Source organism: Eupeodes corollae, chromosome 2 (genome assembly GCF_945859685.1).
Source record: "Eupeodes corollae chromosome 2, idEupCoro1.1, whole genome shotgun sequence".
Taxonomy (NCBI): domain Eukaryota; kingdom Metazoa; phylum Arthropoda; class Insecta; order Diptera; family Syrphidae; genus Eupeodes; species Eupeodes corollae.
In genome coordinates, this window is record NC_079148.1 from 17595039 (window position 1) to 17667127 (window position 72089).

Sequence of the window (72089 nt, forward strand, 5' to 3'; positions counted from 1 at the left end):
AGTTTAAGTTTAAGTTTCAACATTATTTTCTCGTGGATGAAGAAATCATTACAAAAACAAAAATTGATTCTAAAATATTTTGCCTCTTTCTTTTAAAGCCCGTTATACGAGAAATGGTATCTCGATTTGAAAAGATAACCTCGAATTGATAAACCGATTTTGGAATCGAATTTGAGTTTCCGTATTTCTTTTGCCAGCCTTTTATCAAACTTGCAAATGGAATAAGAATTCTTTACAACAAACAAAACTTTTAGAACTCGAAAATTAATAAACATTTACAAAATATTCATCAGCAGAATTAATTATTTGGTTCAATTGGTAATTACCAAAAATTAAATGTTGTTCCTATTGTTTTGGTCAAAGCTGTTCGATATACTATTCTCTTATTGAGCCCACATACGCCCGAGTGTACCAAACGAAAAATACATACAACATTACATTTATTTATGTATGGGACTATTAGTTGTATGTGTGTTTATAAATGTAAGTGCATGATGGTGTTAACGATTGTTATTATTTCTGGATGTGCATCTGGATGATGATAGGGATGGCCCCAGATAGATGTATATTCTCAAAGTTTTAGGCAGTTTATATTATCATAAATGTGACCTTTGGCTTCTAGATGGCATTCAGGATATTAATGGCATCTGCTTACATTGCATGCAATTCTTGTCTTGCAGGAATAATTACAGTCGGACATTGCATGTTCGATGAGTGGTTTGGGAAAGTGCTACAAGACATGCTCGTAAAGAATAGGTACACAATAATACACATCCACTGCATCTAAGATTTGTTGGCCCTTAACGTGGAGTTTTTGGGCAAATTCAAAGAATAATGTTGTCTACTTTAAATGAGAAGTAATATTTTTAACATACCTACCCAGAGGTGAAGACCATCGCGAAAATAATCAAATAAACAGGAGATTTTTGTATCCTTGAACTTGCATTGCAAAATATTGTTTTTTATTTTAAGAAAACTTCACTATTTGGTTTAATTTTGATTTTTAAAAATATTTTTAAAACTTACTGTTAATAATAAGTAGTTTCAAGGAAAAAGAATATAGGTCACTATTGCAGTTTTCCAGAAGCTGTTTTTCTTGTGTACCTGTACATTGATTTTCTGATTTTTTGTTTAGTTATATCGCAAGAATATCGTAGCTTATGACCTAAAAAAATGTGTTAAGGTTCTGAAACAAGATCATATATCAACTTATGCATGTGGTTAACACATAAAATATTTTTTTGTCATAAGTCAGAAATCATAAGAAAAAAGAGGCTGGGATGCCACCAACACTGATAACTTCCCATCCCGTCTGTTGATTTGTCTTGCTTAAAAGTTTGTCTATATGTACTCGTATCAATTTTTACCAAATTTGCGTACTATTTTTTGTAGATTTTATTTTTTATGAAAAAATGGACTGTTGGATTTTTATATAAAAATTACTGCATATCGAAAACAATATTTTCTGTGAAATAAAATAAGTTTGAAGATAATATTTTTAATTTTTGAAAAGCTATTTGAGTCGAAAGTAAATTTTTACCAACTTTTGTTAAATTTTTTTTAGGTTTTTAATTTTACTGAATGCTCACAACAATATTTTTTGAAAGAAAAAAGTAGTTTAAAGCCAATATCTACAATTTTTGAAAAGATATTTGAGTCAAAAATCAATTTTTAGCAACTTTTATACATTTTTTTTTAGGTTTTTTATTTTTTGTAAGAAAAATGGCAATTTGATTTTTCTCAACATTTTTCAGAATGTTGAAAACAATATTTCTCATAAGATAAAATAATTTTGAAGCCTGAATTTCAAGTTTTTGAAAAGATATTTAAATCGATATTCAATTTTTACCAACTTTGTTTAATTTTTTTTTTAGGTTTTTATTTTTTATAAAAAAACTGTCAATCCGATTTTTTTCAAAATTTTATCAGATGTCAAAAACATTATTGTTCGTTGCAGAAAAATTGTTTTTTATATAAAATCATATTTAAGTCATAAAATTTTGGAGGTGACACATTTTTTTTTCATTTTTTTTTTTATTTATAAAAAAAAATAACGTTAAATGGATTTTTTTCAAAAAATATACTTGTTTGATATCACGTTACAAATATTATATAAAATTTAATTCAAGTCTCTAGCGTTATTGGTTCGTAAGATATTTAGGGTTTACCGAAATGTGTAGGAAACGCCAATACGATTTTTGTACGCCTCTTAATAAAATACCCTGTCGTATTGACTGCTTGTAATTACCCACGAATTTTCATATAGTTCACTGTGGCGTATGTGTAACATTTTTTTTTAAGATGGTGCAGGTCAGAAACGTCAAATTTAGTCTAAGCAAATGGAAACTTCGCCCACACAAAAAAAAAAATTCAATTAATTCTTTCATGAGAGCTGCATAATTATAAATAATTTTAGTGACTAAACAAAATGTTCACAAATGTACATTAAATGCGCCTATGTAGCTCTAGCATAAAATGGTCCAGCTTAAACTTTCGGCAAGTGGTACGTTCGGAATGAAATCTCATTCCGTCCACAAAACGTGCTATATCCGGCCCATCTTCCAATTTGTTTGACAGGTTTTATTCTTACTAGTTAGCCTAGTAGAAAAATCGAGTAATAAATTTCTTTCCCTCCAAGCCGTCAACCGAAGCAGTCGCTAACTAATATATAAGAATAGGATTTGAGTTAGGAGACTAAACCTCAGTATTCTTCTTAGTTGCGCTTCACTAAACCTTATTTTACGCTTACGACGAAAATAAAAAGGAAATCGGTAAGCTTAGGCTTTATATCTTCATATTGGTTAGGTACGACAAATGGCCAAAAGTTTTCGTTCGTGGTCGAAAAATACCAACCAAGAAGGACTGATCAAAATTCAACCAGAACAGAAATTCCATCTCGGAAATCTTCACCTCAATTCGCTCGGGGCTTCGCAAAATCTTTCATCACGGAGAGGGCACAAGCGCTTCCAGAAAGAAAGGAGTGAAAGGGCACAAGCACCAAATTAAAAGTCCCAGATCCACATATACAAAAACAACAACAAAATTAAGGAAACCCAACCTAAAAATATTAATTATTAATAAAATAGTGATACCTACCATACTCGTAAATGGCTAAAAGACTTTTTGGAGTAAGATAAAGAAAAGAAAATATAAAAAGAAAGGCCGTGATAACAGAATAAAAAAGTGTACCATCCCATCCATCGTGATTTAAAATTTAATATTTTGTTTTGTTCATTTTCAAATCTTAAATCCATAAATGCACTGTCATTATTCTTAAAAATTTAGTCATCGTTTAGCATACATACATACATGGTCACCAAAATGCTGTGCACAGAATTCTGGATACCGGTAAGTGTTTTTTTGTTTTCTTGGTTGGGATGCGACCCACACTGATAACTTCCCATCCCGTCTGTCGATTTGTCTTGCTTAAAAGTTTGTCTATATGTATTTTTACCAACTTTGCGCACTATTTTTTGTAGATTTTATTTTTTATGAAAAAAACGGTCTGTTGGATTTTTATATGAAAATAACTGAATATTGAAAATAATATTTTCTCTGAAATAAAATAAGTTTGAGGCCAATATTTAAAATTTTTGAAGCGATATTTGAGTCGAAAATCAATTTTTTACCAACTTTTATACATTTTTTTTTTAGGTTTTTATTTTTTGTAAAAAAAACTGTCGCTTAGATTTTTCTCAAAATTTTATCAGATGTCAAAAACATTATTCTTCATTGCACAAAATTGTTTTGGAGATGAAATCATATTTCAGTCGTAAAATTTTGGAGGTGAACAATTTTTTTTTTCAGTTTTATTGATTTATAAAAAAAACCGTTACATTGATTTTTTTCAAAAAATATACTTGTTTGATATCACGTTACAATATATTATATAAAATTTATTTCAAGTCTCTAGCGTTTTTGGTTCGTAAGATATTTAGGGTTAACCAAAATTTTCACCTTTTTTCAAACTACTATGGTAAAAAAACCACCCACGCAATTGTCTTGAGAGCCCTTTCTGCATCTTTCTGCATTATTATCTGTTTAACGAAATTTATTTGAAGTCGATATCTCTTCTGGTTCTTGAGCTGTGGACGACGAAAAAAACGTCGCGAACGTACGGACGTACGGACGTACGAACGTACGTACACACGCACGCACAGACATCTTTCTAAAAATCTTTTATCTCGACTCTAGGGACCTTGAAACGTTGAGAAATGTCAAAATTTTCAATTTGACAAATCGGACCCATTACAATAACTTCCTATGGGAAGTTAACAAGTCCCTTTTAGTGTTCGCTAATTATTCAAAAAAAAGAATCATTTAAGTTAGTATTCCTGTATTTCATATTTTTTAGCGCAAGGGATGATACGTACCTCAGTGACACCTCATATCACGAACTCATCTCATGTAAATCTGATAATCGAGGATTAATGGGTTAAAAAATTAGTCGGGTTACAAATAAACTTGACATATGAAATAACCTGCTTCAAAAATAAAAATAGTTACAAAATAACATTATTTATAAAACTTCGCGGATTAAGAAATAACCTAGGTCCAAAAATATCATCCTCCAAAAATAACTTCGGTTACAAATCACACTAGGCTCGAAATTAAGCTGGGTTAAAAAATAACCTTTGGTATAAAATAACCTAGATTAAAAATTACTTGGGTAAAAAAATAACCTGGGTTACAAATCAACCTACGCCAAAAAATAGCAAGGGGTAAAAAGTAACCTAGGTTAAATAATAACCTCCATCGGTTAAAAAATAATCTAGTTTATCCACATCCGACTAAATTTTGAATTAATCCACAATTGAACTACGATGTGTAGCTTTAACTTAAAAAAAAAAGTTTTCGGATGATTTCCAAAAATGTGTAGGTACTTTTTTTATATCACCCACCCCCTAAATTTGATTCAATCCAAAATATGGTACATTTTTAGGAAGAGCTAAACCGTAGAAATGAAGCAATGCTAGAGAAGTATAATCCAAGGTTTACTAGGTAAAAGAAAAAAATATTGCAAAAGTAATAAACTGAACTGAATCATTTGTTGTGGAACTTACACCAGCACTTTTGGTGCAAACCGATATTGCACTTAGCGCACATTTTTCGCGTACGTTGGTGACAGAATCCACAACATCGCTGGGAACAGTCAATTTCTGAGTGGTCTTCGGCTGCACCTGCTGATCTCACCTCAAATGGCACTCTTATCTGGATTGGAACTCCACAAGCAGAATCAAGGGTTGGAGGCCTACCATATTTTTGCAAGTAAACAGTAGCGATATTTCTTCGAAAATCACAGTAGGTCCAGTTGTTTTCTTTTTGCCTTTTGATAAGCCATGTATTTCGGCAAGCAGCATCTATACCAAAAAGCAAACTTGCCACGAGGACCTACTCTCATGGAGTCAACATTTTCGTCAAAACAGTCAACTCCACCCTATACTTATTGTACATCTTGATAGAAGCTGGACAATCTACTTGAATTTTCGATCGCTTTTTATTTATGAAACCAATCCGATTGACTTTGATGATGGGATTCCAATAATGACAGTTAGATGCGATGGTGACGACACTGTTATCATGCCACTTAGCTGCAATAATTTCCGAAGACATTTGATGACATAGCTCACCTCTAGGCTTTTTTCTCATCCCCTTTGAACTTGGCAGCTTGCAATTTTCTAGGCGGTTTTCTCGAACAATACCAGTTCCTCCAACATTTTGATCCCGCAAATACTTTAGTAATGGAAAGCCAGTAAAAAAAATTATCAAAGTACAAGTTGTAAGGTCCAAATTCTGGCGTTAATCTAGAATGGAGTTCCAAAATAACTTCAGCTCCTAGGCACAGACGCACCTTGATAAAGCTCACAACTTACTAAGTATCCATGGCGAGTTGCTGCTGACCAAAGCTTGTAACCAAACCTTATTGGCTTTCCGTGGATGTGCTGCTTTGTACCGTGTCTGCCGAAGTAAGGCACTATAGTCTCATCAATAGAAGTATGTGAAGAACCAGCTTTTTCGAAATGAGCTTTGAAGTTTGTGTTCAGTTTCGTAAAATACTCGCGAACTTTAGCAAATTTATCGTTGGGCGATAAAGTCGTACTATCACAGAGATGAACAAATTGCTGAATTTCGAAAAATATATTTCGTCTCATGCTGGAAGCTACAAGCTCGTTGTGGGTGTCACTTTTTACTTGCCAGAACATTCTCATATACTTTGGCGTCAAGTATCCTGTCAGAAGCAATATTGCAATATACACTCTAATTTCTTGAGTTGCAACATTTAGGGTGTGATTTCTCTGCAAAGCGTACAAATTGCTGATATCTGCAATAAATTGAAAATTTCGTCACTATACAGCAGTTCGAAGCACTCAATGGCAGTCACGTTTTGCTGAAAGTTTGTAAAGACTTCTTCATCACAATCCCCTTTTCCACAAGTAGTAAAAGAAGTGCTGATGTACCATTTGCTAATTGTGTTTTCTTTTTTCTTTTTTTCGGTGCTGGAGCTGATACATCTACATTGTCTTCTTCTATGTCCAGAAACAGAACGTCTGCTTTGTCGCTCTACTTGTGACCGAAGCGACTAGGAAGATGCAGAATATTAGCATCGTTTTCATCTCCACTGTCTTCGTCTGTCACCGCCTAATCATTCGGTGTAAATAAAATTACATCACCGTGGTCCTACGGAAAGCAAATCCTCGAGAACTTCATCTAAAGTTAACCTGTAAGACGTACAATAGCTCTAAAATCCCATCATAATCAACGCTTCAATAATTGTTTTAATTGTTAACACAATGCCCAATGTCACCTACAGGTGACACCTAACATTTTCACCGTTATATTTATGTTAAACATGTGTCACCTACAGTACAGCTGACACTGGGAATTGAAGTCTATATGACATCTGTTCAATTATTCTTATAAGAGCATTGGTTAAAATGGTCCAGTCGACAATTGGGAATTATAATTAATAGGTCCGTATTTGCTTTGTTTATTTCACGAACTGTCACTTTTTGGACACGTTTGGATTATCGTTTTTTAATAAAAGCCAATTAGCAAATTTATGAGTTAGGTTTAAAATTCTGCACACCATCAGTAAAAGTCTAAATATTTTACAATTTGCTAACTAGTAAATTGTTAAGGTTGTTTTAAATTCTGCGCCAAGTTTTTGTTTTTATTTTTACTGCGATCATTTTAATATAGTTTAAAGGATGTTATTATACCCAACTTTTTTGAACTGTCAAACGTAAACGAATATCATAGCAGTGAATAAATAATTCGTTCAAAAACCATCCACGAATTAAAAACAATTAATAAAAAGAGGCTGGGATGCGACCCACACTGATAACTTCCCATCCCGTCTGTCGATTTCTCTTGCTTAAAAGTTTGTCTATATGTATTTTTACCAAATTTGCGCATTATTTTTTGTAGATTTTATTTTATATGAAAAAAAACAGACTGTTGGATTTTTATATAAAAATTACTGAATATTGAAAACAATATTTTCTCTGAAATAAAATAAGTTTGAAGCCAATATTTTTAATTTTTGAAAAGTTATTTGAGCCGAAAGTAAATTTTTACCAAGTTTTAGTATTGTTTTTTTTTTTAGAGTTTTATTTTTTGTAAAAAAACTGTCAATTCGAATTTTTTAAAAATTTTACCAACTGTTAAAAACAATATTTCTTATAAGATAAAACTAGTTTGAAGCCAATATTTGAAACTTTTGAAGAGATATTTGAGTCGAAAATCATTTTTTACGAACTTTTGTTAATTTTTTTTTCGGTTTTTAATTTTTTGTACAAAAACTGTCAAATCGATTTTTTTCAAACTTAAACTAAATGTTGACAACAAGATGTTTTGAAAGATAAAAGTAAATTAAAGCCAATATCTTAGAGTTTTGAAAAGATGTTTGAGTCGAAAATCAATTTTTACCAACTTTTATAAATTTTTTTTTTAGGTTTTTATTTTTTGTAAAAAAACTATCAATTCGATTTTTTTCAAACTATAACTGAATGTTGACAACAAAATGTTTTGAAAGATAAAAGTAAATTAAAGCCAATAACTCAAAGTTTTGAAAAGAAATTTGAGTCGAAAATCATTTTTTACGAACTTTTGTTAATTTTTTTTTCGGTTTTTAATTTTTTGTACAAAAACTGTCAAATCGATTTTTTTCAAACTTTAACTGAATGTTGACAACAAGATTTTTTGAAAGATAAAAGTAAATTAAAGCCAATATCTTAGAGTTTTGAAAAGATGTTTGAGTCGAAAATCAATTTTTACCAACTTTTATACATTTTTTTTTTAGGTTTTTATTTTTTGTAAAAAAAACTGTCAATTAGATTTTTCTCAAAATTTTATCAGATATCAAAAACATTATTTTTCGTTGCACAAAATTGTTTTAGAGATGAAATCATATTTAAGTCGTAAAATTTTGGAGGTGACAAATTTTTTTTTCACTTTTATTGATTTATAAAAAAAACCGTTATATTGATTTTTTTCAAAAAATATACCTGTTTTGTGTCACGTTACAATACATTATATAAAATTTAATTCAAGTCTCAAGCGTTTTTGGTTCGTAAGATATTTAGGGTTAACCAAAATTTTCACCTTTTTTTCAAACTGCTATGGTAAAAAAAACCACCCACGCAATTTTCTTGAGAGCCCTTTCTGCATCTTTCTGCCTTATTATCTGTGTAACAAAATTTATTTGAAGTCGATATCTCTTCTGGTTCTTGAGCTATGGACGACGAAAAAAAGGTCGCGAACGTACGGACGTACGGACGTACGGACGTACAAACGTACGTACACACGCACGCACAGACATCTTTCTAAAAATCTTTTATTTCGACTCTAGGGACCTTGAAACGTCGAGAAATGTCAAAATTTTCAATTTGACAAATCGGACCCATTACAATAACTTCCTATGGGAAGTTAATAATTGTACCCGTTCCATTCCTTTTTACAATATCAAAAAACATCAATTTATTTAGTTTTAAATAATACTCCCTTTTCTTTAAGCATCCATTTACTACTATCTTCGAACTGTCAAATTTATAACCACAATTTATATTCTACGTTCCACATTCCAATTGGATTGAATTAATGGTTAAATTGGACTTTAATAAGAATTCTTATTTTGATATTCTATATTCTATATTCTAATCAACAGAAACGAAAATAAAAATGTATTCTCTATTATTTTCCAAAATTCGTTTTGTAAAGTGTGAGTGAGAATTAATTATGAGACGTCAAAATAATTCACAGTGTATGTATTGAACAATTACTTTTGCTATGGCAGTTTACAATTGCCAGCAGCTGTCAAAATGTTACGACCACAATATGGCATTACTTTATCTTAAGTGCCCCATTAGACGCATTGCTTCTACTGTCAAAAAATCAATTCGTGTTGTAGAAACGGTATTATTTTTGTGATGGGGTTTCTGGTTTGGTGCATTTTTAAAGTGAAGAATAATGGAAAAAAGAAAATTATTAGCATTAATGATCATTACAGAGTGTATTAAAAATGAAGAAGAAGAAAGTGTTAAAAAACGTAGAATTTGGACAAAGAATTGGTTAAAAAATAAAAAAAAATTCAAATGAAAGACTAGTAAGATTTATGAAAATAAGTGCACCAATTGACTTTGCAAATTTTTCGAGAATGAATGTGAAAGCTTTTGATGAACTCTTACTTCAAATAACTCCGTTGATCAAAAGAGAAGACACTTTTATGAGGGACGCAATATCGCCAGAAACGCGACTCTCCATAACCCTCAGATACCTTGCAAAGGGTAACGATTTCGAATATCTAAAGTTTTTTTATGCAGTTTCGCCACAAGCAATAGGAAAAATTGTTATTGAAACATGTGAATCCATAGTATGTATATGTGTTAAGGGAATACATAAAGGTACGTTTTTTCTTGTTTACGCTTAGATATTATAAATCCCTAGCCTTATATTTGTGTTTCTTTTAGCTACCCCAAACAGCTGATGATTGGAAAATAGAATCCGAAAAATTCTTTAATGTGAGTGGATTTCCACATTGTCTTTTGGCAATTGATGGGAAATACGGAAGCCACCGAATTCAGGTTCCTTTTACTTCAATTACAAGAAGACTTTTAGCATCGTTTTAATGGCAATTGTTAATGCTAAAAGTGAATTTTTGATGGTGGATGTTGGAAAAAATGGCCGAAACTCCGATGCTGGAGTTTTTGGGCACACAAAATTTTCAAAAATGTTAGAAAGCGGTTCGCTCCATTTGGCAGATGCTGAAGAACTTGTCACGGGTGAAGAAAAGTTGCCGTATGTATTCGTGGCAGACGATGCTTTCCCATTAAAAGAACATATAATGAAGCCGTATTCAGGTACATAATTATCACCGCAAGAGCTGAATTTCAACAAATGCCTTAGCTCATCAAGAGTTCGTGTAGAAAACGCTTTTGGTATTCTTGCTCACCGTTTCCAAGTTTTGCTAAAGCCCATTAACTTGCGACCCGAAAAAGTGACAAAGATAGTCTTGGCTTATTGTTTTCTCCACAACTTTTTAAAACGAAAGAATGGACCAGTTTATGAAGCTTTATCGTCCAACAGTCCAACAAAGACGTTCTAATAGGTCTGGAACTTACCACATCAAGAAATGCTACGACTATCGCCAAAAACATCCGCAACAAATTATGCACGTATACAAACTCAAATATATCAAACATTTAATTCAATTTATTCATTTCTTATTAATAATAAAAAAAAAACAAAAGTGTAGATAACAAAAAAATCATTAACAAAATTCTCTGTCTTCAAAAAGTTCCGATATGCTGGAATATTCGCCTTCTTTGTTTTGGGTTAATGAATCCTGAATATTGTTTTCTATTCGTTCTTGAGTTCTCATGGAGTTTTGATCTAAAATCAAAAATTTTCTGGGAACAACTTTTTGAATTCCTTGTTGGGTCAAATGGACATATTTTTGTGGTAATGAACTGCATGGAGGTGATCATGTGGAAACTGATGGTTGGATTAACGTTGATTGATGGTATTGTGTTGGTGATGAACTGGACATAAAAGATATGGAAATGGGTGGCGATGGTGAAAAATGTTTGTAGCTATTTGTAGTTCTTGATGACGATGTCATTGATGGTGATACAATAGAATGCAATGTTAGTTGTTTAAGTTCACCAAGAATGAGAATTTCTTCAATGCTTTTTTTGCATAAAGCCTTTGCTCAGGGTCAAGTTTCCTGAAGGAACATGCCCAGGACTTTGCATGGATAATTGCATCATCTTCATCGTCATTTTTGTTCATCGACTCAAGTTGGGCGCAGGCTTGTTGCAGAAAATCTTGTTTCGGATTGTTCTTTCTGCGTTAAGGCCGAATTTCCTAAAACAAATTTAAATTTGAAAAAAAATCTTAACTTACAAATATTTACCTTTAACGCTTCAACATCGAAATCTACTGTTGAGACGCTTTCGAAAGCCTCTTCTTGGTCTCGAAGAAAATCCAATTCGTAAAAATACCATAACGAGGGAATATAAACATCTTCTCCCCCAGCACCAGATTTTAGGGAATCGGCTACTTTTTTCAGCTCCCGACGGTAGCACGTTCTGATGTTAGTTATTTTGTTTTTAATGGCCATGGTACCGTCAGGGTCAATTTCTTTATACTTCTCTAAAATTAAATCCCATGCCTGGTTTTTCTTCATTTTATTTCTATATTCGGTGCTTTTTATTTTCCAAATAGCTGGATGATTTTGAATTATTTTGAAAATTTCTTTCCCAATATTCGTGTTCGCGTTGGGAGTCATTTTTAGCAATAGATCAACTTGCTTTAAGTTTAAATTCAAAAATTCGACTGACGCTGTTTTGACAGCAAATCAACCAACTCGTCCAAATACAGTTCAATTCAGTTGAAGGACTTTACATTCAACTTCAAAAAAATCAAAATCTTTTGATTTTTCTTCAACCAACCATTCAACTGTCAAATCGATGAAATGACAACGACACACACAGGTTGATTTACATTTGATTTGATTCAGTTGACAATTGAGTTGAATGTATTTTAAGCCCTCGTTTATATCCATGCAAATATTTAGTTGAACTCATGCAAGTACTTCAAAGAAATGTGTTAATTATTTTTCAAATTAATCGCAAATCTTGATGTATTCAATTATTGAAAAGTCACAATACATTTGACTTTTGTATTTTATGTGCTGTGTGCATGAAATATGTAAAATAGATAATACAATTAATCGGAAACAATTTTCATATTGATTTCCCATGAGATATTGGTTTTACTACACTAGTAAGTGCAGCCTAACCATAAATGCTTCATTATTTGACAGCCACTGTCTATGGTCTTGAGTTGACATATTGCATATAATATGTCTTATGGAATAGTGTTGGCTGCTCAAGTGTGAGATTAATATCTAACAACAGACTTATTGCCCCTAAGATAATAATTGATTGCAGTTTAGCTTTGCGGTGTTGAAAGTACCACTATAACCGATAGACAAAAGCCATATGTGCATAAGGTATAGTCTGCATATTCCATTCAGAGTATCTTCAAAATTCTGTCGGTGTCATATCTCATATGTCAATCGTCTTAAGCATGAAGTTTAATTATCTACCTGTTTAATCATCATTGAACAAACAAAAACCGAATGTTGCACCACCTGGTAGAGCTACGGTATTTACCTAGGTTTGTTCAGTTCAGTTAAAGAACGAACTTAATACAGAGACCGTTTATTATTGAAAACACCTGTCACTTTGTTGTCATTTTTTTTCTAATGATGATTTATGCAAAATAATGCCGCTAGGGTGCATCGTGCATGCCTCATAATTCTCTCTATATTTCCATTCCCATGGCTGCAACTTTGAAAATGCAAAATCAAGTGCACATTGGGAAGGAAACTTTGTATACACGAGTATAGTTTAATGTGCCATCGGCAAAATTTTGTATTCAAATCGCGTTCAATTTGATTTCATTGATGGAAAAAGAGTTCCGTTCGCTTCGCTTCGGTTTGGTTCGGTTCTGTTTTGAGTTTGTTGGATGGTTGACGGGATTGGCTCGCCGCCGTTCGGCTGCCATGGCTTTTAACAATATTCATTTAATATTCTGTTTAGAGGAATAGGGTCAATAGGTATTCATTAGTTAATATACTTACGTCAATATGCATGCATATAAAATAGAGATTGAAATTTGGAAAATATATAGAGGATTTTTGACAGCAAACTTTTAGAAATTGATAATCTGCTCTCCCATATGTCATTTAGAAAACGAATATAACATTGGGATTTCTGTATTTTGAATTCTTAAACGATTTGGAAATAATTATACATAAATGTTAATGAAATAATTATGCTTTATAATACTTAACATAATTCATGATATTGTTTATTTCATAGGATACTGGAAGTAAGGATAAGTTTATCATAAATTTATCATTTAATTTTATTTGAAATCGAATTAAACATTTGGACGTAATAAAGGACATAGTAAAAGAACGTGAGTTAACATACATATATAATATTTAATTTTCAATTTGATTTTCAACATGATAAGTGATTGTTAATTTATTTGATTCCGATTCCACACGAAAGAGTTACGGGCTTATCTCCAGCAAGATTACATGACCCATTAGCACAGTTGAACCTTTGTCAACTCATCAAAATTGGTTTGAAGTGCTGAACTATGGATCAAATATTGCATCAAGTAAGTGACCAGTTGTTATATAACTATGGCCACGTTTTTTTGGCAACACATAAAGGGGTTTCCAATAGGGACGGGTTGATTTTGACAGTTCGTGGCGGCCATATTATCTCAAAAGACATTATCAGGGAAATTTACAGCACGTGAAAATGATAACACTTTTTTATCACAATGGGTGTTCTTTAGTAGCAAAGATACACACGTTGCTCCCTTTTTATTTGTCATTCTTCCAAATCGACTATTCAACGTTTGATAATCAAATCCACCGACGTTTGATGATCGAGTCCATTGACGCAGTGAACAATTAGCCAACATCTTAAAGTCAACGAAACGCAAGATTAGCCGAAAATATCGCTGTTGTTCGTGAAAGCGTGCAGCAGAATTAGAAGCAGTCTTTAAGAGAACTTAGCAGAACACAACATGGCAAATTTTGGGTCCACCCGGACAAAATGCAACTGGCCCAGTTGCTAAAAACATACAACCATACATAGCGTTGTAAATGCGTTAGATAAGTTTAGGTTTTAAATTTGTTTAAAAATCACTTTAGTGGTTAGGCTCATTTTTGGAGGAAATGGTGACAATATTCACGTGGTAGACATGTGCATTTAAAAGGCCATAAGCGTCCACAGATTTTTCTCAAAACCCACCCCTGACTATCAACTTCTACTCTCACCTCCCCGCGTTGAACATAGGGTACCTAGTACCTCAACTGGAAAGTTGATGGGGGCAGCAAACGAGAGAGTGGGGGAGAGGTGTTTCCACTAAGGAACCTCTTCTCATCCAGACGGCCCAGGCCTATAAAGAGCGGTTTATCCGGCTCCTCGTCCTTGAAGTTATGCATACAAAGGAACTGGCCCTCCAGGTTTGGGGTTGTGTCGTCGGGGTGACTTCCTGGCCACGTAAAAATACGTCAGTTGCGAAGCACCAACAAGCCTTGGATACGGACAAGTTTACTGTTGACAACCCAAGCAAACGAAGTAAGAACAACGAACTTTGGATCTGTACGTGGAATGTTAGATCCCTTAACAGACCACATGCAGCCGAACAATTAGCGAAAGCCCTACTACCGAGAACAAAGACAGCGCCTATTTCTGTGTGGATTTGTTGTTGGAACTAGACTCAGGCAAAAACTCTCGATTTTCAACAATGTGAGCGAGCGCTTCTCGACAATCCGCATCAAGGCTAAAATCGCCAACATAAGCCTAATATGCGCTCATGCCCCAATAGAGGAGAAAAATGAAGACACCAAAGACATATTCTTTGAGCTCTTGGGCAAGACTTATGAGCAGTGACCTGGCTATTGAAATTATCTTAGGAGATTTTAACGCCAAGCTAGAAGAGAAGATCTCTTTGGTGGCACAGTTACAGCTTGAACGGCAACACATCCGACAACGGATTCAGGGTGATTGATTTCGCTGCGGGGCGAGACGTTCTTGTACCTAGTACGCAGTTCACACATCTTAATATCCACAAGGGGACATGGAAATCTACTGATCTATTAACTGTCAACCAGATTGACCTCATTGCGATTGACGTACGACACTTCTCTAGTATACAGGATGTCCGAACTTTCCAAAATTGACTCGAACCACTACCTCGTTGTAGCCAGGGTACGGCTATGGATATCCCGGTCCAAGCCAAAACAAGGAAGTACTGTGAGAAGTATCGACGTTAGACGGCTACAATCACAAGAGACTGCCATGTCCTCTTTCGATCGAGTCTCTAGTCAAATCTTAAGGAGTCTCACATATGCTACCTGCATTAATCGTTGCAAACGTTCGTAGTTTAACAACGAATGCCGGCAAGCGCACGCAGCTAAACAAGAGCTGCTCCCGAGCTATACGAGCAGAAGAGGAGAGAGTAACACCGGCTTCTTAGATTGAGAAAAAGAGTGCACGAGAAGCGCGCGATCGAGGAGATAGAAGGATGTCACAACAGGAATGAGGTTCGTAAATTTTACCAAAAGGTCAAAAAAACCTCCCAAGGGTACAACCACGAACCGAAGCCTGTAAAGACGATCAGGGAAACATCGTAGTAGAACCGCAGTCGATGCTGAGAATATGGAAAGATCACTTCTCCAAATTATATAACGGCGATGACGAACCGAATTCCGCTGTAAGGGAGATAGAACCACTCAACCTCGGCGACGCAGATCAACAATTCCGCCTACCCAACCTTGACAAAGTGAAGATAGCTATATCTAAACTTAAGTCAAACAAAGCTGCTGGAGCTGATGGCATCGCTGCCGAACTATTCAAAGCAGCAGGCGATGACTTGGTAGGGAGCATGCACCAACTCATCTGCAAAATATGGTCGGAAGAAAGCATGCCCGATGAGTGGAATCTCAGCATAGTGTGCCCGATACATAAGAAAGGAGACCCTCTAAACTGCGCCAACTACAGAGGCATCAGTCTCCTCAACATTGAGTATAAGATCCTCTCTGCCGTATTATGTGAACCACTGAAGCCATTCGTCAACAACCTGATTGGTCCTTATCAGTGTGGCTTCAGACCAGGAAAGTCCACTATTGAACAAATATTCATATTACGGTAGATCTTGGAAAAAACCCAGGAGCTTCAAATCGATACCCACCATCTCTTTATCGATTTTAAAGCGTAAGACAGTGTCTATATGGAAGAGCTCTACAGAGCAATGTCTAGTTTTGGCATCCCTGTCAAACTTATCCGTTTGTGCAGAATGACGACGGAGAATGCACGCTGCTCTATCAAGGTCGGAAAAGATCTCACCGATGCATTTGATGTCAAAAAAAGTTTTAGACAAGGTGATGCACTATCATGCGACTTCTTCAACATCGTTCTGGAAAGAATTAAGCAGAACTCAACTGTCAACACTAGAGGCACAATCTTCCAAAGGTCCATCCAATTACTCGGATATGCAGATGATACTGACATAATTGGAAGGTCAAAGCGTGATGTCAGTGGAGCGTTTTTGAGCATTGCGACGGAAGCGAAGAAAATGGGTTAAGTGGTCAATGAGGGCAAGACCAAGTATATGTTGTCATCAAAAAAGGACACTGAACAACGACGTCTTGGACAAAACGTTATCATGGACAGCTATAACTTTGAAGTAGTAAAGGACTTTGTCAACCTAGGCACTGCTATTAACACAGACAACGACATCAGCGCTGAAATTAAACGAAGAATAACTCTTGCAAATCGCTGCTTCTTTGGACTTAGAAGGCAATTGAGAAGCAAAGTCCTCTCTCGAGCATGTAAAATCACCATCTATAAGACACTCATCATCCCGGTTCGCATCTATGGCGCTGAGGCCTGGACCCTGTCAAAGAAAGATGAGAACGTCTTAGGATGCTTCGAGAGAAAAATTCTTCGGCTGATTTTCGGTCCCGTACGCAAAGATGAAGAATGAAGGAGAAGATATAACGACGAACTGTACGGGTTGTACAGCGACACTGACCTGGTTAGCAGAATTAAAGTCCAATGGCTTAAACGGCTAGGTCATGTAGACCGAATGGACATCAACGCTCCAGCCCGGAAGGTCTTTGTATCCAATCTCGAGGGACGGCGCAGTAGAGGAAGACCGCGACTCAGGTGGCGCACCCAGGTGGGAGAGGACTTCAACCAACTTGGTGTGCAAAACTGGAGACGGATAGCTAGGGACCGAGCTGGCTGGAGACGCATGTTGGTTGGCCCCAGACTTAATCGCCACCTTAAGTAAGTAAGTATGTATAGGAAATCAAAATTATGACCATTTGCAATCCAGATTTCAAAAGAAGTTTATCAAATTATCTGACAAGGAATTTGCGGTTGTATGTCTCCTAAAATTGTATCTTGTAATTTAGAACTTGGTTGCCATTTATGACCACCTCCTAAATAAATAACATGGTCATCTTTTCTTGCAAACTGAAAACTGTTGGGATAAATCTAACAAAAAATATAGATGTGCAGATTTAATCTTAAATAAAAAATAAATCAATTTATTTTGCCTCATGGAATGTAAAATCCGGGGAAAATTGTGTTTTGACAGATGTAGATCAAAAACGAATTGATATATTTTGCCCATGGAAAACCCCATGTGATTGCGAAATTTTGTATCGTTTTTGTAATGAATTTTAATAATTTGAATGCATCGTTGAATCGTAAATCGTTCCAATTTTAGTAATGGCGTAGTTTAAAATATCAATGTTAGAAGATGATAGTTTCAAAAATGAAAAATAAGAAGTGTCATTAACAGTTTGACCCTTCCACTCTCTATTGGAAATATCTATCTTCAGTCGTCTCTGTCTTTCAAATGATAGTCTTTTCCTACATTTTACCAATTTAATAACTTAAATACCAAAAACTAGCTATTGCATGAATTAATTTGATTTTAAATTCAATTGGAAACATGACGCAATTGCGTTTACATTGTTACTGTCAGTAGAAGTATAAAATTAATTTAATTAACTTACCGTTAAATCTAAGAATTTTTAATTTAAAATTGTTTTATGTCATAAAGCAGCTGTTTCTCATTTTTATGATATATTTTCTGCGAATTTTATTTAACCTTTCATTCATTGAAGTCCCATTAAAATGTTTTAAAAGTGGGGTTTCATACGAAATATACGTTATGTAAGCAAAGTATATTTGTTTTCTTTAATATTTCGAATGGCCACTTAATTTTTTACAAGAAAAAATCAAAAATCGTATGATCGTAAAAATAAGAAGCTGACATACCTGTAATGTCATTTGCATTAGATCTGACAGTGAATTGTTTCGTTAAAAATCCAATTACAAAATCCAATGCGAAGGCTGCGCTGGAACGCTTGAAATTGGCTTCAATGACATTTTTATTATAGAAGTAATGTCAAAGAACCACTCCAAATCCCTACTCCAACCAACTAACTGTCATTTTCCACAAAACTGCATGTAAACATTGTAATTTCAAGATTACAAAAGTATCTTGTAGTTTTTACTTACCTCAAATGCATCTCAATCCGATAAAACCATGTCGACATTTCCTTAAAGAGTTAGAAAAAATTAAATTAATAAAATTAAATACCAATTTTGACATTTCACTAATTTAAAAGTGTCAAAAAAGCACACCAAATCCATTCAAAACTGTCTTTGAAATCAACATAACATAATATTCCGTCACCACTTTTGCAACACCAGCGCACTTAGTGCTAGTTCCAGTACTTACATCATTGTGGTATCAGCTTTAGGCAAATATTATAGCATATGCACAAACCATTGCCATAACGTAAATAGTACTAAATTTATTGCGTAACGTTACGTTATTTGCTCATTAGTAGCTCAGTTTTGACATTTGACACAACACAACAGTCAACAAGAACACGTCAGATTCAGAATAAAATTACAGTCACTAAATTCTTTTTATTTGTATTTCTTAATTCAATTAATTTTATTTAATCAAAACTGAGTAAAATCAAAATTAATTATTAAGAACGAAGTTTTAACAAAGCATCACCATTTAAAATGGTGTATATTGGAAGAGGTAAGCGAAAACAATCAAAATTAAAACATTTCATGGAATGACTCAATTTTCTCAAACCAAACAGATGGTCAGGTGCTGGAGCGTAGACCTTGGTCTATGGATCGAGTGTTCGGAATATTCATTAGTTTCTTCGGGTTCATAATGGCATTGTGAGTGCAAAGGCTTTATTTCAATGTTGACTCCAAGTTTCTCATAATTTCCTCATTTTAGTTTCCGAACATTATTAGCTCCACTTCTCGATGCCCAGAACAATGCCCAACGTAATTGGGGAAGTGGTGGTGGCGGTGGAGGAGGAGGAGGTGGTGGTGGACCTGGTGGTCCTGGACGTGGAAATGGGCCGAGACCAAATCGAAGAATAGGAAGAATTATGACGATTCCCGATTGTACTGTTCCTGGAGGTGGATGATCTCGGTAAAGTGTCCAAGACTCGTGCAGTGTGCTTCTAGTCACACTTCTTGGACACAGTTCACCAGCCTGCTATGGGATTCTTTAGCATTCATTGCTTGTATGACGAAATGTTTTTAAATCCTACATAGGAAGGAACATTTCTGAATCCATCATCCCATCCAGGAGGGTTTTTTCTTCTTTTTTTTTTCTTGAATTCTTTTCTTTATTTTTTCAAATTCGTTCAGTTGAGATCGAAGGTCTTCTTAGAAACAATTTAGTGATTATACGGGTTAGGTGTGAAAATGTACCTAAATTTTGAAATAAAACAATTATATTTTTGTGTATATGTATAAATCAAGTCTTGAATTCTTCAATCTAAAAAAACACTGTTGCGGTTTCAGTATGATGTCTTTGAAATTTCTGTCATGTGGTTAATCATTTTCTGTTTTCAAAATAGGACCAAGGACATTCTGAAAGTTTTCACACGAATTTAATTGATGATATGATACCAAATATGTAAGTTTAAAATTTCAGGAATGTTTCATCCTTACACTGCTTGCAAAGCCGACACGTACAAAAATATTATTTCAGTTTAAAACAATATCTAAAAGACATGACACGTTTCTGGAACAGTTTAGTTGATTTTGATTTATCTATTTGTTCCATAAGCTCAAAGTTGTTGCCTTTTTAATGTATATTTACATGATTCCGGGAACTGTAGGAACTAAATTCAATAAAAGGAAGGAATTTTAATTGTATTTTGTCATTTCATCGGAACATATTTATATTTGTGTACATAAACTCGATTATTTGCTTTAGAAAACAGAACTGACATCGTTTATAGGCTTTTATTTCTAATTCTTCTATAATTGATAAGTTTTAATTAAAAGTAAACAAAAAGCAGATAAAAGAAATGTGTGAAGGAATTACTTTTTAATTAAAAAAATATGTGCACCTAATTGCTTGGGTTTTTTACGGACATTTTGTTAACAAATATTGGAATAGATTCCATGATAATATTTAAAATACTGAGAATACAAAAATGAACAGTTTTCAAAATTGAAGAATCTTATACATTTGCAAATATTGAAACAACTAAAAATTTAAAGTTCCTTGATCTAAGTTAACACGATAAGATGTTAATCAATTTTCTATCAAAAAAGACAACTGTCAGACAAAAATTGGCAACAAACCGTTTGGACAATTTTGAAATCGTTTGAAATCTTTTAAATACCCAATTTTTGTAATTATTTGGACTCTTGTCCACTGTACGTTGGCGCCATTGAGATGGACGGCAACGTATGTAAAGCCAAATGGACAAACCTCAATACAAATTTCAATTTTAAAATTGACAAAATGTGTTTGAATAAAGTGATTGACTATCTGCCAACAATGGGCAGGTTCAGACAACATTAGGGACTTCATTTGTAGTAAACTGCATTCCCTGAACGTACATTTTGACCAAGACAACTAGTTAGTTTTTCAACTGTCATAATCTTCAAACTTGAAACTTTACTTCACTAACCTCTACGTTCAGTTTATTATGCAGCTTTCAGTTGAATTATAAAACATCATCAATTTATTGTCAATGTGACATAAATTCACTTTACTTGATACTTACTTACTTAAGGTCGCTATAGTCCTTTGTGAACTAGGGCCTCACCCAACAAACTTCTCCATCTAGCTCGGTCCCTAGCTAGAAGTCTCCAGTTTCGCGCTCCAAGTTGGGTGAGGTCACTTTCCACTTCTTCTTTGTTTACAGCGGAGCCTAGGTAGACGAAGTCCTTGACTACCTCAAAGGTACGTCTGTCGATGGTGACGTTTTGACCAAGACGTCGGTGTTGTAGGTCCTTTCTTGACGATAGCATGTTCTTTGTTTTGCCCTCATTAACAGTAAAACCCATTTTTGGAGCCTCTGCCTCAATACTCACAAAAACCCCATTGACCATTGACTCTGAGTCCTTCCGATTATATCAATGTCGTCAGTATATTCTAGTAGTTGGACAGACTTTTGAAAGATAGTGCCTCTAGTGTAGACGATTGAGATCTGCACTATTCTTTACGATGTTAAAAAAATCGCATGACAGCGCATCACCTTGTCTAAAACCTTTTTTGACATCGAAAGGTTCTGTTAAGTTGTTCCCAACCTTTATGGAGCAGCGTGCATTCTCCATGGTCATCCTGCACAAACGGACGAGTTTGGCAGGGATGCCAAAAGTGGACAAGGCTCTATATAGCTCGTCCCTAGATGCTGTAATATGCGGCCTTGATATTGATGAAAAGATGGTGGGTGTCGATTTGGTATTCTTGGGTTTTTCCAGGATCTGTCGTAATGTGAATATTTGATCGACTGTAGACTTTCCTGGTCTAAAACCACACTGATAAGGACCTATCAGGTTGATGACGATGGGCTTTAGACGTTCACCTATAACGGCAGAGAAGATTTTATAGTCGATGTTAAGTAGACTGATTCCTCTATAGTTGGCGCAGTGTAGAAGGTCTATTTTTTTTCATGATCGGGCAAACAATACTGAAAGTACATTCATGGAGCATGCTTTCTTCCGACCATATCTTACAGATAAGTTGGTGCATGCTCCTAATCAACTTATCTCCAGCTTCTTTAAGGAGCTCGGCATTCAAGCCATCCGCTCCAGCGGCTTTATTAGACTTCAGCTTAGATATGGCAACCTTTACTTCGTCTAAGTCGGGAGGACGGGATTGTTGGCTTTCGTCGTCCATATGGAATTCAGTTCTTCGTCGCCGTTATACAGTCTGCAAAAGTGGTCCTTTCATATCCTCAGCATTGACTGCGGTTCCACTATGATGTTTCCACTTTCGTCTTTGCAGCCTTCGGTTCTAGATTTATGTACCTGTCAATTTCGTTTCACCTGTTCATAAAACTTTCGAACCTCATTCCTGCTCTTATACCTCTCAACATCTTCGACCGCACGCTTTTCATGCCCTCTCTTTTTCCTTCTGAGAAGTAGGTGTTCCTCTCGCCTCTTCTGCTCATAGAGCTCATGAGCAGCTCTCGTCCTTTTATGCAGCGCCGCTTTGCGTGCCTGTTGTTTGGCTGCATTAGCCTGCCGACATTCCTCATCAAACCAGGGGTTCCTTGTTTGTGGCTGCTTAAAATCCAGCACATCAGAGGCGGCTTCTCTGATTGCATCTTGGCAATGTTGCCACTGGTTTTCGATACATTGTGTTGGCGGCAGAGAACTTCGAAAGAGGTTTCTTGTAACTCGGTCGAAAAGGATTTGGCGATCTCTTGCGATTGTAGCCGTTTGACGTTGTACGTTCTCCCAGCACGTCCCTGTTTTGTCCTGGGTCTTGAAACCATAAATGCTACCTTGGTTACAACAAGGTAGTTGTCCGAGTCGATGTTAGCTCCTCGTAAAGTTCGTACATCCATGATTCTGAAAACGTGTCTTGCGTCGATTGCAATATGGTCAATCTGGAAATTTCCAAGTTCATTTGTGGATGTTGAGTTGTGGCTACCATGTTTTGCCCCGCAACAAAATCTATGAGAATGAATCCGTTGTCGGAAATGTTGTCGTGCAGGCTGTTTTTTCGGATTATTTAACCAAAGATGTCTTCCCTTCCTAGCTTGGCATTAAAATCGCCCAGGACAATTTTAGTACCGTAGCTAGGACACTGCTCATATGTTTTGTCTAAGAGCTCGAAAAACATATCATTGGTGTTGTCGTCTTTCTCTTCTGTGAGGGCGTGCGCGCTTATCAGGCTAATGTTGCCGAATTTAGCCTTGATGCGTATGGTCATGAGGCGCTCATTGATACACCTATAACTTAAGACTTCTTGCCTAAGTCTGGCTCCAATGACGAAGCCGCATCCAAATAAGCGCTGTTGGTTTTCGTGGTAGCAGTCACCATAGTAAATATCGCAGTTTTTCATCCTCTTTTTGCCCGGCCCATCCCATCGTATTTCCTGGATGGCGGTGATATCTGCTTTATATCGTTCTAGGGCCTCCGCTAATTCTTCGGCCGCACGTGGTCTGTTAAGGGATCTAACATTCCACGTGCATATCCGAAGTTCGTTGTCCTTAATTCGTCTGCGTAGGTTGTCAACAGTAAATCCGTCCGTATACGAGGCTTGTTGGTGCTTCTCAACTATGAGGCTTTTACGTGGCCAGAAATTGAAGGATGGGAAGCCGGATGAAACCGCTCCTTATAAGCTTAGGGTCCGAATAAGTCGAAGAAGCCCTATAAGGTGTTCACTAAGTAGTTCAACCGTACTGGAACTGGAGATGTGGAAACACCTCTCCCCCCTCTCTCGTTTGCTGCCTCCAACAACTTTCCAGTGGTTTTGGAAGCCAATCTCCAGTTGAGGTACTAGGCACCCGATGTTCACCACGGGGAGGTGAGATTAGGAGTTGTTAGACAGAGGTGGAAGCTTGTGTCCTCTTGAATGCACATGTCTACCATTTAAACATCACTTGACTTGATAGTTAGGGAGATTTTCTTGGCTAATTTTCCAGTAAACATTTCAATAAAGTTGCCTTAATTGGAAGGCAATTTTTTAGCAGCTCGCCAATCAGATACTAGAAACTTGCCTTACTTTCAAGTCCCTTATGTCGCCTGAAGCTGCCCAATTAAAGCAATAAGCCACAATTCAGGCGATATAAGGGACTTGAAAGTAGGACAACTTTCTACTCTATGATTTAATTATTTTTTACAACTTCTTTTGTAAAAGATTTCATTGTCAATTTAGAAAAGAAATATGCAAGTAAATCAAATCTTGATGGGTTTGTAATATGACTAAGGAGTGTTTTTTAGACAATAATGTTTTTGATAGTTTTTGTACTACGCACTTAAAGTAGAGGTTTGTGAGTTAAGGTTCTCAATTTGAAATTCAGGACCCTTGAAAAACTAACTACAGTTGCCTTGGTCAAATTTTACGTTCAGAGAATGAATTTGACTGCAAATGGAGTGCCTTAAGTTGTCTGGACCTGACCATTCACTTTTAGTACCAAGTAAAATCTACTTATGTCAAAATTACAGATTATCGTGTTTTTTTTATTCAACTGCAAGCTGAACTTTATAAGTAAATATGTTATTTATTAATTTACTGCACAATTTAATTTAGAATTTTGTGTAAAAGTTTTGTTGCCATATTGGAAGAGGAATAAGGATTTCTCCACATTAATACAAATAACAACTTTGTCTGGACTTGTACCACGTAAAAGGAGTTGTTTTGTGTTGATAATATTCTTTTTGGTGCTAGAAAAGATAGTGAAGGTCCAATTTTGAAATTAGTGAAATCTAGAGAATTAACCTGCTACATTGGTCTAATGTTGCGTTCAAAGAATTCAGTTGACTGCAAATGAAGTCCTTTATGTTGTGTGTATCTGCTCTTTAAGTCTACCAATTTATTGTTTTCTAAAGTATTCCAACAGTGTTAAGAGACAATTTTTAATTCGAAGATACACACAAAATGGCGCCAATTTAAAAGCCGAAATCTACTATTTAATTATTATATATATATATTTATGATATAATTAATTCCAACACACATTTAGGGAATGACAGTTTGACGTCTTATTCATTTTTTTGGTTTCGATGGAGCGGTTAATCTCAGTGTTTTGACTTAATTGGTATTTTTCTGTGATTGGCTGCCTGGTCTTGTTAAAACCAAGATCCTGTACGATCCAAGTAATAATTTTCAATAATAAAGGAGTTGTACCTAAAATTCAATAATTACTATAACTCCGAGAAATTGTCTATAGGCTATATTACAAAATTAAGGGCTGGTTATAGAAATGGTGTTGGTTTTCATCAGTAAAACTAATTATTCTAGATATAATGGTATTTTGGTGTGTCGTTAATTTAATTTTTTTACAAAATATAGTCAGCTGTTAAGGAAATTGAATTTTAATACAAATTTATTTTTGTTCTAAAAAAAATTCCTTAAATGATTTCCATTCGATCAGTATATAAGAATTTTATTTCCTTCATGAAGAAACACATATAAATTTTGAATTGATTTCAATACCCGTGTTTTGTTCGAGAATCAATCAATAGTATATTAGGATTTTACACCAATAACAAACACAATATCCGCAGTATGAATACTACCGATAAAATTTAAAGCAAAATCTTACTGCGGTTGGGTTTTTAACATTTATACGATTCTCGAATGGATCTTATGTGATTTCGTTCTCAAATGTTGGTAAAATTGATAATGCACTTGTTTCTCGATGGCTGTGTTCGTTGAGTAGTTGTGCATTTGGAATCATGTGTTTTACATTGAGGAAAAAAAATCAATCTGTTACTGTTGATATTATTTAGTTTTGTTAATGAGAATGAACTAAATGGAAAATATAATTAAGTTTTGCTATGTTTCCACCAAAGGCTTATCTCAGTTTAGATTAAATAAATCTATTTAGTGTTTCCACCGCACAAGAAGATTAAAAAATGATTAGGTTTGACAGCACTTTCTAAAATGCAAATGGTGTTTCGATGTTTCTTATGAAGTGCAAGTGAAATAGTTTGATTCATGTTCAACAATGAAAACTGAATAGTTCAGCTCCATATAAGAATATGCTACGTACAAATGATTACAACAAAACTATATTTTTGTACACAAACATGGAGATGAACAGACCATAACGCATTATCTGTAAAACCAACTTCTCCACACAGATTTTTTTTCATTCAACTCAATTCAGGTATATTTCAACTCAATTCAGGTATATAAAGAATTTAGGCTCGCTTCAAGCTCGCTTCAACACCACATTTTAAAGAAGTAGTCTACGAACAAAACCTTTCTTGATGTTTTTATTTTATGTTAAATTGTTTGGTTAAAACTTTGAAATCGACTATCACACTACACAGACGTATTTTCTTGATTTTGATAGTCAACTATCAGAAATCAGCTTACACGACTTCACCCCTGGTCTTAATTTTACTATTTTTTATTTTTTTTTTTTGAATTTTTCGATAAATTATTCTGGCAAATATTCAATTGTATCAACTTTCAAATATAAAATTGGACTACTGCGGATAGTTTTTTGGAAATTTCTCACTGTACTTAATATGGAATACCAAAACAAACATGGCTACTGATATCTTTAACTCTCTCCAAACAATTACTTCGCCAGTCGATTTTGACGACCGTAATCATCGCTTATAGGCTAAGTTTAAATAAAAATGTTAGTGGTAAGTCTAATAATTTAAACGAGTTTTTTTGGATTGTTAAACGATCCATTATCGTATTATGACACTTTAAATGACAGATGAGTTTGACAGGTGTTATATTCCAACGCTATTAACATGAAGGCACTGTAAATGAATTTTCAATTTTTACAAGCATATAATATAAGTTATTAGGTTAAGTTAAACTCAGCCTTTGTACTTTAGAAAGCATTTAGACATGAAAATAAATGTACATTTTTCTAGCTATAAACATGATGCGATGGACATTTCGTAATCTTTTAAAAACCTATTCACAATTTTATTATAATTGAAGTCACCACACATACATACATACATACATATGTACTAAACAGAATTTACATTATTTAAAATTGTGGACCAAAGAAATTGAGGTCAAAGAGTGCACATTCTTGCATTTGTATATCCTATCCAATCCACAAGACGCCAACTTAATGTGCATAATGACAAAGAAAAGAATGCAATATAAGAATGAGTATGCTCTTACATTATATAAATATACATATATGTATTTGTATATATCATAGATATAGGATGGAAAAGGAACTAAAATCCATGTCAAGACCTATTCCTGAAATGACTTCATCCTAAATGTATTTAGGTAGGTATCCTCTTTTCATTTGGTTGAATACTTAAGCTTATACATATGTTAAAAGTGTGTAGGAATGGCAGCTTGACCGATTAAGAAATTCCCTTCTCAATGACAAATTCTATGAATTTATGCACATGTATGTACATATAGGTATAAATACTCGAACCATTAGGGAACATCATGTAATGATTTACAAAAGAAACATAACCTATTTTAGCAGTTTGTAGTACCTGTGGCATGATGGTTAGTGCGCGGGACTATCATCCCAGAGGTCTTGGGTTCGGTACAGCCTCTTGCGAGGATTTGACACATTCTTCAAGAGTAATTCTTGTCATGAAAAGTGCTTTCTTAAATTAGCCGTTCTGCCAGAAACTTATTATTTGTATATTGTCTGTGTACATCAGAAATATCTGGTCAATAAGAGCATCTTGTGAATTAACAATCTTGGAGAAATCGACCTCCAATTTTATGCATCCTTTTTAATATGTAGTAACTTTTCCGTCCGTCGCCTATATCTAACAGTTGTTTTGAGAATTTGAACGCGCATTATTTACTTTTAGTTTCACTTTTTCAACATTACGCCACAGTGGAACACGTTTATCTCATCAGCGTACATTGAACGTGGTATGACAGTAAGTGTTTGTCTGAAATCACCTGAAAGGAGTAACAGAGTGCCGCCAAATATTCTGTTCAACGCCTCAAGCGAATGTTTGTGTGCCTGTTTCAGCACTGTGACCATAGATGATTGTTTCTTTATATTGCACAACGCGTCTAGTTAATTTTGAATATTTAGTGGCAGTTTAAATACTGGGCTGTTGTGCCTCCATCCAATAAAGTTGCCGCAATCCCAGAAGATGAAACAGACAATACGGTACCATTATTTGATCGTATTTAAGTAAGATTTAGTGAAATAAGGAATGTTTTGCCAACTAGACCAGGTGCATCCAAAAAAAGGAATCCATCTTTCCCTGCCGAAACTGCGAGCATTATGTGGTCATAAATGTTTCTTTAATTTTCATTCATTATTCGCACAATGCAAGCAACAATCGCTGCCATTTCTACAGTGTTTTGTTGTTGTTCTGCATTTAATTCAGTCTCTATTAAATCAGATGCATTTCGATTTGGTGAATGTATACCGAAATGACTGAGTGGTAAGCACTTAGGAATATAAAAAATAGATAAAAACCTTTGTGCAAAATTTCATTGAAATTGGTTAAGCCGTTTCGGAATATTATGGCAACTAACACTATGCCAGGAGAATTTTATAAATTACATTATTTATTAACTTCTCATAGGAAGTTATTGTAATGGGTCCGACTTGTCAAATTGAAAATTTTGACATTTCTCGACGTTTCAAGGTCCTTAGAGTCGAAATAAAAGATTTTTAGAAAGATGTCTGTGCGTGCGTGTGTGCGTACGTTCGTACGTCCGTACGTTCGCGACGTTTTTTTCGTCGTCAATAGCTCAAGAACTAGAAGAGATTCGACTTCAAATAAATTTTGTTATACACATAATAATTGCGTAGGTGGTTTTCTTACCAAAGCAGTTTGAAACAAAGGTGAAAATTTTGGTTAACCCTAAATATCTTACGAACCAAAAACGCTAGAGACTTGAATTAAATTTTATATAATATATTGTAAGGTGATTTCAAGGAAACATATTTTTGGAAAAAATCCAATTAACTTTTTTTTTATAAATCAAAAAAACTGAAAAAAATTTGTCACCTCCAAAATTTTACGACTAAAATATGATTTTATCTCCAAAACAATTTTGTGCAACGAAAAATATTGTTTTTGACATCTGATAAAATTTTGAGAAATATCGAAGTTACCGTTTTTTTTATAAAAAAAGAAAAATCCAAAAACAAAACATTAATCAAAGTTGGTAAAAATTGAATATCGATTCAAATATCTTTTCAAAAACTTGAAAGTTAGGCTTCAAACTTATTTTATCTTATAAAAAATATTGTTTTTAAAATTCTGAAAGATGTTGAGAAAAATTGAATTGACAGTTTTTTTACAAAAAATAAAAACCTAAACAAAAATTTATAAAAGTTTGTAAAAATTGATTTTCGACTTAAATATTTTTTCAAAACTTTGAGATATTGGCTTTAATTTACTTTTATCTTTCAAAAAATATTATTGTCAACATTCAGTAAAATTTTTAAAAAAATCGAATTGACAGTTTTTTTTACAAAAAAATAAAAACAGAAAAAAATTAACAAAAGTTGGTAAAAATTTATTTTCGACTCAAATAGCATTTCAAAAATTAAAAATATTGTCTTCAAACTTATTTTATTTTAAAGAAAATATTGTTTTCGATATTCAGTGACAGTAACAGTTCGTTTTTTCATAAAAAATAATATCTACAAAAAATAGTACGCAAATTTGGTAAAAATTGATACGAGTACATAAGACAAACTTTTAAGCAAGACAAATCGACAGACGGGATGGGAAGTTATCAGTGTGGGTCGCATCCCACCCTCTTTTTTGAGTAAAGGAAATACAAATAATTACCTTCTTTTTAAACCTGTCAGGAATTGAAATTATTTTGACAATTCAATTTTTTTCGCACAACAAATATAAAATAAAGCTTGTATCAGGTGTATAAATTGCTCTAAAGAATCTCAGTCCGCACTGAGTTCCAGAAACTGAACAAACCTATTTGAATTGAGCTGTCAAAACCGTCACCGCATCCATTAGTTTCGTACGTCAATGTCTACGGATATGCAACGCATACAACGAATTTTATGGGTCGGCAACTTATCAAACACACCCTATATTTATTAGAATTATAAATCCCTCGTTTGGGCTCAAAGCTCAAACGAACAGCTGTTCTAGGAATGAATTTAACTTGTGCGTGAAAAGCTCAAGGTTTTATTTTATTTTTGCGTGAAAACAAGCTAAAAGTTATTTTTGGAATTCACATCTTTACAAATTCAAAAATGTTAGCAAATTAAGGTTGATACTTATTAAAGAGTTATGTCTTCATATAGAGAGTTTTTAGAAAGCTGTCATTCAGATTTGCCTACAAGCGGAAACGTCAATTTACATGCCCACATCGAATGTGGGGGTCAATTTTCAGCGCACACTAAAATCTGGGATACATTTTTTTTATGAACTTGTCAGAAATTCATGACAGTGTTCAAAAAATATGAAAATGAGAAGAATGAATTGTAAAGTGTTTACCTAACCTTAGAGGGACTAGTTTCTTGCTACAAATGGCTAAAAATTCTAATTCAGAAAGTGGGCTTTATAAACTGAATTAGAATTAGAATTGAAAATTTTTGTTTCCTGAAGGTTTTCTTTTAATTCGAATTTTGGTTAACTATCAAAGAGAGGAAATAAATATATGTAAATGGTTCGTTATTATTACTTTTATGTTACTTAAGTTTTAATTCCCCTGGATGGGATGCATCCCCGTCTGTCAATTTTTTCACATTACTATTAACAATATTCTGTATGAGATATACAAATTTGAAGTTAATTATCTTTCTTTGTTTTCATAATAATTGAGTCGAAAATCATTTCTTATCAATTTTTGGTTGTTTGTACAGGTTTTCATGTTTTATGAAAAAAGTTGTCAGTCTATTATTTCTAAAAATTAACCAAAAGCTAACAAAAATATTTTACATGTGATAAAATTAGTTTTATTTCAATATTTGTTTTTGTTACCGACAATTTTGTAAAGTTTTCATTTCTTATGAATTTGTTTACGTTAACAACAAAATTAAGCAATTGCTTCATCTAGTCGCAAAATATTTGAATCAAACATTAGTTTTTACCAATTTTGCAAAGTATTTTTTGTAGATTCTTACTTTTTATAAAAAAAAAAACTGACTGTTGTTTTTTGTTATAAAAAAAATTTATGAAACCATATTTTTCATAAGATAACATTAGTTTGCCAAGATTTTCGGGTGTTGAATCAATTTTTACCAACTTCTAGTACTGTAGAATTTTTAAGTTTTTATTTTCTGTAAACTTCCATTTTCTCAAAATGTTTCAAATGTCAAAAACGTTGTCTTCGTTGCATAAAATTTGTTTTGTATGTAATATAATTTTTTCTTCACTCACTTTTTTTTTGGTTTATAAAAACGTTGATTGAATTTTTGGAGTAGGTAGGGGGTCAAATAAGGCCCAGTGCCTAATAGGGCCCAAGGCCCAACTCACAGAAAATAACGAAACAAACAAATAACGGGACTTTTTTGCTTTTTCATGTGAACTCTGTCTATAGAAATTAGAAACTCATACAAAGCAAAAACAGCCAGCTGCGCGATTCATGTCGTGGTCTGCAGTCGCTTGAAGTTCGTTGAAGGGTGAACAACCCTAGAATTATAAAAAGAGCTCGTTATTTGTGTGTTTTGCGGAAAATTCAACGAAGTAAGTACTTTTTTAATATTTTTCGGACAAAATAAATTAAATTTTAAGTACATCTCAATATTTATTTTATTAAAAACGTTTTGATGTTTATAAATTATAATTTTTTTCCATTCCATTCTCTGTTTAATTAAAGTTTTATTGGGTTTTAGCCAAAATGTCAACTTTAACAAAAAAAAGAGCAAATTGGAAGGAGGTGGACATGGGAAATGCCATGAAGCTTATTGAACGTGGGTTTTCACAACATAAAGCTTCCAGGCGCTTTGGAATGACAAGAAGAACACTCAGAAATCACATCAAGAGCGGTTCAAGTAAAAAGAAACTAGAACAAGCGACAGATTTGTGCCAAGGAATAGTGACAGTGAGGCTGTCTCAGGTTGGAATGCCCATTACTCCAAAGATGCTCCGATACCAAGCTGCAGTTTTTTTGCATTTCCCAAACAGCCTTAGTAATTCAGAAAATGGCGCTGGAAGAAAGTGGTTGCGACTATTTATGAAACGACATCCGGAAATCTCTGTACGCAAGGCTCAAATGATGAACTCAGTAAGAGCCCACAAACTCAATTGTCTCTGATCATTTTGAAAAGGTAAGGACACTTATGGAAAGGTTAAATATCCGAAACAGACCAGAATGCATATATAATATGGACAAGAAAGGCAGCAGGATTTCCCTCCATCACCAGCAGAATGTCTTGGCCCCCAAAAAGGATCGAAGCGGGTTAATCAAATTTTAGAATGAACATGCCGAAAGTGTGACGATTGTAGGATGTGTTAGTGCTATAGGGACTGCCATTCCACCAGTTATTCTTTTCAAAAGAAAGAGACAAAAGCCTGAATTCATGGACAATCTTCCAACTGGTTTCCAAGTGAAAATGACTCCTAAAGGATACATGAACCACGCTACTTTTGTAGAGTTCATATCCCCTTTGGGTAAGTTCAAGACTCCATTACCATGTCTGCTTATTTTTGATGGTGCAGCATGTCACTTAGACAATTCCATCGTAGAGGAGGCAAAACGTCATCAAATACGACACACGAACTCCATCCTCTGGACAAAGCCGTATGTCGATCTTTTGGACACCATTGGGACCAGGAATTGTTAAGGTTCACTGCAAAGTATCCTGAAAGGAACAAAAAAACAAAACAAGTTTTAATGTCATTTTGTCGAACGTTTGGTCTAAATGTATGACGTATGATAATATCACTTCAGGATTTCGTGCAACCGGTTTGTATCCCTTCGACCCAGATGTAATATCGGAACTAGCTGTTGCTCCATCAGCCCTTTCAGAAAAACCATGTCCAGATTCAGCAGACAACGAAAATATAAACGGCTCTACGGTCACACCAGCCTCGGATGCTGAATCAAACGACATGCCCCTTTCAACTTTAGTTGAAAATGCGAATGCCGTTGTCGTAACAGATCCAGAACCTGAATTTGGCCTGGCTGCAATGCTACAAGCTATGGAGAGAATTTAAATTGAGGAAAGAAGCCAAGTCCAAAAATTTCCATTTCAAAAACTATTGCCAACTCCTAAAATAAAAGCTAATAAAACCTTATGACATAAAGTTTGTTTATTGACAAGAATAGATCACCGCAGCCTTCAAAATCAAAGTCCGCGTGAAAGCAAAATAGTGCTAACGCGGCTTGGTATTGTCATGCCTGCAAAGAAGACAGCATGGAGGATATGAGGAAATGCCAGAATTGTGAAGCCTGGTTCCTGAACTCTGTTTTGGGTTGGTATCAGCAGATGAAGGATTCGAATGCCCTAGTGGATGCTTCTTAATTTTTGTAAGTTTTTATGTGATATTTTACCCAAGAAGGGCATTTAAGTTTTTTTTTTACCAAGAAGGATATTTTTATGTTTTTTCGTTTGAAACGAGACTATGTCGGAAAGGCTATTTTTATGTATTTTTTCATGAAATAATTTTTTTTAAAGTCTTTATGAAAAAATATTTGTCTTTTTTGTGTTTTAAGTTAAACACGTTTTATTTTAGATTCATAAACTCCGATATTGTTAAAAATGTGGCAGAAAATTAGAAAAATCTGTTAGCTAGACCTTACTTGGCCCCCTACCTATCTGCATCTTTCAATGTTATTATCACACACAGACATCTCTCTAAGAATCTTTGACTTAGATTCAATTAACCTTGAAATGACGAGGAATCTTAAAATTTTCAATTTGACAACTCAAAGCGATTACAAGTTAATAAATACTTGATAACCGTCAAAATGGCTTCCGTTAAAATAATGTTGCCATCTTAAAGTTCAATATTTTTTAAAAATCCCCGTTACCAAGTTCTAAGTTTTTGAAGCCACAGCAAACAATGCCTCAGATATTAAGTTGAGTGATATCGAAACAATACAAAATTTAAGCAGAAAGTTATTTTAGTAACCTCTTGATTCTTCTTATACACAAACGCAATATGCCAAATGGCCTAGATAAATAGCCTCAACCAATCAACCTAAATTCGAATTCCTAACTCCTCCATACAAGCCTTGAGATTTTGTATGACATATAAATCAATATTGTACCTTCAGTTCAGTTAAAACAATTTATCCTGTTAATACCCACATGACCTAATTTTCGTTCAAAGATAAAAGAAAAGAAACCAAATGTAGGTAAACAAAACAAAAATTAGAAATCATCAAAATAAAACACAAAAAACACAACAAAAAAAATACCCAGACGAAGATACATCGAAAGAATCAATTCAAAAGGGGCTTGATTCGTAATGATTTGATAAGGGTTATAGGTATACCTATACGTACATATCAACATTTGTATCTACAAATGTATTTATATTGAATGGAAAAGCCTAAATTGTATTTTGTGTCTTCATTCTCTACGAAACTTTATGCGGAGGTTGGTTTTATTAACTGAGAAGAGGGTAAAAGTTAGTATTTCATTTTTTTTCGACAACTTCTGTATCTAATGTCTAATGGTTTCGTCTTCTTTACTTTTTTTAAGGGATTGATTGTGACGTTTGACACACATAATAATATGAATGTATCATTTAAGGTTTGGAGTCTGGTAACATACAAAGGGTCGGACGGATATTAAGGTTATAGCAAGGGGTGTTATACCAGTTTGTTTTAATGTACCTTGCTTCCAAAAGATGGCATGAGACAGTGGCTTGTCAATGACAATTCAAATACAGAAAAATGTAGGCCAATATGTCATTTAAAAAGGTAAAAAGGATCGAAGTGTAGACATCCAGACTTATATCGAATTTCAATAAAAGCCAGACATACACTTTAAAATGTTTAAACTTCTCTAACAAAAATAAATTTTAAAGAGCTTTGCCAAAAATGGATTAAATTTAAGTTTAAATCTGTCAAAAATATGTTCTATTTGCAAAACAAATTGATTTATTTTTGATTTAATATCAAAAATTTTGTAATTTTAATAGAGATAGAGATAGAGATAGAGATAGAGATAGAGATAGAGATAGAGATAGAGATAGAGATAGAGATAGAGATAGAGATAGAGATAGAGATAGAGATAGAGATAGAGATAGAGATAGAGATAGAGATAGAGATAGAGATAGAGATAGAGATAGAGATAGAGATAGAGATAGAGATAGAGATAGAGATAGAGATAGAGATAGAGATAGAGATAGAGATAGAGATAGAGATAGAGATAGAGATAGAGATAGACATAGAGATAGAGATAGAGATAGAGATAGAGATAGAGATAGAGATAGAGATAGAGATAGAGATAGAGATAGAGATAGAGATAGAGATAGAGATAGAGATAGAGATAGAGATAGAGATAGAGATAGAGATAGAGATAGAGATAGAGATAGAGATAGAGATAGAGATAGAGATAGAGATAGAGATAGAGATAGAGATAGAGATAGAGATAGAGATAAAGATTTTTAGTTAAATTATAAATATAATATTATGATCCCCTGATTCTGAAAATAGGAGACCCTCTAAACTGCACAAACTATAGAGGCATCAGTCTACTTAACATACGAGGGGCAAATGATAAGTAATGCACGATAGCCAAAAACTAACAATCGTAATAAGCTATAGACATCAAAATAAGTTCCAAATTTACGAGTAGCTATTGTTTTTGTTTATAACTGAGAAATACCAATTTGCATATGACTCGATTTGTTTTTATTAAACGCGTGTCAGAATGGAGCCGAGTACTGACGTATTGTCAACAAATTAAAAACAACGAGCTGTGATTGAATTATTAGCCGACTATTTTAACGGATTTTTTGTGAAAGGGGACAAGTTAGTGTAAGCTAAGCCTGATACAATGAGTCACTGAAAAAATTGAGGAGGCTAGTGTGTCGCGTTCGTGGATCAACTAACACCATTTTGTTACATCACGATAACGCCCGACCTCACACATCAAATGCAACCATTACCGCTCTCAAGCAGTTGAAATTCGAGGTTCTTCAACACCCATCGTATTCACCAGATTTGGCACGTTTTGATTTCCACTTATTCCCAGGCCTTAAAAGAGACCTCAAAGGCACCCATTTCACGTCGGACGAGGAAGTCAAGGAAGCAGTGAAGTCTTGGATTAAAATAGAGACCAGCTACATGTTTCAGTGACGGTATGAAGAAACTTGTGACTCGTTGGGAGAAGTGTATATCTGTAAATGGTGATTATATTGAAAAGTAAAGGTATTAATTTCTAGCTAAAGAAGTTTATTTTTATATATTTTTTTCTATCCCTCTCCATTTTCGAAAAATTAACGATTGTGCATTACTTATCATTTGCCCCTCGTAGCTTACAAAATCTTCTTTGGCGTAATATATGAAGGTCTAAAGCCCATCGTCAGGCCCTTATCTGTGATTTTAGATCAGGAAAGTCCATAGTCGATCAAATATTGAAACGACACCCACCATCTTTTCATCGATTTCCAGGCCGCATATGACAGCATATACAGGGACGAGCTGTATAGAACCATGTCTAGTTTTGGCATCCATGACCATGAAGAATTTGCGCTGACCAAAAAAGTTGGAAAGAACTTAATAGAACCTTTCGATGCAAGAAAGGCTTCGGTAAGTTAAAGTGCACTGTCATGCGATTTCTTAACATCGCACTTGAAAGAATAGTGCAGAGCTCCCACGTCAATATTGGAGGCACTATCTTTTAGAAGTCTCTCAAATTACTAGTTCATGCTGATGACATTGCCAAATCAGAAAAACTCAGCGTGATGTCAATGGGAATTTTGTGAGTATTGAGGCAGAGGCGGCAAAAGTAGGTTTAGGGCATTCTGTCATCAAGAAAGGACTTACAATAACGACGTCTTAGCCAAAACGTCAGCATCGATAGACGGAACTTTGAGTTAGTTAAGGATTTCGTATATTTAGACTCTGCTATGAACGCAGTAAACTACAACAAGAATGTGTCGCTATTTAAAACTCACATAATCTCCGTCCTGGTATATGATGCAGAGGCATGGATAAAGGCTGATGAATGAGAAAAGTTCTTTTTGTGATCAACGGTGTATAGTGAAGGAGAAAATGGAACGACGAGCTGTAAATGCAAACTTAAAGTAGCAAAAATAGTAAGTCTGATAAACCTTGCATTTTAATATTTGAACAATATATTAACGAAATTCTAGGGTCAGCTGTCAACTATTATATTTAATTTATTAAAAAACAGTCACCACTTTGTGTTTTCAGGACTTAATTATTATTATACGCACAACATAAACTAAGCAAACAAAAATTAAACTCACAGAAAATTTTACTCCATGTTCTGCATCGTAAGAAAACTGGGTCAAATCGAAAGACCTTTTCTATGATAACAAACTAGAAAAAAGCATTTATACCTTCTTACATAATTATATAATTTTACTTCATCATAGATACGTATCTTTTTTGTTATTATGTTAACCAACCGCGAAAGGAACTGGAACAGGACATAATAATAGACATCAGCGCTATCATTTTGTATTCCCTTGATACTAGTGACTAAGGGTTTGAATAAACAATAATAAAAGAACTTCCTTTTAAATTTGGTGATGATAAAAGGATATCATTTTGAATTCAAGACCCAAAAAAAAGATGGACAGAATACTTTAGAAAGAAGACTGCGACCACGATACGCATCGAGATAATAATAATGGTTGATAACCTTGGGTTTCTAAGTTTAATTTTTCAAAATGCTTAGGAATAAAAACACTTCAATGTAATAATTTTGTAGATTAATAACAGAGTTTAATTAGAGTGATTATAAAAGGGTTGAGTATACTTTACATTTTTCATTTTAACTTGAAAAGAATTTTCTCCACCGAATATCAGCATCTCGAAAGTAAAAATTCGATGTTTTCAAAAAGAATCAGCTTTAATAAATGGTTTTGGGTCATTTGACACACATATTATTCATGTAAAGTATGAAGCATGCACCTTTAATAAACATAAGACGAGTTTTTGACGATTTCAGGTGAGTTGGGTTTCTACTTTCTTAAGTATTTTCTTTTAATATGATGCGGGTGCTAGTCATCGGAGCTAGATTTAATGACATAAGTTTCTCCTTGATTCCATGATAAAGTATAACAGGTTTGTCAAGTATCAAATTCAAATTCAACTTCAAAAAATGTCTTCAGTGATGTTTCTTTTTGTTATTACAATATACATATTTACGTCCTTTTAAAGGTTTAAAATGCGTATGCCCTTAAATTACAAACATACAAAATTCGAATTTTTTCCCTAAAATACAAACAGACTCACATGAACTTTCGAATTAAATTTATCCCTTTAAATTTTGTATATTTTTATATTCTTGTTATCCTTCAGTGACACTTCGTATAAATTGCATCTTTCCGATTACATTCTGACACCAACGAACGCAATCTATGAACGATGATGCACGTCGCGTCTCATGTCAGTCGTAATTACATTTTCGCACGTTTAATAATGTTCAATGATTGTGAGAGCGTAACAATAATAGTGGCACAGGGATAATTGCATAAAGTCATGTGAGATGTGACAATGTGACACGTTTGGTACGTTTTTATATATCCTTTTTTATTCTTATAGAGAATATACTCATATAGACTCAGACTATGCAGACTCTGAAATAAAAAGGGCAACAAAACCATTTTCTTTATTCTTATAAAGTTGACAAGGACATTTTAACTTTAAATTTATTGGATCAATTCGTAGGGATATCTCTTTTTTTTTTTCTTTTCTGTCTGAACATCACACATAAGATAGAGGATAATTCACATAATAATTGGAATAGAATGCATATATGACTTGTTTATGGGAATGTGGGAAGGTTTACAACATTACTTTCTTTTTTATGTCAATGAATAATTTTTCAATAACGCTAAATATAAAGACAAATTGAATTTTGAATGTAGAAATATAAAAAATACTCTTTATTTTTGAATGGCTTAAGATGTATAAGGTTAACGAAAGCACCCATTGCCCTTTCATTTTATTCTACACAATGTCCTTTTTTGCCACTTTGTTACCACACTCGATGTTATTAATTCTTGAATTTAAAAAATATCCTCAGATTTTTGTGAATTTTGACGTTAAAAAGCGTTTACTTAAATTAATATATGGGGTTTTTCAATAAGAGTTTTACAAAAGTTTTTTTTTAATAAAACAAAAACGGTTCTGGATATCAATGAAATTCTTTATTCCTGTGAAAGTACGTTTAATTCCATTATGTATAGAACTCGATTTATTTTGCATGATCACCACGGGCACGCTTGCAGATGTCCAAAAGCTGATTCCAATTTTCAAGCATAAATCTGCTGATACTTCTACAATATTCGATATTCGTACAAAATTCATCAATCGTCGTTGGCTTGTTGACGTAGACCATAGACTTGACGTAGTCTGACAGGAAAAAGGCTAACAGCGTCAAATCGCACGACCGAGGCGGCCAAGCGACTGGACCATTTCATGAGATAAAACTTTCTCCAAAATTGGTTTCCAAGTCCATATCATCCAATTAGGGCCAAAAATATTCGGTTATCATTGAACGGTAGCGATGCCTATCCACAGTAATGTCCGGGCTTGATCATCAAGGAAGAAGTACGGCCCAAAGACGCCGCCGGCCCATAAACCACATCAAGCCGTAATTTTTTCGGGATGCAATGATGACTCATGGAGTATGTGTAGATTGCTGCCTGACAAAAAACCACACATTTTGTTTATTGACGAAGCCATTCAGCAAGAAATCGATGTAAATCCGAATCATTTTCAAGTTGTTGCTCAGCCTCTTTCACAAACATACGACGACGCTTCTGGTGGTCAAGCGGCTTCATTTCTTGCGTCAATTTAATCTTGTAAGGATGAAGGCCAAGATCTTTTCGCAAACTTCACCACAACGACGTCATAGAGATACCCAACGCTTGAGAACGTCGTTTGAAAGACACATTTGAGCTTTCTGCAACTGAAGCTTCCGCGGCAGCAATATTGTCCTCACTAATAGCACTTTTTTGTCTCACTGGCACAGGAACATTTTGTACTGTGCCTGTGGATTAGCGGTCAAACTGACTTCCGTGTAGACATATGGAATGCTATATGCTTGTCTATAGTCTGAAAGGAAGAAGTGCTTACTTGCACCTCCCCATGGTGACTCCTGAGAACATGTTAGAGAAATCAGTGTAGTTTGATGATGATTGATACTGTGCAATTAATAATAATTTAAAAAGGCACGGCGCGGCGGAGAACTACACTGAGAAAATTATCAACTTGTTAGCGAACGCAAGAAGCTAGTAGTTATCTTCCTTCCTAAGATTAAAAATCTAAGATTGATGGTAAAGAGGGACCGTTCGTCGTCCTGCCTTATGGGTTCGAGGCTGACTTACTGATAAAAATTATAAAAATGCAATGAAAATCAGTAAATATTCAAATCGACAATTGAGTCGGTATTTATATATGAAATCGGGCGACCACTTCTAGGGTTATTTTCCCTAGATGGCTCCACATCAAAGACCTAAATTATCACACGATAGTTAATTCCATATATGGGATGGCCTTCTTGTGAGAGTATCATGGTGGCTGTGGTTATATAGGATATGTGCATAGGGCATTGGTTTCTTCAACCCTAGAAAAATCAATATTTAGATGGTCAAAACCAAGACCAAAGGTTAACAAACTGGCAGTGTTAGTTAAGTCTTTAAAGCTTAGAAAGAGGAACTCACTCGAAACATTTCGCCAAAAAAATACTGAAATACTTTCAGGGAATTTTAAAAACTAAGCGTCAAAACAATGCCAGGGGCAGCAAGTTTAAAAGCTTGCCATCAAATATGGGTCAACGACAGGAGTTGATGTTGTGAGCAATTATCTTATCTATCTGTGGCTGTGGATTTAAATTTTTCCACTAGACGCTCAATTGTTGATCTGCTATTACAATTATGACAATCATATATTGGACGTAGTGCTCTTAACATTGACGCCACTGACTCAGATTTTCGGTAGTAAATTTTAATAATTTCGACTCGATGTTGGCTCGTATATCTTTCCGTAATAAAATGCCAAACTGTACTGAAGTGAAATCTCAAAAGAACAGCAAGAAATCGCTATTCTATTGTAGCGTCCCTGTTGAAAAACCCTATAGTTAAATTAGAATAAAATACACTCTGGAAACGCTAGAAACAAGAATAGAACAAGGGCGTATACGCAACTTTATTATTTCAGTAGCTTATGTTTCTTCTTCTTCGATTCATAGTTAATTTTATCATTCGGTTGGTTGACTGAATGGTTCAAAATGTTTATCTAAAAGACTTTTTTAAGTCAATTTTGAATCTTAATGTTATTTTTTATATTTTTATAGATATGTATACACATATGTAATGTATATTTCCATCCTTATATCAGAGTCCGTTTGTTGGGAATTTTTATGAACTTCAAAGAAAACTTTTTCTAAATAAGAATATTTTATTTGGAATTAAATTTTATAAGAACCCTTGAGTCAACTTTCAACGACAACATTCAACTCCAACTAAAATGCGATTTGCAAGAGATCTTATAAGAAAACTTTCGTACCTACAGGTAGACATCATATAATAGAGAGATAAGTTTCGATGTTAGTTTTGAAGTACTTTTTAGACAAAAAATTTGCAACATCAAGTTATTTGCAATCGTATTTATAATGTACATGTATATATCTAAATTTATACTAAAAATCTAAATATCTAAATATTAATGAATGGACTTATTTTAACTCCTCACAATGTACCTTCAAAAATACATCTTATATTTTTGAAAAGGATACAATCTGGTTTATTTATAAGATTGTGGCGATTTTTATTATTTATCCTTTCTTATTCCCAAATTTTATCGCTTGTCTTCTTATATATTTATATGAGACGAATATTGAGAAGTTTTTAAACATAAAAAGAATGAATGATAAAAATCCGAAATTTCATGAGTAATAGAGCTAAAACATCATTCAAAATTGCATTCAAAGCGCTTAAGTGAGGCCAGATATAATAATGTACTTCAATTATAAATATCTTGAATATTTGTTTTTTGATCTTTTGAGAATTGATAGTTAAATACTTTTAGGTGAAAATTATAGATCAAATAGAAACATATACTTTTCACTTCTTTTTTTAGAAGAAATATCGTAGGCTTTCCCTAATACAGTTTTAAGCGAAGACATCAATTACAAATTATTGAATAGTAACATGTTGTCTGATAGCATGCATTCACTCACTTTTATAAATAAATAAATAGGGTGTCGCAACAGTCGGTTGAGAACCAGGGCCTAGTGACCTACAACTCTCAACCATTCCTGTGTGCGTGTACTATTGTCAGGGATGGAGGGGCCTACAGTTTTAAGCCGACTCCGAAAGGCTAATTTGAGAAAGCACTTTTTCATGACAAGAATTACTCTTGGAAAATTTCTCAATTCCTCGCAAGAGGCAAAATACTCGTAAAAATTAATTTAGATGGCATAGGCAGTAATCGAACCCAAGACATCTGGGATGACAGTCCAACGCACTTTTTATTTTTAATTCATTTTTATTAGTGCATTCTTAAACCTATCTTAAAGCTAGACAAAAATTCATAAAACTAGCCTAATTATCCATAACTTACAACTAACTTAATGGTCCCATACGGACACTCTAAGTTAAACTATAACACTAACTACTAATGCCTTTTGGCCCTAAGATCTATTTTAGTTCAATTTATATTTTATTTATTTCTGTATTTATTAGAAAATTTTGAAAGAAAGTAATATCAAGATCCTTTTTTTTATTTTTACTTAAAAACTACTTAAAATAAGGTCCTTAATATAAAACTTAAAGCTAATTTAAACTATCTATTTTACCTATAAACTGCTTAAAACTAGAACAACCACAGCAGCAAATCTAACTATCTAACATTTTTGTTTTTTCATATTTTTTTTTTTGTATTCCATGTTTTTTTTGTTTGTATTCTATGTTTTTTTTTTCTTTTTCTTTTTGTGCTACCATGCCTATTCTACTTAAAACTAAACCCTAAAACTATAAAACAAGTATGTAAGCCGGCCAAGGCTTAAAACCCCATCCCGACTACCCACTATCAAGTGCCAATTGAAGCCACAAAAACTGGTTCTCCTGCTTCACCCTTTCAGTTCGGTCCCGTTCGGCCACAGCCCTACTGAATGGAAGGAGCTCTGCTCCACCTTGTGACGTCCTGATTGTACAGGAGTCACCTATCCACGGTTCATCGTCTGATCTACCACGTCACGGAACTGCCTATCTATCCTGTATCAAACCGCATCTATCTAAAAAGAGGAATGCCTCTGGTGGAGGCATCCTCTGTGCCGCTTAAGCGTGCACTTTCAAAATACTCGTCGTTCGGATAGAATGCCCCGAAAATTAAATTGTTGGTCGAAGACATAGCTCTTGCAATGTGACCTCGAACGAGTTTTATCACGAAATTGTCAGTTCTGTTGATTCGAGCCCCTTTGTAAGCCGGTACAGCGTCGTAAACACTGCCGCTCGAACACCCGAAACTTCTCTAACGAAATGACCATTCATTTTCAATATTAATAAAGAGAGACATTTTTCAGTCTCAATCTATAAACCGAACAACACAGTGTTTTTATTTAATTTATCTGAAAGATACAAAGTATCTAAGTCCCGTGAAGATCAACGATAACTATCTTGAGCCAATTCTTGCACGTATCCATCGTGGCCCCAGCCAACGGAGTCCGGAACAGAATTGTCTCCGACTTCTGGACATTTATTTTCAGTTTCCAGTCGTCACAATATCGCTGAATCTTATCGAAATCACGCTGCAAGAGAATTTTAATAACCTCAACCTTTCGGGCCGTTCTGTACGCAATTAGATCGTCGGCGTACGCAATTGAATTTGTAAGACTACCTATCAGATCGCTGGTGTAAATGCTGAAGAGAATCGGCGAATTCACCGCTCACTGTTGAAGACCATTTTTAATTGTGAATGTTGTGGTAGAAGTTACATTGCCACTTTTGACAACAAACTTTCTACCGTTAAGCATATCATAAAGTATATACAACAATGGCTTGCTTATGCCAAGCTTGCTCAGTTTTAGGTAAAGACCTTCTAACCATACGGTGTCAAAGGCCTTTTCCAAATCAACCAGAACAGCACCTGTGCATTGTCGTCTTGATTTATTCCATTGGCTATCACAAACGAGTTTAGACGCAGCATGAATTGTGTCATGACCCGCCTTGAACCCGAACTGTTTATCCGGAATTATTTTGTTGTCCACAACCCACTTAGTCAGAGCCCTATTAATGATCTTTTCGAAAACTTTGCTGATACTCGGAAGAAGACTTATCCACCGAAGATTTGACGGGTTGGAGTTGTCCTTTCTCTTTTTCGGGAGAGGATGAACCACAGCGGTCTTCCAATGCATTGGATATTATGCATTATTCAGTACATTGTTGAAGAGTGTGGTGTAAATGTAAATTGCTTCCATCGTTAAATGTCTTATTACAACGTTGGATTTACCATCGACACCTGCTGACTTTTTATTTTTTATTGAATTGAAGATGAGCCTGAAGCTCAACTTTCGTCACTAACAAGGGACTTGGTCCCGTTTGCTCGGCAATTATGGCATTTGCCAAGGAATCGTCATTGAACCGCATGAAACCGCGGTTCTCAGGTCGCCATTGTGTCACATGATTTCGAAGGTAAAAGTGATTGAGTAGGGCTCTGTTTTCCAGGTCGTGGTTGGGGCGAATGCTAACATTCTCCTTGTACACTTGTTGGAAAGCAGCTCTCACCGCTTAGACTTTTTCCTTCGGATCTTCAATTATGTAAAAGTCATCAGTCCAACGCTTTAACTATCATGCCACGGGTACACTCATTTTTAGTTCAATTAATAAATGAATCGTACTTATTTTTCTGATATCGTTGTTACTGTGCTTGAATTGTTTTTAGTTAGTTATAACGATGATGTATCCTTGTATGATCAACACTCGGCACCTGCTTTTTCAAAACACGACTCAATTATTTTGACAATCAAATTTAAAGTTGAATATTCTGAGAAATAAATGTCATACCGTGACTCAAAAATAATTATGGGCAGCTACTTGAGGAGGATCAATTAAGAGAGTATATATGATATGCCGTCCTAATGAACAATTGCAATTCCTAACGAATAATAACCAAATCGTGTACCATACTCATGTGCCTTTGAAAAATAAAATTCTTCAACAAATACTTCGTTTAGCAACATTTAGATCGCTCTAGTTTCAGTTTTCGTTCTGTGGATGGTACTGATGTTGGTGAAAGTCTGTTTTCTGTGAAGTCAAGATCTGTTGTACATTACATGTGCATCCAATACTATTTTGATGTCTGGAGTTTCTCGGGCCTTTGGGAGACAACAGAAATCACACAACTTTCAAAAAATGCAAAGGAATTGAATATGGATCCATCTCAATTCTAATCTATTTGTATTTAGTCTTTGAGAACATTTTGAAGATACAAATTAACGCTTATATTACAACAAACTCTTTTTATTTCAAAATAATCTAGGCTCCGGAAAAAGCACAGATGTACAACAGCACTCCTTGGTATGCAAATAGAAATCAGACAAGCCCTGAATACGGACAACGTAACTTTCTTAGTTTGGTTGATTTTTCTAAGGCTTCTGACACCGTCCATGTTATTTTGTGTTAAAAACTTATGCAGCAGTTGAATTTGTCTGCAGTCCAGTTTTTTACCTACTTCGTCCGGTGTTCCTCAAGGGTCGATATTGGGTCCTCTTCTTGTTCTATATCTATTCCAAGTTTGATCAAAAACTTTTCCTGTCATCTGTTTGCCGACGACTTTCAATTTTAATTCAGTTTTCTCTTAGACTCTTTGAGCATGGCGCCTCTTATACCAATGAAGACCTTGACAAAATTCTAAACTGATCTTATTTAAATGGTCTCTTCTTCGAAATGAGTAGTGATTTTTAAAAACATTCTTGATGTCTCTTGCTTTGCCTCAATTTTGTTTTGACTATTTAGAAAGTGGTAAAAATTCCGGCGTTAACATTAAGCTTTTCTTACAAGGAGCTTGCCAAAACTTTGTCAATACAAATCTTAATATGAGGTTGTTAATTTTAATAATATTCTTCCCTCTGTTCTTCATTATTTTTATTCAAGTTACAATTAATTCACGCTTAAATAATCTGAAGTACTTAATATAATTAATATCACTTCGAAAAAAGGTGATATTACGCTCTTCTATGAACAATCTTAGATTTTGGTTCTAGGCACCTTGAAACGTTGATACATTTCAAAATTTTGAATTCGAAAAAATTGGAAGAGTTACAAGAACATCCTATGGGATATTAAAAATTTCCGTGGAAGCTTCCAACACGTTACCATTAGAGATATTTTCTTATGTCAACTTTAACCTCTGCAGGTTTTATGTATTCATACCAATCTCGAGTTTTACAGTTAAGTCTGTAGATTTCAGTCTTAGACATTTTTAATCTCGATTCATGAAAATCGAAAGGGTAAATTAAACTTTAAATTTGCTAGGAACTAGGATCACTCATACAAACAAAATTTATATTCCCAAATTTGTTTTTGACTAAAAAAACACCCTCCTGAAAAAAATCGCAAATATGCATTTAAATTCTTGAATTTTTAAAACGCTAATGCTGCTAAAACAATAATAGACTTAATTAAATTAGAACTAAGTATGAAGGTGGCTTGAATATGGTAAACAAAAATAAATTGGCAAGTTAACAATCCTTATCTCAAAAAAATAAAAATAAAAAAAAACTCCCTCGCGAAGGATACGAAAACCAGGAAAGTTGTCAATTTAATTTTCCTAAGTTTTAAATCAATATTTTAAACAAGTTTCCTATGAATCCTAAGCCATAGCCACTGACTGCCTTGTCTTAGCCTAATGCCTTAAACTGCCTGATGCCAACTAGAGAATAGACTATTTGGCATTCAGCCTGCCTCATTCTTAGACAAATTTATATAACAAAAAATAAAACGAAGCAAATTCCTCTTCTCTTCTACAAATTGTTATGTTGACTGTTTTATATATGTATTTTATTTTTCTTATGGAAGTAGGTAGAATACGTGCCACTCTGGTACAGCATCTTGTTAATGCTCGGCTGTCTCAAAATAAAAACTAGGTCAATCGTTCGTTGATGCTCAAATCAACTTGAAAAATAAATCAATAAACTTTAGGTACTTTTTTTCGAAAATGAAAACGAACCGAGAATGGTAAGGGTGGCGACAGATTGGAGGACATTTTTAAATTATTGTTTTCAACCCCTAAACAAAATCAAAATCACATCGATGAGAATTTAAGAGTGTTAAATTAGATGTATTGGAATTTTTGTTTTTCAGTTTTTCCATCACCATCAAGCTTCATATAGACAGATCCTTATAACATTTTTATAAGAACATAAAAAGAAAATGTTTTCCCCTGACGTCACGTCTCGGCAACTTTATGTTGTTGCTAACGATAGATATCAACATCGTGTCTGAGTTTTTTACGTATGTTACTTCACTTATTTTGATTCATAAATTATTATTTATCTTGAATAATACTAAAAGAAATTCAAAAATAAACACTTAAGGTGGGAACGGAATTATCTGTCATAAAAAAGGACATAAATTTAAAGTGGTTGGGGATGTTTTTTGGATTGATTCCTTCTTTTTTTAAGATCAATAAGCTTGAAACCGCAAGATTGAGTAATATAATCGATGGTTTTACTGATTCCTTGGCATAAATATGCGGAACTTATTTTGGGGAGATAAATTATGTGATAAGTTCAGTTTAATAAGACACATAAATGCCTACCCCCATAAAAGTTGATGAATCCGATTCACTTATCATTAGGAAAAATAAAGATATGAAGCGCCTGTAAAAATTTTCTTGCAGAGTTAAGTATTTTTTTTTGGATATCAAGGGAAATGTTTATTTTAATCTTGGAGAATTTTTGAATCCAATCACATCAAAACAATGCATCTTCTCTTTAAGTTTCAAAGAAAATCTAAATAAATTGAATATTCCAATTTGAAAAATGGGTCAACACTCACAATTCAGTAAACATTCCTTTTTTTTTTCTAAAAATAGTACATTATTTTTTAAAACCGTAAGTAGATTTTTGGTTTTTGAAATTTTGTATATTGAAATCTGTTTAAAAGGATTATAATTTTAGAGTGCTTTTGTCTTCCCTGAAAAAAAAAGCTTTTACTTCAAAAATTTCCGACACACCTATATTTTTTGGAGTGGTTCATTTATAATACCTTAACATTGTTTAAAAAAGCCTTTTCCTTCGAAACCAAGTCAAACTATTTCAGATAAACTTTTTTGAAAATTACTGGAACACTTTTTTTGAAGAGTTTATAATAACACTTTCCAGCTCATCTAATAAGTTTGAAGAAAAAGAGTCTTGAAGCATTGGGGTGTAGATAGTTGTTTGTGGGGATTTTTAACTTTTCATAGGAAGTTATTGCAACCAGCCCGTTTTTTCGAATTGGTAATTTTAACATTTCAAGATCCCTAGATTCTAATTTTTAACTTCCCATAGGAAGTTATTGTAATGGGTCCGATTTGTCAAATTGAAAATTTTGACATTTCTCAACGTTTCAAGGTCCCTAGAGTCGAAATAAAAGATTTTTAGAAAGATGTCTGTGCGTGCGTGTGTACGTACGTCCGTACGTTCGCGACGTTTTTTTCGTCGTCCATAGCTCAAGAACCAGAAGAGATATCGACTTCAAACAAATTTTGTTATACAGATAATAAGGCAGAAAGATGCAGAAAGGACTCCCAAGAATATTGCGTATGTGGTTTTTTTACTATAGCAGTTTGAAAAAAAGGTGAAAATTTTGGTTAACCCTAAATATCTTACAAACCAAAAACGCTAGAGACTTGAATTAAATTTTATATAATATATTGTAACATGATACCAAACAGGTATATTTTTTGAAAAAAATCAATATAACGGTTTTTTTTTTAAAATCAATAAAACTGAAAAAAAAAAATTTGTCACCTCCAAAATTTTACGACTGAAATATAATTTCATCTCTAAAACAATTTTGTGCAACGAAGAATAATGTTTTTGACATCTGATAAAATTTTGAGAAAAATCTAATTGGCAGTTTTTTTATAAAAAATAAAAATCTAAAAAATAACATTACTCAAAGTTGGTAAAAATTGAATATCGATTCAAATATCTTTTCAAAAACTTGAAATTTAGGCTTCAAACTTATTTTATCTTATATGAAATATTGTTTTCAACATTTTGAAGAATGTTGAGAAAAATCGAATTGATAGTTTTTTTACAAAAAATAAAAACCTAAAAAAAAATTTATAAAAGTTGGTAAAAATTGATTTTACCAGTTAAAGTTAAAGTTTGAAAAAAATCGAATTGACAGTTTTTTTACAAAAAATAAAAACCTAAAAAAAAATGTATAAAAGTTGGTAGAAATTGATTTTCGTCTCAAATATCTTTTAAAATTTTTTAAATATTGCCAACATTTGGTAAAATTTTTAAAAAATCGAATTGACAGTTTTTTTTACAAAAAATAAAACTCTAAAAAAAAAACAATACAAAAACTTATTAAACATTTACTTTCGACTCAAATAGCTTTTCCAAACTTAAAAATATTTTCTTGAAACTTATTTTATTTCACAGAAAATATTGTTTTCCATATTCAGTAATTTTTATATAAAAATCCAACAGTCCGTTTTTTTCATAAAAAATAAAATCTACAAAAAATAGTACGCAAATTTGGTAAAAATTGATACAAGTACATATAGACAAACTTTTAAGTCAGTCGTTATTTGACCTCCAACGAGTGTAGAAGTGTTTTTATTCATATTTAGTTTAAAGTTAATAAACAGTGCAAGTTAAGTTGTAAGTAAAGTTGGCAGTTTGCCACCAGAAAATCAACAATTTGATAGCCCAGTGGAAGTGGCGTCCGGAAGCAGATCCAAGGGTCGTGGGTTCGATTCCCAGCCGGAGGCAACGAAAAATTTAATTGCTTTTTTTCACAACAGAGAAATTGTCGATTTTATCTGTTGGGAAGAAAAGGAGATGGAGAAGGAGAAAAGAGCAGGGGTATCGAAAGATACCTCTGCCAACACATCGTTCGATGCTGCGGTGGTGCCAGCAGCGGTACCGCAAGTAACTGCAACAACATCAGATCAGGCATCTGACCAATGGATGAAAGTAACAACAACCAAAAAAAGAAAAATCAAGAAGCATAGCCCAAATAAAGTGGAGAGGGCCAACTCCGCTAAACGGCGGGATATGAGGAAAGATATGGAGGGTGGTAAAGGAGGAATTACCACCGAAAGTGAGTTCTCAGACTACGCCGAGTCTGAGAAAACAGAGTATGTTTCCGAAGGTGGAGAGGGGCTCTTTAGGTCTCTGAATATGCATTTAATCATATCGGAGCCAGAGCCAGTCCCGCCGACAACGAAGGCTTTGGAGGTAGAGGCGGACCTCCAAGAGGAGACAACGCTTGTAAAGGCCCTGCAAGCCAAACAAGCAAAAATAAGCCAATTTGAGGAAAACCTCAAAAAGCTCAAGGAGGAAATGGAGCCCCTCCTCAGCCAGTTAAAATTAAAACAAGAGGCGCGCCGTCAACAAGAGGCAGCTCAACGGCAACAAAAACAACTGCAGAAAAAACAACTACAGCAAAAACAACAGCAACAACAACCACAGCAGCAAAACCAACCACAAACCAAGCCCGCTACCAAAAACACAGGAGCGGAGCAAAAGAAAAAACCGCCATCAGCAGTGACAGGCCCAAATGTTGAGGGCCCATCGACCTCAACTAAAGCATTGGAGCAGCAACAACAGCAGCAGAAACAGCAGCAGCAGAAACAGCAGCAGCAGAAACAACAGCAGCAGCAACAGCAGCAGAAACAGCAGCAGCAACAACAGAAACAACCACAGCCCAAGAAAGAAAAAATACCACCGATAAGAACTCATAGAGTTGACCTGGACGACATAAAACAGGTATGTAAGTCGGCCACTAAGGGCAAATTTTTAATTAAACTCTTAAGCGAAAAAGAAAAGAATTATTCGGTCCAGTGCTTCTCACTGGCCGAATACAAGCTTGTGAAAGAATTGTTAAAAGAGGCCACAGCTGAGTTCTTCAGCTACACGCCAAAAAGTGAAAAGTTTAAGACGGTCCTTCTGAAGGGCATAAGTTCCTGCACGGAACCGGAGGAGCTCTTAGCTGAGCTCCGCCAAAAAGCCAGTGACGATCTCGATTTTATCGGGGTCAAGCCTTTCACTACGGTGAAGTCAAGACGAGGGGGTTATAGGCTGCCAATGTTCCTCGTAACATTATCGCCCCAAAGTAGTTTGAATAGTGTCGAGAGAATCACAACTCTCGACAATCAAGCTGTACGCTGGGAGACATTAAAAAGGCACGACGACATTCTACAATGTACGAAGTGCCAGAGGTTTGGCCATGCCAATGCCAACTGCAATATGCAGTTGCGTTGTGTGAGGTGCGGAGAAACCCACAAAGAAGGAGAGTGCAAGCTGGGGAATGAGCGGGTTGAGGATTTGACCCTGCTCAAGTGTGTCCTTTGTGGAAACCAAGGGCACCCGGCTAACTATAGGGGTTGCCCTAAGGTCCAACAAATGAAACAGAAACAGGCCAGTCAAAAAGCTGAAAAAAGTCGAACAGTTAGTCGACAGGCTCCAACACAAAAATTCGTAGATCCCAAATTTTCCTACGCCCAAATGGTGTCAGGGAATGGGAACACGAGACAGGCTCCACCAACGGTTGCCCCAAAGGCCCCTGTGCCTAAGGCACCAGAGGTGCAGCCTGACATTGTAGCCTTGTTGTTGAGCATTGAAGGTCAACTAACAGGACTGCAAAGTCAGATAAAGGAGCAAGGCAAAAGGGTAGATCATCTCTATTCTGGCGCAATTTAGATCATAATGGGCGCGCTGCCGGAGACGCGCCTTAAAGTCCTAGCTGTGAATGTAAATTCACTGATTAGGATTGAACGAAGAGCTAATATGTTCCAATTGTTGACAGACTACAGTCCCGATGTGTTTATGGCTAGCGAAACTAAGCTAAACCACAAACACAAATTGACTCATAAAAATTACAATATCGTAAGAAGAGACCGGCTCGACTCCACTCAAGGGGGTGGTGTCGCTCTCTTTATACGAAAAGGCATTAATTATAAAGTCATATACAACAATGAATTGCGAAAGCTCAAGACGCTAGAAGTTTGCGTTGTATGCATCTCTCTCACTCAAGGGAAGCGGATGTATATGATTGCGGCTTATGCGGCTGGAGCTCCGCAGGTTACTTACTTTGCTTCAGAACTCGAGATTCTTTTTAGGGAACTTAAACTGAGCTTGGAAGAAAACTATTTCATCTTGGCCGGTGATTTGAACGCAAAACATGAAGATTGGGGAAATCAACATAGTAATCCCAGAGGTAATCATCTTTTTAATTTGATGAATCTTTACAGCGTTGAGTATGGCGTCGACCTGCTGGCTACTGAAAGGCCATCGTATCCAAGAAGCGGCTCCTTTCTGGACCTTTTGCTGTACGACACCAGACTGACAGTTACAGACAAAGTGGGTAATCACCCGCGAAACTGCTTACAGACAGTCGAGTACGACAGTGATCACTGCGGACTGGCTGCTGTAATGCAGATTCCGAACGAACGCGTGGAGTTGGAGGAATACGTTCCAACGCATTCTTACAATTACAGTAAGATGCGGTGGCCTCGTTTCACCAATGCCCTAGCGAGAGAACTTCGTTCGAGTGACATAGCCCCACCAAACAACAGAAACCTGACAAATACAGAAATTGACCAACATTTACAACAGATGGACGAAACAATAAAACGAACGATGGAACGGACAATCCCAAAGTACAAAGCACGGGACCAAATGGACGCTTACAGAAACGCGACAATTGACGCACTGCGAAAGCACAAGAGTGGCTTACTGACAAGACTCAAAAACTTGTACAGACGACTTACAGACCCACACGACTTGGAGGTTAGGACACTGAAGTCGTCAATAAAAAATGTCAATCTGTTGATTAAGGAGAACTACAGGCTATCAATTAACAAGTACTGGGACCGCAAGATCCGGTCAGTTAATTCGAACGACCCTAGCATGTTCCCTAAAATCAACAAGATATTCAGAAAAAAGAACGACAATGACCTTCCGAGTCTGAAACTCCAAAGAACCGAAGAAAACAGAGACGTACTCATGACAGCGCAAATAGATCCAGAAGAAGCCATCTTTGACGATGACTTTTATATAATTGAAGATCCGAAGGAAAAAGTGGAGGTGGTGGGAGCTGCTTTCCAGCAAGTGTACAAGGTTAATGTTAGCATTCGCCCCAACCACGACCTGGAAAACAGAGCCCTACTTAATCACTTTTACCTCCGTAATGATATCACACACTGGCGATCTGAGAACCGCGGTTTCATGCGGTTCAATGACGATTCCTTGGCAAATGCCATAATCGCCGAGCAAACGGGACCAAGTCCCTTGTTAGTGACGAAGGTTGAGCTTCAGCTCATCTTCAACTCAATAAAAAACAAAAAGTCAGCAGGTGTCGATGGTATATCCAACGTTGTACTAAGACATTTACCGATGGAAGCAATTGACATTTACACCACACTCTTCAACAATGCACTGAATAATGCATATTATCCAGTGCATTGGAAGACTGCTGTGGTTCATCCTCTCCCGAAAAAGGGAAAGGACAACTCCAACCCGTCAAATCTTCGGTCGATAAGTCTTCTTCCGAGCATCAGCAAAGTTTTCGAAAAAATCATTAATAGGGCTCTGACTAAGTGGGCTGCGGACAACAAAATAATTCCGGATAAACAGTTCGGGTTCAAGGCGGGTCATGACACAATTCATGCTGCGTCTAAACTCGTTTCTGATATCCAATGGAATAAATCAAAACAACAATGCACAGGTGCTGTTCTGGTTGATTTGGAAAAGGCCTTTGACACCGTATGGTTAGAGGGTCTTTACCTAAAACTAAGCAGGCTTGGCATAAGCAAGCCATTGTTGTATATACTTTATGATATGCTTAACGGTAGAAAGTTTGTTGTCAAAAGTGGCAATGTAACTTCTACCACAACATTCTCAATTAAAAATGGTCTTCAACAGGGAGCGGTGAATTCGCCGATTCTCTTCAGCATTTACACCAGCGATCTGATAGGTAGTCTTACAAAGGCAATTGCGTACGCCGACGATCTAATTGCGTACAGAACGGCCCGAAAGGTTGAGGTTATTAGAATTCTCGTGCAGCGTGATTTCGACAAGATTCAGCGATATTGCGACGACTGGAAACTGAAAATAAATGTCCAGAAGTCAGAGACAATTCTGTTCCGGACTCCGTTGGCTAGGGCCACGAGGGATACTTGTAAGAATTGGCGCAAGATGGTCATCGTTGATCTTCACGGGCAGCCATTAGCGAGCAAAAGTGTAGTGAAGTACCTCGGTATCTGGTTAGATCAGTATTTATATTTCGACAGACATATAAATGCTGCTCTGACCAGGGCCAGAGGAGCCTTCGCTCTGACGAAACGACTGTTTTTTAGCAGTCGGCTTGACCCCAGAGTGAAGGTAATTTGCTACATGGCCCTCATACGGCCAATGATCGTTTATGGTTGTCCTGTGTGGTTCAACGTTGCCCCTTCCCAGATGGAGAAGTTTCGGGTGTTCGAGCGGCAGTGTTTACGACGCTGTACCGGCTTATATCGAACAGCCGAATCTTCTTATGTGCATTACTATTCAAACGAGGTCCTATACAACAGGGCTCGAATCAACAGAATTGACAATTTCGTGATAAAACTCGTTCGAGGTCACATTGCAAGAGCTATGTCTTCGACCAACAATTTAATTTTCGGGGCGTTCTATCCAAACGACGAGTATTTTGAGAGTGCACGCTTGAGCGGCTTCATTACCCCAGAGGCATTCCTCTTTTTAGATAGATGCGGTCTGATACAGGATAGATTGGCAGTTCCGTTAATCTACCACGTCAGACGAAGAACCGGGGATAGGCGATTCCTGTACAATCGGGACGTCATGGCACAAGGCGGAGCAGAGCTCCTTCAGTTCAGTAGGGCTGTGTCCGAACGGGACCGAACTGATAGGGTGAAGCAGGAGAACCAGTTTTGGTGGCTTCAATCGGCACTTGATATTGGGTAGTCGGGATGGGGTTTTAAGCCTTGGCCGGCTTACATACTTGTTTTATGTTTAGGGTTTAGTTTTAAGTAGAATAGGCATGGTGGCACGAAAAAAAAAAAATTAAAAAAAAAAAAAAAAACAAAAAATTAAAAAAAAAAAAAAAAACATTAAAAAACATTAAAAAAAAAAAAAAAAAAATAATAAAAATAAAAAAAAAGACAACAAAATATGAAAAACAAAATGTTAGATAGTTAGATTTGCTTCTGTGGTTGTTCTAGTTTTAAGTAGTTTATAGGTAGAATAGGTAGTTTAAGTTAGTTTTTAAGTTTTATTTAAGGACCTTATTTTAAGTAGTTTGTAAGTAAAAATAAATAAAAAAAGGTTATTGATATTAGTTTTTTCAAAATTTTCTAATAAAAACAAAACAAATAAAATTTAAATTGAAGTAAAATAGATCTTAAGGCCGAAAGGCATTAGTAATTAGTGTTATAGTTTAGCTTAGAGTGTCCGTATGGGACCATTAAGTTAGTTGTAAGTTATGGATAATTAGGCTAGTTTTATGAATTTTTGTCTAGCTTTAAGATAGGTTTAAGATGGAATAAATAAAAATGAATTTATAAAAAAAATAAAAACAACAAACTTTTAAGCAAGACAAATCGACAGACGGGATGGGAAGTTATCAGTGTGGGTCGCATCCCAGCCTCTTTTTTTTATAAAGTACAGGCAATCAAATGGATGTTAATACCCTTAACACGTTTACGGTTGAACGCAGTGCTAGTATTAGGAAAATAGTTAAAGTTTTAAGAGGAGATACCGGTGCACATTGGTCTTAAAATTTTGAATATTGAAATGGGAGGGGAAAGCATTCCAAATTCTCTGTGAGTGGTTAAAAAAAGAATCTCTAACAGTACGTCCAAAATTGAACTCTAGGGTAAACTGATGAGCAGGGGGGAATGCAACTGGCTAATTGGACATAGCATTTTTTGTAAAATTATATGTAAAACAACGAAAGGCATGACACATTGCGCCGGTTTCGGTTATAGTTTTATCGCCTATCATTTTCAAAGCTGTATTTTGTATCTATCTTTCTAAAAGGCTCAAACTTGTTTAAGGGGCTCTTGCCCAAATATGATATGTAAGTGAGTTATATTCACGTTTTGGACGAATGAAGACTTTGTAAATTACCGCCAGATCAGAAGGAGTGACAAATTTCTTGCACCGTCAGAGAAATCCTAAGCATCAGACTTGAATCCATCCAATACAACTTGCATTGAACGGTTTAAAAGGTAATTTCTAATCCAACGAAGAAGAGATTTATCAAAAGCACGCATTTTCGTTAAGAGAGCTTGGTGCCAAACTCTATGAAATGCTTTTGAAATATCAAGTGCAATAATCTTACTTTCTCCTAAACGATGTAAAGATTTGTTCCACTGTTCCGTGAGATAAACCATGAGGGCTCCAGTGGACCTATTGCTTCGAAAGCCATATTGCAGGTAATTAAGAAGCTTTTGTTCTTCAAGATATTTCTTAAGCTGAAATTTAATCGGCGTTTCCATGACCTTGAAAAGAAGGGACGTGAGTGCTATTGGACGATAATTAGAGGGAGTGGAGGATTCGCCATTTTTAGGGACAAGCTGGACAAATGCTATTCTCCATCCATTCGGAAAGAGAACAGTAGAGAAGGAAAGATGAAAAATCTTCCGCAGTGGTTTTGCCAGCTTTGAAGAACACCTCTTCAGAGCAATAAGGGGAATACTATCCGGGCCAGCAAATTTGTGTATGTCAAGGTCTTTCAGTACTCTTGCAACTGCACAAGGGTGAAAGAAGATTCGTTCCATAGAATCGTTTACGCTCTCAAGAACAGGAGGATTCATGACACTCTCCTGTAACGTCGAATTCACAGGAAACTGTGCTGCAAGCAAATTGGCTTTATCAATGGAGCTTACATAGGGAGTGTCATTGTGGACAAGCGTTGAAATCGAAGATGACGTGGCGTTCGTACGTTTTTTACAAATGACCAGAAGTTCTTACTACCTTTGGGACATTTTAGTATTTTTTGCTTTGATTTCTGATCAAGCGAAAATTTGGTTTGACGAATATGACCTTTACTGGTCTTTCTAGCTTGTTTGAACATATTATGGTTTTCTTCAGCCGGGTTGGCTTTATAACAACTGAAACTTACATCTCTGAACCTAATAACCTCTTTACAGCTCGAATCAAACTATGAGTTCTCTTTGGGTTTGAAAGATTTCACCCTTTTCGGGATGAAATTTCTCATTCCACAAAGAATTAAATTTGTAACCATATCTGCGCTCGAATCGACGTCACTATCGAGGAAGCATATTGACCAGTTAAAGTTCCTGAAGAATTCATTGAGACCAGTTGGGTTTCTCATAATGCCAAACAGTTCTCTTAGGAGTTTTTCGATTCGAGTTGGCTCATCGACAAGCTGAGTTATTGATTTAACTCAACAATGATCTCCACATACCTTATTTCCTGTGTTGGCTGTCCAGAATATCGAAGCCAAGAAGAATTGTGTACATTGAAATTGCCCGCAATGACGATTTCAGTGTGAGAATCAGATTCGTTAAAAGTTGAATTTCTGTCCAGATTTGGACTTTGATATTAAAAACATGCGTGGATGATGTGCTTATTTACCGTGAATTTTAACCACATGAAGTTAAGAGCACGAACCATATTCTGGCTAAAGTTTCGTTATGCTATTCCATGGTGGAAAAAGAAAAAAGGCACTATGGTTTTAAACTTTGTAACAGAATGGACAAACGAAAAAAAAATTACAAGAACTTGGTGGAATGCTGATCGGCACTCTTTACTTTAACTTAATTAAAAAAAATATCATTTGACGACTTATTTAACAAAATGTACGAAAACAACAAAAAACTGGATGATGGTTTCTTCACCTCAAGTTCTATGAGAATAAAGAAAAATATTGAATTCAAGTTTTGCATCTCACACAAAATAATATAGTGTTATTTTTATTTCAGTTGGGGTGGCATCCCAGCCTCTTATATTATTTTATGTTTAAAAACTGAAATAATAGTTCTTAAATTTTATTTAAATTATTTTAAAAAAGGTTCACAATATGTACATAATTTTAATTTATACAAGAAACTTTAAAGAAGATTTGTTAATATGTGTTATGAATAAATTTTTTTTTATAATCAACATTTTTATAGCAAACTAAATTTTAAAACTCCAATGACAGTTATATTAAATTGTTCTTTTTTTTCAATTTAATCAAGTACCCTAACTGACTTATCTCTCTTGAAAAATAAAATCCAATTTTCCATGAAGGTTTTCAATAACATCCTCAACTAGACTTTGCTTTAAGAACATTTCACTATAATTTCAAAACAAAAGCTATAAAACTCTAAATTTAGAAATTGTACTTCCAAAATTAAAAAGTATCTATAATTACAAAATGTACTTTTACTAATGAGACATTACTTTCTTGAACGCCACCACGTGAAAATGAAAATCCCCTTTTAAAATTATAAAGGAAATGGTGTGTTAAGATATTAATTTAATATCAAAAACTTAAGCACCATTCGTAGCATTCTTTTCACTTCCACGAGAATTTGTCATTCGACGAAAAAATTGAAACATTTTTAACTCATTATATTTCACAGATCAATGAAAAAAGCTTTTAGTAATGTGTAGGAACTTTTTAGAAGAGAGAAAGAAATCTTAGAAAAAAAATGTTAAAGCTAAAATTTCAATATTGCAATCTACGGATAATCAACTTTCCTTTTCATTCACCTTTGATGTCATTTAAGATATCAATGGTTAATATTGTCTACATAAATTGATGAAACACTTTTTCCCACAAATTTGTTAACTTTAAGGCAATTTGTCAATATTTCTCACAATATATACAAAAATTGATGTTTTTTCTTTTTTATTTGGTCATTTTAAACCACCGAAAATCATCATTTAAAAGGATACTCCAAAAAAAAAGATTTCTGATTGATTGCAAAACATTATTAATGGCATTTTATTCCAATAGTGAAACGGGTGTTTTCTGAATGATGGTTGGTGTTTTGATTAATAGTATGCTTGTTTTCAAACTAACTTTAGTGATGATATTTAAAAAGAACAGAAATTCCAGAAATTCTATTGATTTTGTTGTTAAAGGACTTAAATAAGGGAGAACGTTTAAATTGTTTAGCAATCATTATATAAATAAATACATAAATTTGCTACATATCCTTTCTGAATAAAATCTCAAGATGTCCCTTAAATATACTTTTTTTAAAGTAAGATAAGCTTATTGACCTCGAATAGATATTATTTATTTAAAATAAAAATAAAACACCCAAGAAAACATGTTGCATTATTTATTATTATTTTTCCCTAATAAATAACCAAATCCTAAGAAATCAAATCAAAAATGTTCTTATCCACATTATGATGTGGTGTATTGGAAGGATTTGAGATATGGGATTGTGAGTATTTCCATAGGTAATAGGTAAAACCTTGTTTTGAACTTTTCTATGATTTTTTTAAATTTATTTTCAAGAAATCACATTTCAACATCATCAGAAATTCTGAGAAAATTCATCACAATACCCTCAATCCAAACAGACAGACAGACACACCATCATTATAAATTTTACTATTTTTCTTCGAAGATAGTTTTTCTTCTATTTTCTCAGTTTCCTTCTTTTTATTTTCTGTTGTAGGAAGATTTTCTCCATTTGAATGCTCGACTGTTGGATCTTGGTTTGTTTGGTTATGAAATTGAATAATAATATTGACAGACTTTTTTATTTTAATATTTGTCTTTTTCATTGAAATAACTTCATGGTATGAATATGATTGAAAAACGTTTTAAATAAATTTCAAAGAAAATTCTTTTATAACGTCTTCGAATAAAATTATGGCTTTGACAAGATAATAACAATAAATAACTTGTAGTTAACAAAAATTAAGGGTTTTTCAATAAGTGGTTTAATGCTAATGTTGAAAAAACAAATAGTATTTGGATAGAAATCAATTGATGTTTATTTTATTTTAAAGAGAAATGATATTTACAGTTGCTGCTCCATATTTTTTTCAAAGAATTTTCCAAATCCTTATGTTTGCTGATGTTACTTTTCACGAGTTCCATTTTTAAGTCACGGTCAGGAAACTTTAGAATTGTTGCTCCATTTTTGTTTTAAATTTTACTATATTTTCAAACTCGTATTTATAAAGAAAACATAGTTAAAATTAATTATTTGAGATCCCGTGCTTAGGAAAATTACACAACAGAATACAAATATTTCGGACTCAAATGTAAAGGTAGGTAGGTAGGTAAAAATGGCGATCTCAACCTAGTCTGAGATCCTATTATCTCAACGTAGTCTGAGATCCTATTAGCGCTGTAGTGCGCCGTTTTGATACCACAAACTCGTTTGACCTGTGATTGAAAGGAAAGATTTATAGAGAAGCATCATAGCGATTAAGTAAGACCCTTTTTTGTCGCATTGAGAAAAAAGATTAGGTCTCTAATCTTTGTCTCAGATAGCTCATCAAGTTCGTGAAAGAATGCTTTTCCAAAGTATTTCATTCTAGTGTTTGCCAGAGCAGGACATTTGCAGAAGAAATGGATTATCGTTTCACTTACTCTTTGGTCACTACAACTACGGCAAAAGGTGTTGTAAGAGATACCCAACTTCTCTGCATGAACTCGTATAGGCCAATGTCCGGTAGAAACCGCAACAATCCTGGCTCTGTCTTGCCTTGGCCTGCATAGATCGTTTGTACGGGTTTTATTATAGGTGGGCCATATCTTCCTAAATATAATGCAGTTGGGTAAATTGCTCCACCTTTGTTTTGACTCAGTTTGATAGATAGAAAAGATTTTATCCTTCATATCACCAAGAGGAATATTAACCGTTTCTTCAAGTGAGCTATGAAGGGCCGATCCTTGCCTGTCCATCTCTTCAGCCCGTTCATTTCCCACGATACCACTGGAACCCAGATCAGGGTGACACTGAGGTTAATATTCAGGCTCGCAAGCTCATCGCGACATTGCCGGACCAATTTAGATGAGGATGTGTCCGAGTTAATGGCTTTGACAGCTGCCTGACTGTCTGTGAAAGAAAGAAAGATTTAGAAGGAAAGAAAGCCTAAAGGATTTAGCTACATTTAGGGACTCAGAAAAGATCCCAGAACCAACTCCGCACTCCATTTTTGAGCCATCAGTAATGATAGTTGTGTCGAAACCTATCGACACGATGTCATCCTCCCATTCTTGGGATGGGAAAATAACCTTAAAACCCTTACTAAGGCTCAAAGTAGGAGTGCAGTAGTCAGTGTCTATCGAGATAATACCTGAGGGAATCAATTTGGTTGTATTGCTGTGACCATAAGGTTTTGACAACCAGCTATTTGATTCCTTCAGCCTAATAGCGCTGCAGGAAACTATGTATTTAATAAAAAGGTCGATTGGTAGAAGATCCAAAATAACGTTTAAGGCGTCCGTTGGGCAAGTACGCATGGCTTATCTTTAGCTTATCAATATTATAGGCTTTGCTATAAGAGCAGGCCAGCACACAATCAAACCATATGTTAAGATTGGAGGTACTACGGCTGTGTACGTCCATAAAATCATCTTAAGATAAGCATACTGAGAGCTTTCGAAAGGTCGTCCAACTAGGATTTCTCTAATATGGTAATCAAGAAAGCGCTCCAAGGTTTTAAGCTCAAAAGATCTTAAGCTTATTGGTCTGAAATTCTTCGAGGATTCGTGACCTTGCCTACCCACTTTCGGGATAAAAACTACTTTGAACTGTCTCCACGACATAGGCACATGTTTGAGAAGGAGGCATCCTTTAAAAATTTGTTTCAGCCATGGAGCTGCCACATCATGCAACTTTTGAACCATAACTGGCAGTATGCTATCCATGCCTGGGGATTTATATATATGGAGAAAAAGTATTGATGGCCCACAAAATATTTTCTCCAGTTATAACGGAATTGACTTGCTCCACATGAGCTACGTTTAGCTCTGTGGTTTCAAGCGGTTCGGGGTTATCACTCTCGCAACCCGGAAAGTGCGTCTTCATCAGTAGCTCAAGAGGCTGGAGAGGCTGTCCAGCTTCCATCAGGCTTTGCTGAGTCTTACGGAGTCCTTTATGTCTTCGATTGATTGCCAGTATTCTCTCCAGCCTTGTTTTTTGGCTGATGAAAGGGCTTGCTTGTAAATTTTAAGAGCGTCTTTATACGGTTTTATAAAACTTATGTTTGTGGCAGATATTGAAAATTATCCTAGTCATTTTCCTAAGACTGGACAGTTCTTCATTCCACCACTCTGCAGAATTTTAATTTTGGCATTCCTTCAAAACTAAGTTTGTACTCGGCCTTTTCGAGAGTCCCTAGACTTTCCTCGCTAATCCTCAGAAGGTAAGAGGCGCTGGTCTTCTGTAGTTCTTCTGCCTTTACTACAGCCCAATCATGCATGGGGACCAGCGGGTTTTGCCTCTGAAGACCGCGGATCAGATCATGCCAGCTTGGCTTTATGCTCATGAGCGGCAATCAACTGCGAGCCTTCGGTTGTCTAGGGATGTCCTTAGCTGGGATAAGATTGAGCTTGTATTCATCAACAACCTTCTAATACTTTATTTTATCTTGGTCGTCCCTCTCATGAATCACTCCGGTCTCTTCATTTTCCTGTTCCTAAGAATAGGGCCTTCCGAAGGTTTTTTGGTTCCTCGAATTGCACTGTTAATCGAGGGTTGCGGCTTTGTATACGGTTTTGGAAGTATAGGAATGCTTGTGCTAGTTTGCCCATTTTTATTAAGTTTCTTGTATGTTGGTCCCACTAGTAGGTCGGAAAAAAAGAGGTCAGCCCCGGGAGAGCCGATATACCGAGGTAATGCAGAAAATAAGACGGACCCTGCCAAGGCATCCGAATGAGCTCGTTAGCGACTGGTTTGCCCCCAGCCTTTCATTCTTCGGCACGGATTTTGTAAAACGCTCACACCACCACTGAAATTATGAACCCCGTATCTATGGTCAAATTGCATTGCTAAGGCTTGCTACTATTAAGGAGTAGGAAACTTCAGCAATTCAACCTGACCTTAGCTGATCCCCATCTTGACAACGTGCGGAACAACTGTGGTGATCATTACCGCCCGGCACCCACTAGGAGGGTTTGAAAAAAGGAATTTTGCCGGACGAAAAGGTAGGCAACTGCTTTTAGTTTGAGTTCGGAAAATTCGTATTCCATGGTGTAGTTTTCCTAAACACGGGAGCTAATTTTATGTATATTTTCTTTATAAATATGGGTGTCAATATTTTGTTATTTTTTACATCGTTCCATTTTTAGTAATGGAGATGTTTTTATTTGTAAAATATCATGAAAACTGACTTTTTGAAAATAAAACAATAATTTAAAAAAAAACTTTAATTGTCGTTTTTGTCAGCATGTTTGGTTTTAAAATTACAAAAAGGTACCTTTAATCTTTCAAAAAAAGAAATTCAAAGTTTTGACATGCCTAGATGTTTCAAGATACCTAAAATGAAAATCAATACGGAAGAAACTGTGCATTCATGTTGAACGACTAAAGAACTTCTAAATTATGCTCTAAGCTAGGGTATACTAATGAGAATTCCTAAAAGCGCAAGTATTATGAATAACCTCTCTATGGATTATAAACCGCTAAAAAACCTGTAAAAAATGTGAGAAAAGACAATTCACGAAAATGTTCAAGTCACGTAAATGAATCAATGGTGATATTATCACCAATCAATTTAAATCCTCTACGCTCAATACTGTCCAAGAATCTTAAGCAAGTTGCAGGAGCAGCAGTTAAGAGATGGGAGTTATACTCAAGTCTTGGACTTATATGAGTTGTATAGATAACACAAAGATCAGAGGAGGAAATAAAGTTTTTGCAGCATTATGTTAGGAACATCTCAAACATCTTGCGGTATTTTTGGCGATATCATGTACGTGATGATTGAAGATACAAAGTAAGCAGCTTTGAGTTTTTGACGAATTAAATTCTAGTCTAGAAGATTAAAGCCCACATGAATATGAAAAGCTGAAGGTACTATCTTTACCGAAGCAAGAAAGTTGATTTAATGATTCAAACAGTAGCCAATTAATCAATTTATTAAAATGAGAAAGAGTATTGGAGACAGAACAGAGCCCTGGGACATAGCTATATTTATTTTGTTTTTTCCAGACTTGAATCCATAACATACTACTTGTGTTGAACGATTTGAAAACTAACTACTAACCAAATAAAAAAGAGATTCTTGAAAACCGAAGAGTCTTATGCAGAACCTTATCATAAATGCTTTAAAAATATAAAATGCCATAATCTAATTTCTCCAACTCGATCCAAAGATTTTCTCCACTGTTCGTTGAGATGAATACCATAAGATCACCAAAAGACTTAAAGCCATATTATCGGTCAATAAGAAACTTTTGCTCTTCAAGATATTTCTTGGAAAGAAGGGCAGTAAGTGCAATTGGTTGATAGTAAGAGAAGTAGGACGATTAGGATTTGGGTATCGGATGGACACACAACGTTTTCCACCTTCTCAGAACGAGAACTGAAGAGTACGATAGATAAAAAAGCTTATACAATGGCTTTTAAGAACGTTGCCGATGGCATTTACGCTCTTAAATACAGGCCGAGTCATAATATTATCAGGCACCGAAGAGAAAGCGGAAGAATTGCTTTTAAGTCCTCTGTCGTCTTATAACAAAAATAGAACAGCTACATTGGGGCCTGGTTATTTTATATATGAATTTTCTTCGATTGGTATTTAAACCTTAGTCATGTTGTTAAGAGTAAGGACAACATGTTGGACATGTCCTTTTCATGAGAAAGTTTTTATCAGATACATTATTCTTGATTATTAACAAATTATGTTCAAGTTTTTGTTTTGTTTTTTAATTTACATAAATAAACACAAATCCTATACAAGTGTTTGAAAACTTCACTAGTTATGTTAAATTGAAATGTATTTTCTGTCCCAATAGAGTCATGGACATTATGGACTACAAAAACATTAATAAATTCATTTGGGTACATTTTAGGAAAGAATTGAATGTATTTTTCATATAGAAACATTGACTGATATTCTTTAATTGATTAATTCGAAACAAGCTGATCTAAATCAAAATTGCTTCACGAACTAACGATGGAGTTCGTATACACCCCCAGATGCCTTAATCACATTAAATATTTGCTGATGGTTGGATTTTATTCAATTTCTCCCACCCTACGGCTAAGAGTCCGCAATCAACCATAGTATCCAACTTTCTTTTTTAAGTTTTCCTAATGAAATACGATTTTTTTTTTGCCAAATCATTTCATTAAAGAATTCTTTTTTCTTATTGAAGGTCTTGATATTGATAAAATGCGGATTAACTTCTTCACACACGTATTACTGTACTCAATGTTTTTGCCTGCTGTTGTTCTTCTTTTGTTTTATTCCAGGAAAAATTTTAATCCTCCAGAGTCAACAGAAGGAGGGATGGAAAAACATTGAGACGCGAAGGCCTGGAGTTAGAAGTTTTGTAAAAGTAGGTCACGAGGTAAAATCGTTATGATGATGATGATGCTGATGCTTTGGGGTTATTTTCACTTGTCTTCTTCTTGTTCTTGTATATTTTGATTCGTTTAACTTTTGATATTTGAGGCAAAAAGATGTTAAACCCAAATGTGGGCTTCTTATATTCTTCTTGGATATATACAAAAAAACATGTGTAAAAGATGGTAGGAGTATTTTTTTTTGTTTTTGTTTATAAATTTTTTCCTCACGTTATAGAAACTTTGTTTTCTATAAAAGTTGCAGCGATAATGATAATGTTTGGTTATTCAGGATTAAAGCAAAAACACAGAACTGACCGAGAGAACTTGTATACCTTTAACGTTTAAAGAGGCTAAGAAATTATTATTGAAGAAAACGATTAATATACACGTATAGTATACATATCAACTAATATTACGAATATAAGAGTTTGGTCTTTATGTTTTTTCTTGTCGAAAAAAAAACACATTTATTTCAGGAACTCACTTAATAAAAAAAAAACATTTTATAATGTACTTCTGGCTCTCAATAACTTGCGCCAATATTTTTAGATTAAAAAATATGCCCTACAAATAAGTTTATCTTCAAGAATTTAAATGTTTATTTTTATTTCTCAAAAACAAAACTTAGTTTATAAATTTCGTATGTTAAAAATTGTTTAAGCAATTTAATTTTATTTATTCTTTCTTTTTTAAGAAATATTTTTGGTGTCGATTTTGAATTTCGGTTTTTTTAAAATCCAAAAAAATTATAATTATATGTTCATCAACATAACGAAATAACTTAAAAGTTATTATAACCTCGAATATTTTAGAAAAAAAATATGATAATACATCCAGAATAATTGTATATAACGAAAAACAACGTTTTTATCATTTGGTAAATGTTTGAAAAAACTCGAAATTACTTTTTTCTTTGAGATGGTTGGTTGAAATTGATTTTCGACTTGAATACCTTTTCAAAAATTAAAGATATTGCACGATTGCACCAATCCCTATCGCAATTTTTACCAGCTATTTATATCTGTTCAATATTCTCTCATCATGGAGAGAAGTTAAAATTGTGTTTATACCCAAAGCAGGTAAATGATCGCAAGTTAATCCTAAAGACTTACGACCTCTAAGTCTATCATCATTCCCTTTTAAGACCTTATAAAGATCGATTTAAAGGCAAATAGAGGGACACCGCAAGGTGGTGTTCTATCCCCTCTCTTCTGGAACTTAGTGGTAAATGAAATCCTAACTGGTCTGGATGCGGAGGGTTTCAGAATAATTGCCAATGCTAATGACGTTGATATAGCGGTTTCAGAAAAGCATCTTAACACCTTAAAAGAACTCTTACAAAAAGCCTTAGACAGACTAATTCTTTGGACTGATCGGTGTGACCTGGATGTTAGCCCACACAAAACCGAATTAGTGCTATTTTCGAGGAAATACAAAATTCCATTTGTTAACCTTTCCTATAATAAAGGAATCGTATTAAAGTTCTAAGACGAAGCTCAGTACCTTTGTTTTCTTTTCGACAAGAAACTAAATTGACAACGTAATGTGTACAAAAAGAGTCAAAAAAGCTACTGATAATAAATGAGGATTACAACTACGAATCATGCATTGGCTATAAACATCGGTAATCAGACCAATTTTCTTCTACGGTGTGACTGCTTTAGAAAAAGCTATAAAGCGAGATAAAAAAGAGGCTGGAATGCGACCCACACTGATAACTTAACATCCCGTCTGTCGATTGGTCTTGCTTAAAAGTTTGTCTATATGTACTCGTATCAATTTTTACCAAATTTGAGTACTATTTTTTGTAGATTTTATTTTTTATGAAAAAAAACAGACTCTTGGCTTTTTATTTAAAAATTACTAAATATACAAAACAATATTTTCTGTGAAATAAAATAAGTTTAAAGCCAATATTTTCAATTTTTGAAAAGATATTTGAGTCGAAAATCAATTTTTACCAACTTTTATACATTTTTTTAGGTTTTTATTTTTGGTAAAAAAAACTATCGATTCGATTTTTCTCAAAATTTGTCCTAATGTTAAAAACAATATTTATAATAAGTAAAAATTAGTTAGAAGCTATTATCTCAATTTTTTGAAAAGATATTTTAGTCGAAAATCATTTTTTACCAACGTTTGTTATTTTTTTTTCGGTTTTTAATTTTTTTTTAAAAAAACGGTACATTTTTTGAAAGATAGTTTAAAGCCAATTTCTACAATTTTAGAGAAGATATATGAGTCGAAAATCAATTTTTACCAACTATTATTAATTTCTTTTTTTGGTTTTTATTTTTTGTAAAAAAACTGTCAATTCGTTTTTTCGTAACATTTTTCAGAATGTTGAAAACAATATTTCTTATAAGATAAAATAAGTTTCAACCCTAAATTTCAAGATTTTGAAAAGATATTTGAATGGAAATTCAATATTTACCAACTTTGAGTAATGTTTTTTTTAGATTTTTATTTTTTATAAAAAAACTGTCAATTCGATTTTTCTCAAAATTGTACCAAATTTCAAAAACATTATTGTTCTATGCATAAACTTATTTTGGAGATGAAATCATGTTTAAGTCGTAAATTTTTGGAGGTGACAAATTTTTTTTGTCAGTTTTTTTGATTTATAAAATAAACCGTTTAATGGATTTTCAATATATTATTTAACATTTAATTCAAGTCTCTAGCGGTTTTTTTTCGTAAGATATTTAGGGTTAACCAAAATTTTAACCTTTTTTTCAAAGTGCTATGGTAAAAAAACCACCCACGCTATTTTCTTGAGAGCCCTTTCTGCATCTTTCTGTCTTATTATCTGTATAGCAAAATTTATTTGAAATCTTTTCTGGCTCTTCAGCTATGGACGACGAACGTACGTACACACGCACGCACAGACATCTTTCTAAAAATCTTTTATTTTGACTCTAGGGACCTTGAAACGTCGAGAAATGTCAAAATTTTCAATTTGACAAATCGCACCCATTACAGTTACTTCCTATGGGAAATTAATAAATAAATTCCAACACCTTTGTATAAGCTGATCGCTTCGCATGACCCCATCTGCGGCACTGGACCTCCTACTCTACCTAACACCTCTTGATGTATTTAGCAAATCAATAGCTGCAAGCTCTGCTATTCGTCTCAATGCTTCGTTGCAGTGGATTAACAACAAAATTGGCCACTCTGTAATTCTTGGGTATTCACAATCAATTGCAAAGCAAAACAGACTACACCATTCCCCAACTGCAATTTAAGAGAAACTTCCAGATTTCTATACCTTCCAGATCTTTCTGGTAGGATACGGCATTCCTGGAAGACGAGTCTAGTGTGTCTAGAGTGTGTACTCTGAACGACTGAAAATAAGTCTCTCAATCCGCCTTTCCAATCTTTGTAGCGTGTTTCAGGCGGAACCTTTGGCTGAAGAAGACTTGTCCTGGCTTACATAAAACGTTGTATCAACATCTGATATTCGTGTTTTCTCAGATATTCAGTCCATAACTGTCGATCATCTCTAATGGAGATGGCAAAACAGTTTAGTTTTCACCTTTGCTGCGTGCCGGGCAGTAGAGACATTAAAGGTAACTGTAAGGCAGATGAACTCGCCAGGAACGGTACAGTACAACCCATTCTACCATGTTTAGCAAATGCTGGCATACCAATCGCTACACGTAAACTATTGTTTAAGCTGGGCGCTATAAAAGAGGCAAAACACTAAGTGGAATAAAATCTTAACGTGCCAAATCACAAAAAAACATCTTGCTTACACTAGATTTAAAGCGATCAAGTAGCTTGCTATCTCTAAGCACATCTCAAATAAGCTCGATAATAAATGTCATAACAGGACACTGTCTAATAGGAAAGCACGCTATGCGGCTAGGCGTATTCTAAAATGACTTTTGCAGAAGCTGTATGATCGAGTAAGAGGAGGAAACACTTCTTCACCTTCTCTGTACATGCCCTGCTCTAGATCAGAAACGCAAAAATTACCTAGGAGATATCTTCTATAAAGATTGTAACGATCTTATTCATATTAGCCTAATAAACCTCTTAAGTTTCGTAAGGGATTTAAGCTGATTTCATTGAGCTTAGAAGAAAGGCTCACTACTTATAAGGTATCACAATGGATCATTCACTTTAACCCAACATAACCTATGTTCGATGCGATTGTTCCGAGCATAGCATAAAAGCATTTAATTCAAAATTATTTCATTCTATGCTAAATTTTGTTCTTAACGTTAAATAATGTTTTTAGAAAAATCCAATATCCCTCTTTTTAAGAAATGCAAAATTCAATTGACAACGTTTTTTTACAAAACACAAAATCTTCAAAAATATCAAAAAACTGATTAGAAATGGTTTTCGATTCAAGTTTAATAAAGACAACGAAAGATATTGACTTAAAATTTCAAAAAATGTGACACAAATTATTGTAGAATTTTAGAAGTTTAAGAAAAATCGACCCGGTCACGGATCGGAAGTTATCAGTGAGTTTCCAAACCAACGTTAGATCTTTCTTCTTGATCTAGTAAATCAGGCTGTTTCCTATTTGGTTTAACTCATTCCCCTGGAAAAATACCTTTGGAAGCTTCAATACCTGTAGACTGCAGGTTCGTATTACTTCCTATCAAATTATATCATATACACTTATTATATAGTGGTGTTCTTGAGGTTATTTTAAATCACCACCAAACGCCGTGTAGATAAGTAGTTCGTCGGTAACATATGAAGCTCAACACATCCTCTCTTTTATCCTCACGATGATATTCTATGAACATAAATACTATTCACAAAAATTAGAAATGTTGGTCCAAATCTAAATAATTAAATAATTTTCAAACAAACGATTTATCGAAACCATGTCAGAAGAGCTCTTATATGATATCGTACCAAACTTGACCTCCATATCTATTTTCAGTCGAAATGATTTAATCTGTTTTCATTATACGCACAGTACTCACTTGTATAAGCATTTATTTTATTGTGCTATAATCCCATATAAGCCATTCTCTATAACCTCACACACCAGTTATAGGAATCATGGCTAAAATTTCATTTGTCCTGCCAAAAAACCAAAAACCATATACCACGCACTGCAGTATTGTGTAATAAATGTAATGGTATGTTTGGCAACATATTTCATCCTTTTTTCAGCTTTTGCTCTCCCCTATAGCTACATTTATATGTTTATTTATATAAAAGCACCATGATTCAGGGATTAACAATGTTGTTTCTATTGTGTGAAGAAATTGTGTGACTGAGTATTTAATGGAATTATGAAAATATTTACCATATACATACATACATACGAGACGCATGCAGTAAATTTATTTATAAACATCGATATATGAAAAGCATTTGGTTGAAATTTGTCCTTAAGTTCTTTTGTCTTTCATATTAAGAGCACATTGAACTCAATGGTTTTGATTTCAATCAGAGGCAAGGCTTTTGTTAAATAGTTCCACATTCGCGTAGTTCGGTTCAAGAATAAATCTCTGTGACTTTCTTTTTGTGCAGAAATACTACAAAATTATTCAAGACAACAGAAACAGGACCTTTTCATAAAAATACGAAATATGTAAACAAATTTGAAAACCCTTCAAAATGTTTACTTTTTCAAATGTTTATAAATTTATTAAAAAACAAAAATATTTTGGGTCTTTATGATTGACGTTGAAATATGCCTCTCAATCTTCTCATAAATTACAAAAAAACTATACACACATCCCATTGTTAAATTTTTCCCATAACCAAAAAAAAAAAGGAATATCAACATGTACCTAAACTCAAGGTAAGTTATTTTAAAATTCAAATCATATTCAATCCAAATTCAAACAAAAACTTTTTAGTAGGTAAAATAGGTATAGCGAAGCTATGTGTTGTGTAAAAAGGCAAATCTGTGAGAAAAAAAATCAAAAAATGGAAAACATCTACGTGAGGCACCATTTAGATTTAGAATAGATAAATCTCGAAGGCACAAAATCACCATAAATCAATATCAGAAAATTTAATTTCTATTCATACACGATTGAATATGGCGGCATAACATGGGTGTAACCATAACCAAGAAAAGAAAAAAAAAACAGAAGCATGTAATTTGGTAGAAAAAGTTATAAAACTTTTTTTACGATTTTGCACACGACAAATAAAAATCTTCCAAAAAACACAACCTCGAAAACGGTAGACACATTTTTCCCTTGAGTTGGTTATGTTTTTGGAGCAAAATAGAGCAATAAAATTAA

At 34.5% G+C, this 72089-nt stretch overlaps 2 protein-coding genes across 2 annotated transcripts; one reads left to right on the top strand and one right to left on the bottom strand.

The window, feature by feature from the left end:
- Positions 1-5397: 5397 nt before the first annotated feature.
- Positions 5398-11686, bottom strand: LOC129944766 (piggyBac transposable element-derived protein 2-like). Its single transcript, XM_056054430.1, has 3 exons — positions 11414-11686; positions 5874-6296; positions 5398-5733 (listed from the first exon to the last, which is right to left on the bottom strand). Exons 1-3 carry the CDS (start codon positions 11684-11686, stop codon positions 5398-5400), a joined length of 1032 nt encoding a protein of 343 aa, XP_055910405.1.
- A 7294-nt stretch (positions 11687-18980) lies between these two features.
- LOC129945781 (glycine-rich selenoprotein-like) lies at positions 18981-19912 on the top strand. The gene is made up of 3 exons (XM_056055701.1): positions 18981-19167; positions 19232-19316; positions 19378-19912. Exons 1-3 carry the CDS (start codon positions 19149-19151, stop codon positions 19571-19573), a joined length of 300 nt encoding a protein of 99 aa, XP_055911676.1. The 5' UTR covers positions 18981-19148; the 3' UTR covers positions 19574-19912.
- The last annotated feature ends 52177 nt before the right edge of the window (positions 19913-72089 follow it).

Excerpts from the sequence above, each read along its gene's own strand:
- LOC129945781 (XM_056055701.1), top strand. Across the intron at positions 19,317-19,377 it reads TTCGGGTTCATAATGGCATT|TTTCCGAACATTATTAGCTC; the intron begins GTGAGTGCAAAG and ends TCCTCATTTTAG.
- LOC129944766 (XM_056054430.1), bottom strand. The coding sequence starts at position 11,686 with ATGAAGAAAAACCAGGCATGGGATTTAATTTTAGAGAAGTATAAAGAA. Across the intron at positions 6,297-11,413 it reads TCGATGTTGAAGCGTTAAAG|AGAAATCACACCCTAAATGT; the intron begins GTAAATATTTGT and ends TACGCTTTGCAG. Across the intron at positions 5,734-5,873 it reads CAACTCGCCATGGATACTTA|TATTTGCGGGATCAAAATGT; the intron begins GTAAGTTGTGAG and ends CCATTACTAAAG.